Source organism: Spinacia oleracea, chromosome 3, assembly GCF_020520425.1.
Source record: "Spinacia oleracea cultivar Varoflay chromosome 3, BTI_SOV_V1, whole genome shotgun sequence".
NCBI classification, from domain to species: domain Eukaryota; kingdom Viridiplantae; phylum Streptophyta; class Magnoliopsida; order Caryophyllales; family Amaranthaceae; genus Spinacia; species Spinacia oleracea.
Genome location: NC_079489.1, coordinates 155,592,389 through 155,664,477, shown reverse-complemented (window position 1 = coordinate 155,664,477; position 72,089 = coordinate 155,592,389). Strand labels below are relative to the sequence as shown.

The 72,089-nt window shown below is 36.6% G+C and overlaps 3 protein-coding genes and 1 non-coding gene across 4 annotated transcripts; 2 read left to right on the top strand and 2 right to left on the bottom strand.

The window, feature by feature from the left end:
- Nucleotides 1–14,329: 14,329 nt before the first annotated feature.
- Nucleotides 14,330–32,808, bottom strand: LOC110777946 (protein MICRORCHIDIA 2). The gene is made up of 19 exons (XM_021982520.2): nucleotides 32,414–32,808; nucleotides 32,223–32,297; nucleotides 30,681–30,715; nucleotides 29,040–29,118; nucleotides 28,830–28,919; nucleotides 27,259–27,334; nucleotides 25,494–25,572; nucleotides 25,254–25,382; nucleotides 25,022–25,120; nucleotides 23,934–24,041; nucleotides 23,673–23,822; nucleotides 22,419–22,511; nucleotides 21,337–21,388; nucleotides 21,118–21,229; nucleotides 20,661–20,886; nucleotides 16,771–16,847; nucleotides 15,891–15,933; nucleotides 15,636–15,799; nucleotides 14,330–14,684 (listed from the first exon to the last, which is right to left on the bottom strand). Exons 1-18 carry the CDS (start codon nucleotides 32,643–32,645, stop codon nucleotides 15,683–15,685), a joined length of 1,872 nt encoding a protein of 623 aa, XP_021838212.1. The 5' UTR covers nucleotides 32,646–32,808; the 3' UTR covers nucleotides 14,330–14,684; nucleotides 15,636–15,682.
- Nucleotides 32,809–37,474: 4,666 nt separating this feature from the next.
- Nucleotides 37,475–48,332, top strand: LOC110777944 (glutamyl-tRNA(Gln) amidotransferase subunit B, chloroplastic/mitochondrial-like). The gene is made up of 10 exons (XM_021982518.2): nucleotides 37,475–37,652; nucleotides 38,495–39,170; nucleotides 40,877–41,086; nucleotides 43,179–43,319; nucleotides 43,418–43,621; nucleotides 44,870–45,067; nucleotides 45,442–45,510; nucleotides 46,617–46,733; nucleotides 46,980–47,075; nucleotides 48,029–48,332. The coding sequence occupies exons 2-9, from the start codon at nucleotides 38,541–38,543 to the stop codon at nucleotides 47,058–47,060; spliced, it is 1,650 nt and encodes a 549-aa protein (XP_021838210.1). The 5' UTR covers nucleotides 37,475–37,652; nucleotides 38,495–38,540; the 3' UTR covers nucleotides 47,061–47,075; nucleotides 48,029–48,332.
- A 1,216-nt stretch (nucleotides 48,333–49,548) lies between these two features.
- On the top strand, nucleotides 49,549–54,778 carry LOC110777947 (protein RTE1-HOMOLOG). Its single transcript, XM_021982521.2, has 3 exons — nucleotides 49,549–49,795; nucleotides 52,378–52,653; nucleotides 54,268–54,778. Exons 2-3 carry the CDS (start codon nucleotides 52,387–52,389, stop codon nucleotides 54,691–54,693), a joined length of 693 nt encoding a protein of 230 aa, XP_021838213.1. The 5' UTR covers nucleotides 49,549–49,795; nucleotides 52,378–52,386; the 3' UTR covers nucleotides 54,694–54,778.
- Nucleotides 54,779–63,813: 9,035 nt separating this feature from the next.
- LOC130470916 (small nucleolar RNA R71) lies at nucleotides 63,814–63,920 on the bottom strand. Its single transcript, XR_008931632.1, has one exon. It is a non-coding gene; the product is annotated as a small nucleolar RNA R71 (small nucleolar RNA).
- Nucleotides 63,921–72,089: the final 8,169 nt, after the last annotated feature.

The following is a 72,089-nucleotide window of genomic DNA, read 5'->3' as shown; positions in this document are numbered from 1 at the left end:
CCTCAACGGAGGAGCAGTAAGCTGGAAAAGTGCTAAGCAAAGCACCATTGCGGATTCTACAACTGAAGCGGAGTACATTGCTGCACATGAAGCAGCAAAGGAAGCTATATGGCTAAGGAAGTTCATAGGAGAACTTGGTGTAGTCCCCTCCATTAAAGGACCAATAGCCCTGTATTGTGATAATAACGGAGCTATTGCACAGGCAAAAGAGCCTAGACACCACCAGAGAGTCAAGCATGTACTTCGTAGATTTCACCTTCTACGAGAGTTCGTTGAAAGAAAAGAAGTCGAGATAAGCAAAATTGGAACTGATGACAACATATCAGATCCATTAACTAAACCTCTGCCGCAAGCGAAGCACAACTCGCACACTGCAGCTATGGGAATCAAGCATATTGGAGAATGGCTTTGATGTCTCTGTTTAATGTTTTAAAGTTTTAGAGTTTAAATCTTTGTAAAACATTATTGGTTAATCATTCACAATAAATGAAAGGAATTCATTTTTCCATTTAATTTGTGGTTTATTAAATGATGAGTCCCTTCAACTTGACGATATATTCAAGATAGACTGTCAGGACCAGTCCTGTGACTAAGAAATGTCTATCAAGTGAACTTGAATGTCAAAGGTTGAAAATGGTCCCTAGTCGGAGTTTTCTATAAAATTGGACGCATAGAAAACGTTAGACGATTAGAATGCAAGATGACTAGTAGTTCTGTTTCTTGAACTATGTGGACATGGCAATGTCATAATCATTTGCATAGATACTTACTTTGGGAAGACTAGTATCGGACAAGACCTATGAAACTTTACTGTAAGAGATGAAAGTCTGTCATAAGTAAATTTCATTAAATTATTAGACACTAAATCCTCAATACCTGAGTGATTTGAGATTACTTGTTTGAGAACTGGTTGCTTTGACGTTGACCAACCGTCGCACCGTAAAAGGAGGCTATAAAGGCAACGCTCAGGTAATCACCTATCAAACGAAGTCTAATCTCAAGATCGCAAGATTGGGATTGTCCTCCCATAAATCGGGATGAGATGCTTAAAAGTTGTACAAGGCCACTCGGAGAGCTAGAAACTGTGAAATGCATGGCCGTGCTCGGATGAATCATAGGCTATGATTATCTGTTTATTTGATCAGTTGAACTCTGAAACCGAGGAACACCTCTGGACATAATAAGGATGACAACTCTTACCTTATGTTCAAGAGCAAGCATCAAGCGACAAAGGAATTAGGAAATGCACACTTGTCCCTAAGGACAAGTGGGAGACTGAAGGAAATAATGCCCTTGGTCCAAGTATGCATTCTATGTTAAGTCTAATAAATGCGGTTCAGTATTAATTAACAAGTTAATAATTCAGTGAGATCAAGTGAGCTGAATGCCTAGCTAGAGGCCGCTTCAGTTCAAGTGGAATTAATGATATTAATCCACAGCTTACTCTTGACTGAACCCGTAGGGTCACACAAATAGTACGTAAACGGATCAAGTATTTAATGGCATTAAATACTCCATCTATGAATATTCGGAACCGACGGATCTTGGTTTCAGTGGGAGCTAAGATCGTCACAGGCAAGAAATGAATACTCCGGAAACGATGATATTGCCGGAAACGGAAATATGGATCGTATCGGAAATATGAATATTATCCAAGTCGTAGATGTTACCGGAAACGGAAACATGGTACGTATCGGAAAATATTATTGGAAATGGAAATATTACCAGAATCGGAAATATTGCCGGAAACGGAAATATTGTCAGAATCGGAAATATTACCGGAATCGGAAAATAATTCCGGAAACGGAAATATTAAATATTTGTTCGAAACGGAAATTAATTCCGGAATCGGAAATATTAAATATTGTTCGTATCGGAAATAGATTCCGGAAATGGAAATTTAATCGGAAGCGTATCGTACGAATTAGCATCGGACGAGGCCTGCCGGACGAAGGCCCAGCACGAAGCCAGGCCATCGCCCAGCAAGCACGCACGCCACAGCCCAGCGCGCACAAGGCCGCGCATGCGTGGGCCGCACTGCGTGGGCTGCTGCTCGCATGCATGGGCAGCCCTTGTGGCTGCCGTGTGTGTGTGAGTTTCAGCTCATGCGAGATTCCTGAATCTGCAAGAGTCAGTGTATGATTAAATGTCTATTCCTATTGGATAAATTGATTAAGTAGAATTCATGTAGAATTCTAATTCCAATTAATTCGCATCCTACTAGGATTACGATTCCTTTTCCATAACTCTATAAATAAAGGCCTAGGGGTCATAATTTATACACAAGTTTTTAAGTATTCAAAAGTGAGTTTTTGAGAGAAAATCAAACACACATCTTGCTCAAAAGTGCCGAATTTTCTGAGTACCTTAAGGGCGATTCTAGTTGGTCAATCTTAAGGCGGATCCGAACGTGCTGTGGACTTTCTACGGAGGGACGACACTTGGAGTCCTAAAAGACTTGTTCTTGTTCGGTTCGGGCGCAGCTAGGGAAGGCACGCAACAAAGAGTATGCATCTAATTATGCTATATGATTATGTGTAAATAATATGTTTCCTGGGTTAATGGTTGTTTCCGCATGATCTATGTAAATGTCATATGTATCATAACCTAACAATAGTTAGGGTTTGACTGAACCCTAGAATATTCCGGAAATACTAATGGGGGTATAATGGGCATCCATATTATATTTCATAACACTCCCCCTTGGATGTCCATTATACAAAAATAAAATTTCTCTCTTAAAATAAAATATTTCCTAATGCGCGAACGATGCTGCCTCATTAAAAACCTTACCAGGAAAACCCAGTGGGAAAAAACCATGGTTAAGGGAAAAAGAGTGCAGCGCGCATCTACTCCCCCTCATGATTACATAACTTGAGATCTTTGATACGAGGCAATCCAATCTGGCAAACTAATTTCTTGAAAGTAGCAGTTGGAAGCGCCTTGGTAAATAGGTCTGCCAAATTTTCACTTGAACGAATCTGCAGAACCTGTACATCACCATTCTTCTGCAGATCATGGGTGAAGAAGAATTTTGGTAAAATGTGCTTTGTTCTATCACCTTTGATGTATCCATCCTTGAGCTGTGCAATACATGTTGCATTATCTTCATACATAACTGTTTGAGCTTCTTTCCCTGTGGATATGCCACAATCTTCTCGTATATGTTGAATTACAGACCTTAACCATATACATTCACGACTAGCTTCGTGGATAGCTAAAATTTCTGCATGGTTAGAAGAAGTATCTGCAATAGTTTGTTTCATGGAACGCCAAGAAATGGCAGTACCACCACATGTAAAAACATATCCTGTATTTTGAAACGTTCACTTGTATGCACTAGGTGAGTATTTATATCACCAGACTTTTGACAATAATACCTGAAATAAATATATTTTCTTGTACATAATATTACAAATGTATCCTTAAATATTGGACATATATAAACCTTCTTCTGGAGGTTATAAGTAGTAGTAATCATCAATGTTGATCAAAATTTCTCTAGTCATACTTTCATGATTATACATGATAAATAATTATATCACTGTCCAACTAAGGGTATAATGTAATTTATGGTTCTTCTGGACCATAAAATAAACTCAATGTAAGGACATTACATACTCTTATCTTAAAATTTTGAATCAACTCATATTTGTACAAGAATTCTTCCGTAAATATATATGTATATTTCATAATTCTCAAGTACTCAAACTATTGGTTGAGACGACAGTTCAAAAACACTCTTCAAGAGTTTAGATAATATTTGACCAATGTTATGACATTCATATGTAAAACTTAAAGGGCTAGATATGTAAGAACATCATGTATAAGTTCTTCAGGAACTCTTCTTATTGCATGATTCATAACATGCTATTAAATCAATATTATATATATACTTCTTTCGCAACTATTCGCCCATTGGAGTAAGAAACTCCTCTTATAATATTCATAAAGTTGCAGATCCGTCTTACCATTCTTTGGATGCATATTAATATATGACATCATAATAATTTTGAAACATATATAACTTGATAAATGAAAATCAATCATGATAAAACACAAAACAAACTAAATGTATGATGAATGATGCATTTACATATTAACTACAGATGTATATGAATGTAAGACTCAAAATGCAAAACACTGTACAGTGTGGATATTCGAATCCATATCTTGTTGGACTTCAGGTCCATGAGCTCATTTAATCATTATAGTTATGACTACGTCGAAATAGACATAGATTTACGATCCCCTGTTCAAAACCCATTATTTCTCGCATATGCATTATATTCGGTTCCATCATCTACCGGTATCATCAAAATTCTTCAACATATACTTCGCATGCTATTCATCAATGATATCTGAATACTTATTCAATAGGTACCGTTCATCTTTTCTCATGGGCCATCTATTATAGTTCAGATATCTATACCACTTCAAGGGTATTTCATACACTATATATTAGTGTTTTCTTTCTTTTCAATAACATCATCAACTGCATTATCTTGCCATCATTTTCATATAATCACTATGTTGGAACCATATATATAATCTACACTTCAGGTGTAGAGATTTAAATAAATATTGGCAAGATATATATTTCTCAACACTTACTATATGTAACATCGAGCACTATGACTATCATACACCTTTATGCCTTTGAACATGTAACAATTTAACACAATCAAGTCATAGATATTTATGTCCAAACATACTTCGAGAACATAAAGCTGACATGTACACTTACTCATATGGGGATCAATTTATTATCTTTCAATTTTGCCAACTTATTCTTGCTCGTCTCCCCCTAAGTTGGGAAAATATTTTCAATATGTTATGGGGCATAAAAAATTTCACCAACTAAATAATACACTTTTCAACGTGTATTTTGATAAATATTACATACTTTTGTTCTCTTCTGGAGATCAACATTGATTATGGGGAGTAGATATAATATGCAGTTGTTTTTTCTTCATATTTTCTCTTTTCGTACTGACGTATGATTGCCCCGATCAAGAGATTTATGATGTTTGTTTATGATACTTAAATCAATCACAAAATACTTGTAAACTTATTAGTGATCTTCAAGTCACCTACTACCATTCTGGTGAACTTCATGCCACTTACTATCACGGTAAACTTCAAATCACCTATCATTATACAATTTTTCAAAATAATTAATATCTCTTGTATTTATTTTCTCAATCGATTCATTATAATTCGATTCAAATACAACTCAACCTCATCATTTTGTCATGCCTTTGAATATATACAACATATGAGGGAGTGTCAGCACGTAAAATTTTATTTGATAAGAATTTTCAAATTCTCATAACGGGTGTTCTTAAACCCGGATGGCCTGGATTATCACATCATGCCTATATAATATCATATAAAATATTTCATTCGATAACTGCTGGTTATCTTCTCAAAGTGATCACTGTAATTATAGAATACTATAATTTGAACATATTATGATGTGATATAACGACACAAACTGGTGTGTCAATTATAACGGCAAGACAATCTAAACAAAACTTTTGGAAGATAGCTTGTACTCTTCAAGAGTATCCATTACAACTTTGGTACATATCACAAAAGTATACATCTTCAGAATGTAGTATATTACTCATGCTCATAGAGCGAGTCAATAAGACATGATCAAATATTTGTACCAAGTTTAACATATTGTATTATAATCCTGATCATATACTACTAATTTTATTATGTTGAGAGCTATCTCCCCTTATCCTTGCATGTATATAAATTTGGTTCGGAGGGCGTGCTACAATGTCTATTAGACATATGTTTTCATTATCTTTATACACCATGTGTATCTATAATTTATTCTCACTTCTGGTGTGCATGTATATGTGTATTTTGATATTACATTTTTACTCATTTGTTCACCCATGATTATACTTTATTTTACTTTCACATCCTCGATCATGACTATTGACATTATCTTCACTATCTTTAGTCATGCAATTTCTCATTCACTTCTGGGAATGATTTACCTAGTTGAACGTGATCATAATATTTTTCTTCACGATTTCGTTATTTGTCTCATCCACCAAAAAACAATATATGAACTATTTTTCTCAAAATTATCGTGTCTGCAGGACCACACTAGTTTCATGAAAGAGATGTAGGGTATCTTGACAACAAGATTTAAAAACTATTATAGTTTTCTAGGTCATATTTTCTTGTACATCTTCAAAAGAATTCGCAGGCCTTTAATGGTCAAATGTCCAAAATTAAGTCGTGAACCTATTTCAACTTATAAACAAAAGTCAAAGCTATATATTTGCATTTCAATCTATAATAGCTTTGATTATAATTATCTTCAAAGAAGAGCAAGACCCACTAATTTATGTTTTTAAACATTATATAGTAAATTATTATAAATTCTTCCCTTGTTTCCATAGACCAATTCCCTTTTCCTCCACAGCGGTAACATACATTGGTCACATTCTCATTTTATCTTTCTTTTGTTTGTTATCATCTTTGTCCTACTTCTGGTAGGAATTTGAGTTATTGAGAGGACCACCTCGACCTCGACCATATTCATATCAACGCATACGTCCTCGACCACTACTGTTGGCATGATATTTTTCTTTTCCATAAGGAGATGTCGCATTCGCTTCAGGGAATAGAGTAGAACTAGTTGGGCGTGATTCATGATTTTTCATCAATAGCTCGTTATTTTTCTCCCATAAGGGGACAAAATATAAGTTCAGAATATTTCTTAAATCCCTTTTCACAGTATTGTGTCTGCAGGACAACATTATTTGCGTGAAAGGTAGAGTATGTATTTTTTTTTTCTAGTACTTCTGCATCAGTGATTTTCTCTCCACATAGTTTCAATTGTGAAATAATTCTGAACATGGTTGAGTTATATTCACTCATGAATTAAACTCATGTAATCTTAATGCAACCAATCATAACAAGCTTTTGGGAATACTCAATTTTTCGAGAGGTCATATCTTTCCTTTAGATTACTCCATAAAAACGGGTCTTTATCAAACGACACTTATTTACAAAGTAGTAACTATATATTTCACATGAAACTTTCACCCTTTCAAATAAATTAACTTAAGAATAGGATCGACCCTTCATCAAATTGGATAATCCTTGCTGTATAATCTTTATTATTCCCAAACAAAAAAAAAAAAAAAAATCTCTGATCATACTATCAAGCTGCATAAAGGTACTGTAAACCGGTTAACATATAAAGCTCTAAAAACGTACTATATACTAACTCAAATTACACTCAATAATCTTCACTCTTGAAGAATCACCAAACAGACACTGAAAAGGAATGTATGGAATCTCGTGAACATAAAATAGTCTTCTCTTAAATAGTGGTATCCATAAACAATTCAGTCGTTCATAATTAATGTTAACCTTGCAAAAAAAAACACAATGGTTTGAAATTTGAATAATATCCCTAGATATTTGACAACCACACTACTTTGCAACAGTTCAACACAAGGAATCGAGTGCCCAGAAATCGAACCAGTTTAACTCATCGCATTCTCTAAGCTTGGACTAAAGGACTAGAGGATCACATCAAAATCCCAAATTTCTTAAGCTAAATTCTTTGATAAGAACAATAACAAAACACAAATCTCAAAAACTAGAACCACTAATTATTAATAGTCACATCGATCAATATGCAAGTCATTCAGAAACAAAAACTAATACGGGTCCAATTATTTGCGGCGCACGGATCAATCACTCATCAACAAATCAATAAAATCATGAACCACCCAATATTAATACTTGCGGCATACTCCGTATTACTCATCCATTAAATCAATTAATAAAGGAAAATAGTTTCATTGGGTTTTTTTTCTGCTCAGTCGGCTAGGGTTTGGTGCTGATAACGTGTTATGAATAAACAAAAGAGATAAGAGAGAGAATAGGGTTGTGTCCATTATTCCATATAATACTGGGTATATATAGGATACAATAGTTAGGGTTTGACTGAACCCTAGAATATTCCGAAAATACTAATGGGGGTATAATGGGCATCCATATTATATTTCATAACAAATAAACTTTAAAATATGAGCTTTTTATACACATGACTCCAAAATGTTTCTAAAGTCTATTTTAAAAATAAAAACGTGGTTTTGTTTTCAAATAATTAATTTATAATTTAATTTCACTTCAAGGTCTAAAAAATGAGCAGCTTTAATGAAAAATTATTTATAAATTATCTACTTCTGAGTTTGAAACCCTTTTTTAACACGTTAAAGAAAACACTTAGATCTTTCCAAGAAGGTATCAAACGCTCAAATCTGAGTTCGGGAGGTCTTGGTATTAAATTTAAAGTTCAACGAGATGTAATTTTCTCAACATTTTTTTTTAAAAAGAAAATTAGTTTTCTCTTATAAAATCCGATTTACCCAAAATAAATTCCTATTTTTCCTAGATAACAGATTTTGTAAGTATACATACTCCAAACCATTTACCACTTCGCTATACTTACCTAAAATTAATTTAGGTTAAGTTAAGTAAAGTGGAAAATTCTAAAATAAACCCAAATATAAGTTTTGTTTACTTAGGTCGCTACTTTCCAAACATTCAAGGCGAAGAAATATGAAGACTAGTCAAGGAAACACAGTTCAAGGCGAAGGAATCAAGACTTGAAGCTGCTCATTAGATAGGAATTCTGATTATTGTAATATTTATTGTATTTATGGCACTTGTAAACTAAAGTTCCACCACCAAAGTAATAAAACAACAAAAGAATTATCTTATGCACACTTCCTAATAATAAATTATTCGAGTGTTTTTTTTTATTAAATTGGTTAAATCACTTTGCATGCTTGATCCATATATCATTTCACATTTGCATGAGATAAACCTAGTGACTTATGGTTTATGACCTTGAATTGAATAAACGGGTCAAATTGGAAATTTAGTCATATAGGATTGTGAAGTGATTCACCCACTTATAAAACCTATTATCATCAAATTTTGTTACCTATAATGAATCACTCTCAGTCTAGTATGACATGATTTCTATTATGAAACTATTATTCAATTTTAGGCCATATCAGGTGTCCCAACTTATATGGTCAATTTCATAAACCCCAAACACATTACCTCAAAATCCACTCAGATAGCACATTACTATCCATCCTCAAAAGAGTGAAGTTCAACCCAAAATAAACAAGTCACAAAGTACAAAACAACTTTCTTTTCAGAAACAAGTCAATCCAAAAGTCGTCAATCGGGACGCATTTTATCGTTAAGATGTCTTTCACATAAGACTTTTATGGTGTCACTAATCGGGGTGATTTCCACAACCTTAATGGAGCGATTTGATTCCCAAAAGCAAGTCAGTTAAAGACCTATTGCCAACCTTGTTCTGAGTTATTCAAAACTCTATTTCCCTTCACCCATTGGAATTGACCACATAGGAAGGGACACCTGTCAGAACTACGTAGGGTTTTGATCCGGGAGTGGATTCAAATCCCACAATGAACGGTACGTAGGGCAACTTTAATGCTCAAACCCACCATACATCACCAGATTTATCTCATCATATATTATATCATATTGCATCCGAGTGTGTTTGACTACTTGTAAATTATGTGACATTATGCATTAAGTTAATAACATCGTGAATGATCATAACCAATTATTGTAAGAAAAATAGGGACAACATATTAGTAGGAGCCTGTTTTAGAATAGAGGGAGAGACGAGTTCCAGACGTTCGATCTTCCTAACTTATACCCCGGACCTTAATCTTTGATTTCAAAAGACCAGATCTCATAGGAAAAAAGCCTTTTATTTTATGGAGCCATCATTGTTTTCAGAAATTTATTTTTTATTAAATAATTATTTTTCCCCTGAAAATGATGATTTCAAAAATCCGGTCCCTATCGGATAAAATAGGGTAGCGACTCCAAACTTTTAAACATTACAAGCCCAACAGTTGGCTTATGTGGGATTCTGACCGTAATCTAGGACAGTCGAGAGTCGGGTCCCACAATTGGTTGACATTGATGCATACTTGTTAGATTTTACCTTGGATTATGTGTTCATTTTGAAATATGTTGGGGGTGAAGTTGGTTTTGTGTTCATCGATGATTTCTTTGCTTAGGGACAAGCAAAGATCTAGCTTTGGGGAGTTTGATATGTGCGTTTTATATAATATTTTCACCCCCGTCCCTTAGTACTTTTATGCGTCAAATGAGCTCCTAGGAGCCATTTTAGTACTAATCTGTGTATTTTAGTGTGCCGTGAGTTTCAGGAATACTTAGTGAGAAATTGGTCTTTTTAGGCCCGTTTCTTGATGATTTAGGCCACTACAGGATCCCGAGGGAGTTCGGGACGACTTTTGTCGACTTACGGGAGCCCTAGATGTTCATGATCGAGCCCCGGAAGTTAGACTCGGTGTTGTGGACGAAGGGCGGATCACTTAGCCCTCCGCCCGGTGGATTGCCCCTCGCCCATCGGGCGAGCAAGCAGAGGAACAGTTCGTCAGAGGGCGCCCGACGGGCGGAGTTTCGCCTGGTGCCCACCGGGCGCCCATCAGAAGCAGCAGCAGCAGAAATCGCTCTCCGCCCGACGGGCGAGAGGCGCCCGACCGGGCGCGCGGAGAAGGTTTCCAGAAAGTCGCCCTACGCCCGTCGGGCAGCCCTGCGTCCGTCGGGCGGACTTCGAGCTTCTCGCCCGTCGGGCGGAGAGCCGCCCGACCGGGCGACGACAACCCAAGGCGTTGTGCGCGCGCGTCCTTCTTTATTTTTTTCCGGTTTTTCCTTATGTTTTTAGGCTAAACTATAAATATAGCCTTTGTTAATTTAGTGGGGGACTTCATTATCTCATATCCTAGTATTAAAACACTTAGTTTATCTCTCTAAGCTTAATTTTTCTCTCTAATTTGTTCTAAACACTTAGTTTATTTTCAATCAAAAATTGAAGCTTTCATTTACCATTGTTCTTCAATTAGGTATTATTCCTTATTTCAATTCTTTGTTTAAGCTTTAATTATGTTTTCAATCATGCCAATTGCTTTGCTTATTGTTAATATGCTTGAGTAGTCTAATTTCTAGGGTTTGGGGATCCATGAATAACATGAAGGGACATTGAATAATTGTGATTGTTGGCATTGAAATTAATTCCTATTGATTGGTTATTATTACTATACAATTAGATTTGCGCAGGTTTAATTGTGGTAGTTTGGCAATATCAAGTTAAGACTCGGGAGATGCAATTTGATGTTTAGGCTTGTGTCAATAGGTGGAATTAGGATTAATACGTAGGAGAGCCCGTTAATTCTAAGTCTATGATTAGTATCGATTCGAGAGAGCATGCTAGTCTAATTGATTGTTTTGTTGATTATTGTGATTGTTTATCGTCTTGGATTGTCATTTGCTGGTGAACCTATGCCCTAGATCCTTTAATTCCTGAATTCTTAATTGTGTAATTATCGTTCGTAGTCTTAGCATACAAAACCAACCAATTCTTGTTTCCCAATAGTCTAATTTAGTTGATTAATAGTAGAAAAGAACACTGTTTCCCTGTGGATTCGATCCTGACTTCCCTTGCTACCTAGCTAGTGGACCTTAGGTTATTTTTGATTAGGTAATACGACTTTAGCCTGTCAATTTACCCTCCCTTTTCAACAATTACCATCCTCAGTTACCTTTTACTTTCCCACCCCAATCTTGACCACCACCACCGGATATCACCGTCGCCGGAAACCACCGTCGGGAACCACCACCGGCTGCCACCGCCGGCAACCACCGTCGGCTGCCACCGCCGGAAAACTACTCCGGCCACTGCCTGCCAACACCGCCATCATCAATGGCCGATTCATCGCAAGAGGTAATAAAAAAAAATTGTTCGGATTTTTTTTTAGGAACTTATGAATTTCTAGCTTGCACCATGGTACAGGCCGGCTTATGAATTTCTAGCTTGCACCATGGTACAGGCTTATGAATTTCTAGCTTGCACCATGGTACAAGCTTAAAATTCATAAGCCTATACCATGGTGCAAGCTAGAAATTCATAAGTTCCTAAAAAAAATTACCTCTTGCGATGAATCGGCCATTGATGATGGCGGTGTTGGCAGCCAGTGGCCGGAGTAGTTTTGCGGCGGTGGTTTCCGGCGGTGGTTTCCGGCGACGGTGATATCCGGTGGTGGTGGTCAAGATTGGGGTGGGAAAGTAAAAGCTAGGTAAATGAGGAAGGGAGGGTAAATATAGGAGGGTATATGGGTAAATGAATGGGGCGGCTTTGAGTAATATGGGGCGGCTTTTAGCGCTCCACTTATTTTTTCTTGAAAATATATAAAACTATTGAATAGATGTAATTATTTAATCTAATATATAATATATAAAAAGGCAAATTTGTTAAAAAAGACCTTTTATAACCCAAATTTTGCGAGAAATGACCTTATATAATTTTTTTTTTGTGAAATAACACCTTAATGCAAATTTTTTTGCGAGAAAGGACCTTATATAATTTTTTTTTGTGAAATCACACATTAATGTAATTTTTTTTTGCGAAAGACAACCAAAAGTAAATTTCCGGCATTGACTGAGCTTTTCTGGCCATTGACTTGCACGTGAGAAGCACGTGTGGCATTATTTTGCTAATCACACTCAATTTTCCTCTAAAATTTTAAGCTTTAAAACCTAAAGTTGAAAAAAAAACCCGAAATAAAATCAAGTTTGAAAATTCAAGAGTCGGGAAAATCATTGTCTTTAGCCAACGTAAGCCACACGTGCTGCTCCCGTGCAAGTTAATGCCCGGAAAAGTTCATCAATGTCGAAAACTTCCCTTAGGTCCTTTCTCGCAAAAAAAATTACTTTAAGGTGTGTTTTCACAAAAAAAATTATATAAGGTCCATTCTCGCAAAATTTGAGTTATAAAAGGTCTTTTTTGGCAAATTTGCCATATAAAAAATTGGGTTTTTTTTTCGAGAGCATTTAGAGCGTCCACGTAAAATTGTCCAGTCACATAATTAAATATTAATTTTATTTTTAAATGATAAATAATGAGATAAAATTGGATTCGAGATAAATATAGATATTATTGTTATTGGATTCTTTCTTTTCAACTTATTGATATTATTGAATAAGGGAAAAGTATATATTAAAAACTGTGATTTGTGAATAGTGCAAATAACATGGCATTTTCGTAATTAAATTGGTAGGAAAACTAAAAAGTGGGTGCAAATTAAAAAAAGAAATTGAAAAGTGAATTAAATGAATATAATTTGAGGTTAAATGAATATAATTTGAAGTTAAAGAATAATCGTGAGCTTAAATGAATAAAAGTTGAAGTTAAATGTACATTTTAAAAGTGTATTTATTTACGTTTATGCCATGTGATTTGTACTATTTATCACTAACGGTTATTGATTTGGAATCACCCATTAAATAAGTAATTTATTTCTGTTTCACTTACTTATCCTCCCTAAGGTCTTGCACGTACATTTCATATGTTTTAAACTAGTTTAGAATTGATAATGGGCAGATGAGGGAAAATTGCTAATTTATTAACAGTAGAAATATCTAGTTGTTCAAAGGGTAACCCAAGGAGAGCAGGGGCAATAGGGAACATACACGATCATATTGTCATAGGGGGGAGCTCTATGAGTTTTTCACTATTAATTGTGGTAATTCTTCTTGCACAAGAGCTGAATTGTGACGAAATCAAGGACGTAGGTAAGCAATTCTCTTGGTGCAGTGTTCAAAAGGTGGAGCGACAACGAGTGACTCAAGCTCATGATCTGGCAAATGCGGCTTCCCGCGATTTAATTTGCTTTTGTACGTTTCCGTAATATTGGTTTAGTTAGCTTATGTCAAAAAAAAAAAAAAAGCTGAATTGTTGGGCGTTCTTCGAGGGTTATTGGTCGCGTGGAACGCTGGACGCAAGAAGATACAAATGTCGGTAGATTCTGAGGTTGTGTTTCATGTGTTAATGTATAATTGCCCTCCCAACTCTTCTTACATTCACATTAGCCGAAAGTGTAAATCCCTCATTAGTCGGGAGGGGTAGGAAATCACCATCGAACATTGCTATAGAGAGGCTAATCGTGCAGCTGAATGGTTAGCTAACTATAATGTTCAGTTGGTGTCGGATGTTCGCGATTCGTAGAGGTTGCTGCTGGTCATTTACTTGCTTTCGTAGTGTAGCATTTCTGTATTAGCTTGCTAAGAACTAACAAGTGTTTTGTCCTTTCTTTTGGGGTTTGCCCTCCTTTATTCACCAGAAAAAAGGATGTCCAATTTCAAAGCCAAAAGATGCTTTCCTTTTTCGGGTTATTTGAATAGATGTGCCATTTCCTTAATCATAACATTATCTTCAATCCCACTACCTGTAATAAATCTAGATTGCAAAGGACTAATAAAATTTCCTAATAGAGGTCTTATTCTAGAAGAGTTAATCTTAGTGATTAGCTTACATATAGTTTACATAAACAAATTGAACGAAACTCTAGGATTATCATTCTTAAGGAACTACACACAAGTTACAAAGACATACAGCAAAGTAGACCTCATCTTACTATATTTAGTCATATTTACAACAAGAGAAACCACAAACTTCCACGGAAACTTCGGATTACCAAAAAGCAAAACGCGATCCACGTGAGGGTTGCTCTGCAGGTGGAACTTCAATAAAAGGGAAGAGCTTGCTTAGATGATATTCATTCCTGCATGGATTGAAGCTTGAGCTCAATGCTCATGGAATAGTAAAATTGGCAGTTCGGTTTTAAAATAACCACAATTGTTGAAACATAATGAAGATATGCAGCATAAATGCCTAAATGGGGTGTTCATCGGTCCAAAGACCGAAATTTTGATAATTTAAGACCCGAAGACCGGACCGACTATGCTTGGACCGAACCCAGACCAGACCGAAAAAATCAGTCCAAAACCCGGACCGGACCGATTTGGACCGGTTGTAGGCCTATTTCTACAAATTTTTATTTAATATAAAAATTATGGTAAAAAAGAAAAAAAATATACTTGTATATAAAAAAACTATTTGTTTGAGGCCTTTCTTGGAAGCTAAAATAAAATATATAACAATATAGTAATATTTACAAGGAAAATTTGGTAATATTAATCCAACCTTTGACCGATTTTCTTTTATTAAGCCCACCTACGACATATTTTTTAATAATCCCACCTTTATTACCCAACAACATATTAAAGGAGAGAATAAAATTTTTAAATAGGTTATATTATATTTTTATTAAGGAAAAATCGGTCCGGTCCAATCGGGTTTGGACCGGACCGAACCGATTGCCTTCGGTCCGGTCTGGGTTGGTCCGATCCGGCCCATTTTTCCGATCCGGACCAATTTTTGCACACCCCTAAGCATAATATAGAAATTTAGGCTCTGTTCCACTTGTTTTAAACAAAATAACTTCAGATAATATCAGTTCAGAAAATAGAAGTTTTCTACAGACATTTTCATACACAAATAAGTTTTTTTTCCAGATAAGTTTAGATAAGTTCTGACAAAATAAGTCCAATAGAACGGAGCCTTAGACGCCCATACCAAGTACAACATAAAGGTAAAGATTACTACAAAAATCGCTTCCTTTTTTTAGTTTTGAAGGTCATGAACAGATATTGAGATATCAGGGAGTGCTTACAATTTCTTGGCTTTAGCATTCACCTTCTCCGATTACCATCACATCAACTAGACATGCCCTACTTGCTGCATTAGACTCTGCTGTTTCTTCCGGCTTTCCAAGTACGCTGCAAGTTGTGCACATTTTCTTCTTGTTTCTTCCAACTCTTTCTCTAGTTTGTTGACCTATATAAACCGGTGACACAAAACGATCCATTTTACAACATTCAGAATGATAACAGTAGAAGGAACAGGGCAACATGACAGGTTAACATACCGTCTGCTTTAGCTCGTGCTCTTTCTGAACATGCTCCTCACACCTGCACAGAAAATCCAATTTACTTCTTTTTTTCCCAATTGTATGCCATTTCTATTCAAAATCACCATAAAAAGTTCTACATCATCAAAGCTGTAACTCCGGGCTTATACAGGTGGGGGAAAAAGGTTTAATTTGTATTATGTGTGGTGGCCCTATCCTTGACCAAGGTCCCACTTTGCCAAGGTCTAAAGGGTAATTTAATGAATACTACGTAAGTTATAAGAGAATTGACGGTGAACTAAACAACAATCTAGTGCCACACTGAATTGATCCCAAACTCACTTTGGATAAAGTCTGAAGTTCAAGCCAAGAGTAGGCTGCAAATGAACAAAGTACTCAAATGCCTATTTAGTTCAAAATCAGTGAAGGTTTAATATTGAAATTGGCAAAGTCCAAATATTAACAAAAATCAATAACATCCTCCGTAGTTTATTATAAAATAAATCTTACCTTATCCTACAGCATTAGGTTCAAAAATATGCATATAGATAACATCAGAACATCTATCTTCTTGTGTCTCTACGTAAAAAGCCAATACATAAAATTTGTAGTATTTCGATAACAATTAGCTCTATAATTATTTCATACCAAAGGATCCACATGACACATCCCTTCAAAGTTGAACTGAGCAGAGAAAAAAACCAATGGAAATAGTTCTCAGCAAAACCCAAGGTTAAAATTTTCTAGCATTTCAACTGGACAAATAATACATGTAACTACTAAAGAGTAATAAAATGACATTAGCATCATGCCGCGGTCTAACGTAATGCAGCTATTCATGATGTCTGAAGAAGATTGGTATACACAAACATCAGTGAGGCCAAACAAAGCAACTTACCTTGTGAATAATTGAATGTTCTCTTCACAAATTTGTTCGATAGATAGAGAGGCTATAGAATCATTCACCTCTTCATCCTACAATATATCACAACTTATTAAGATGAAAGAAAGTAACATTTAAGATTTTTTTAATAGCAAGAACTCTAGATAAGACAAACAGAAGTGTCATTCAAAAGGACTTAAAATGATGAAGTAAGCTAATCTCTCATCATATCGTTCAAACAAAAACTCTAAAAGAGAAGATAAACAGAAGCCAACACACCATCTGCTCTGAAAAAAGTGTGTATCATGAATTGATCCAGCCAACAAACATCATCAGCATTAACTATGTTCTGAATAGTCAAATCAGACAACATTTGACCACTATACAAGGAATTTTGACTTTAAAATAGTACTCAGTGTCTCAGTGTTAGAGAAGTAACTGGTAAAAAAAAAACTAAAAAAAAACTGCAAACCCATTTTCAGATGCTCTTTTAAAAAGGAACAAAAAAAGCAAGAGTTGTCATAAACAGCAGCTGAGTTTACCTTCTATGACCCCTATAAAGGAGAACACTGCAAAGTGGACACCAAAGAACATAACTCTGACTTTCACAAAGGGTGTAATGCATTACCAAGAAATATAATCAGTAGATGTACTTGAAAGACTAACAGATCAAACGTACACCCTGCCCAAGCTGCTACTTAGAATTAAGCCAAAGGAAAAATAGCATGGTGGTTACCTGGGTACTCTCCCATAAAACCGAGTTCCTAATCCTCAATCTTTTAACACTGTTACAAGCCCTTCGACATTTTTCAGAACAGCCACCATAAATCTAAGTGTCGGAAAATTTGTCAATTACTACCTAGAAAAGTTTCATATGATTACTATTGCCACCCAAGTCAACAACCCGCCATATTTGATGTCATAATCATGTACATTAGCGATAATTTGCCCCAAATTCGATTTAAGAGAATTATCGATGACTCAGGTTATAAATCGATGGGTTTTTTAATTTCTTTTATGTTTTTTAATTATTTAAAATCATCTTAAATAATTTGGCCGGAATGATGACTTAGGTAGCAATAACAATCCTAGGAAGGCAAACTGATAACCTTTTTTTTTTATCTAGGTAGTAAGTGACTACTAACCTAGGTAGTCAATGACACATTTTCCTAAATCTAAAACCATAAATTCAACATTAGTTCTCTTATCACCTTAATATAATTCCTTAAGTCCTCATCTTTTTAACAAACCATGCCCGATTTCAATGACGAGAAACAATCTTCAGTGTGTTAAAATGGAGGCAATTCCCAAATATATATTACAAATGTTAGGAGGAAAAAGAAAAGGCAAGAACTCCCCTTATGTCCAAGAAACGAAAACACATCCTCCCAAAAGAAAAAACTGAGGGTAGTACTACAAAGTCAAACGAGAAGGTTATCTAAGTGCATTGCAAATCTTACAAAATGTCGTCATGTATACTATTTTCTCTCAAATGCTCACCGCAAATAGAGCGAAGGACGCGTATTAGGATCTTTCTAGATTTGTGTATACGAAGTATATCATTTATATATTTGGTAACCAGCTTATAAACCCATGTGGCCAAGTAACCCAAGGCTCCAGCATAACACCAAAATACAATACTTTGTACTTAACTCCATCTTACTCCTCCCCCTCGTCTTTCAGCACAAAACTCCCTTCAGCACAAGTATCACGTTGCCTCTCCCCGCCATCATTTTGACATCGAGCCTCACCAACTTTGGAAAGGCTCACCACAATCATCTCTGAGGCCCAATAGCATGTGCCTATATGGGATAGAATTACAGCCTCGTAGAGATACCACTCCGACCCGCCAGCAAAGACTGAACTGAGCAATCATGAAAAGGTAAAAGCAAGTATAGTTACTGTTAGATTGTTTTTAGATAAAGATTCTGACCTAAGCTACACCCTATATCGGTTAAGCCTCAATAGCTGCAACTACCACCAACAAGATCTTGGTAACTTGAGGACATCCTTGTAAAGGTGATACATCTGTATTTTCTTTCTCTGATGGTACAGAAAGCCTGGAATATTTTGACTAAAATCTGTAGCACTTCCAGGTAAAGGGGAAATGGAGAAAGATCATTGGAGATCTCCAGGAAACAGCATTTTTCACTACTCTTAAGTGGTTATGGTTACAGGCTTACAGCTGCATGTTTCTTGACCTCCTCAAACAATACCTTTGCAGTATACATATTGTAATCTGTTGCAAAAGAGTATTGAATCCTGCTGAATTGCTGATTGAACGTGTATAATGAAGAAAGTTAGGAGCGCTGATGTTGAAAGATTGAAATAACTAAATATTTGGTTCAAACACACACATGTACTAAAGTACTTAGTTTACAAGGTGTGCGTCCTTGGGCGCAAAAGATAAAGGTGTGCGCCTTTTCGACATGACGTGTAGTTCTCTGTTTTTAAGTTAATTATTTTGGTATTTAATTTCCATTAATCCTTCCTGAAATTTTGAGAAGGTTACAGTACTTGTAAAAAATAATAGATAAGAAAACCTATTTTTAATATAATTTTGAGAAGAGGGGGAGTGGCAAGGTGATTACTTCAGTCACTAGTGAGTGGGAGTGGGGCGCTTACCTAGCACAGTCAAGAGCCGGTGGACTTATTAAATAGCTCTATCGTACAGACTACAGAGTTTAAATATACGGCTGAAAATTACACTCTCCAGACAAATCTAAGGGTTAAGAATGATATACTCTCTCTCTCCACACATCCCTAATTCAACCCAACAACCCTTCACGCACCAACAACTTACCAATTCCCAACTTACTCTCCCACCACAACCTCCACTGATCTCCGACACAAAAACTATCACCACCTTCCTCCACCGTCACTCAATTCGCGTCGCGCCCCTCGAAGCATATAGCCATGACGACAGTTCGGATCATGATGGACGGTCTGGAAAAAAAATTAGAGGGGTGGGGAGGGAGATAGATGGTGATGTCGTGGTGGTAGTGTTGATGAGAAACATGAAACAACGGAGGGTGAGTTTTCACGGGAAAGATAGGAAAGAGAGAAGAAGATGGTGGGTGGTTCTAGATGACGTGGACTCGTATACATTGTTGATTTATGTGGGTGGCTGACATTAGAGAAACTCTACGAGTTATTTATCAACTCGACTAGATCTATTACGAAAAATAGGAGGGGAATAAAGGTAGAAGTTTTTAAATACAAAACAAAAGAAAAAGTGAACACGATTCATATGAAGGCTGAACTACTGCTGAAGGTTCCAGAAACTAAAAAAAATATAAAAGGTAACAGAAATAAAAGAGAACTAAAGAACCACAGAGAAATAAAAGCTTAGATAACACTTAATTTGAATTGTTTCTTCTTCGAATTCAACCCAAACTTTCTCTCGCACGTGTCTATAGTTCTATACAGAAGGTGGCAGAGGACATCGCCTTGGCTCAGCTTTGGAACTGCACTGCCCCTGAAAATACTAAAGCCTTTTCCCTTGCGCCTTGGGCACACTTTCTAAAACTAAGCATCCGAGCCCAACATAAATTCTAGACAGCAAGCCAAGTCGGGCAAGAAAGAAAAGACGCAGGAATAGAACCAAGCTAGGCTTGCTCAAGCTCACTGAGCTCAAGGACACCGAAATAATGGGTTCACATACACATATATAGAAAATGCAAATTAAGAAAAAAGTCAGAGCTAAGCATAAACCACAAACCCGGACTTAGCCAAGCCTGAGCTCAACATACTAGAGCACACTAAGGCCACGCCTAGATACATTTCTCAGATGCATATCAAGTTTGGCCTTCAGCTTGGCTCATTCACACACCACACTCTAAGATGGAAATAAAAATTAAAAGGACATCAAGTCAAAGAATGTGAAGAGTCAGTAGAGTACTAACAGCAGAGAGCTCAACTATGGACTTCCGAATAGACGCATCCTCCGGATAATTTTTTCTAGAACCAGAAGAAAGATCAACACGGGGTCGTTTTGAAACTAATCCTTCCTGAGCTCCAGTCCCAGATTTTGAATGCCCAATCACTTGGTCATCAGCATGAGAAACTTTTTTTATCTTAGAAACAGGCTGATCACGTCGCTGGAATCCAACATAATGACAGTGGCTTTTCCTGTGGCATGTATGAGATTAAAGCATGTGTCATCCTAATCAGAAGCCCCATTAGAAATTATGAAATTGAAACAAAATCTTATCATCCTTTTATATGCAGGGCGGAAACCCCTCACTGACTACAAGAAAATAAACAAAATTCCAAATACAGGCAGGGAGAATTCACACCATACATGGTGAATCTACAAAGATAACTGGATAAGCAAACAGAATGTCTGATAGTGGAACAAACCAGTAATCATTAACCATTTGCTTCATCCTTGTTTCCAGCCGAATAAAGAGCGAAGATCTCTCAAAATCCTGCTTATCATGTGCTGGTTCTATAAAATTTGCTTCAAGAACACCTAACAATATGCTCTAGAATAAGAAAATTATCCAAACAAAGAGATGAATAATAAGAGGAATCACAGGCAAACTGCATGTCCAACAAAAAGGAAACAAGTAATTGTACCAACAACACCATTCCCCACAGAACTACCATCACGTGCGACCTTCCAGAAAGGCTGCAACCACAAGTAATTTGAATAAGCAAACATCAAAAATTTTGTATGAATATGTATGTGGTTGATACATCAATAAGACTGCAGAATCGAAAGAGGCAATGAAAAGAAACAAAGTAAAATTTGGAGCTCAAAAAGCATTTGTTCGTCGTTTTTACTTCGGCATCAAATTATAAATAGAGGTGCAGAAGCTACATGGAGTGCGACAGAAACTCCAACTTTTTGATGTCTAGGAGTATGATAGAGGGTGCACAACTTCATGGAAATCATACATATATGTCAAAATAAATGGATGAGATTTATTGAGGTCTTCATAAAAGTTACATAGCTCTCTACAGAAGTTGTCAAAACACATTTGCAGCAGAAAGGAAAGAGAAAGTGAAAATACCAAGAGGGTTCAGAGCTTTACACAACTAATTATTACAAGTTACATCCTCCATTCCCATAAGAGTGTTGTTTATGGTTATGCACACATATTAAGAAATCCATTTTGCTTGGTACTGAATTAAGAAAAAAAATACATTGATGTTTTGAACGGACGAGTAATAGTTCCTTGATATATAACTCATTAAGTGGCAGATAATAAGTAATAGTACCCTGATACCTTATGTGATAGATAATATGAAATACTACCTCCTTTTTTCTTTTTGTATTCATTTACTATAAATTCTTGTTTTAAGAAATGTGAGTGGGTGTAAAATAAATATGGATAAAGTAAGCGAGAATGAGCGAAGAGGAGTAAATATTTGAGTATGACAGGCAAGATGGTAAAAAGTGTGCCAAAATTAGAACAAAATAGAAGTGGGTAACAGAGAGTGGGTACACCATAAAAATAACAAAGGGAGTACGAAAGGTTATAAAAAGAATGTCAATTTTACTGAATGACAAAATAAACATTAAAGCAATCCAGTCAGCAGATGGAATAAAGCCAAAATAAGCTAAAACTACTATGTGCAACAAGAGTGCAATATAGCATGTATCATAAGCATTTGAAAGACATAGTAAGAAGAACAACCAGCAGTAGCCAGCATACCCTTATGAGACGATTTTTATGGTACACATTGAATCCAGAGACATTCAGATCTGGAGCTTCTTTTATAAATCCAATGGTTGTTTTAACTACGACCTAGACAAGAAAATACAACAATAGTTAATACAAGAAAAAAATATCTAATATCAGAACAAAGAAGAAAACTCAATCATAATTCATACATCCCCATTCAAGCAAGAATCTCAGGAAACAACACCGTCCAGTTAAGTTATCATGATAACACAGACTGTTAAATTTGCAGATAGATAAAATGCAGAATAGTTGAAGTGGATGAAGCATTTGTGTCAAACGTAAGAGTATCTCAACACAAAAATGCTGCAGAACAACATAGCGGTTCAATTATAAATTAAAACCAGACGTTAACATTCAACATGCGGCAAAACTTTCCAAATGTACATGAACTTTATGGTATACTTCCTCCGTTTCTTAAATAATTGCAACAAAGGGGGCGGCACACTATAAAGGAACCCATATGATGAGGAGAGAGAAAGAGAGGGATAAAAGAGGTACCCGTGTGATGAGGAGAGAAATAGAGATAAAATCATAAAAAATAGGTAATATTGCAATTATACTGGAACTCTATAAAGGAAAGTGTTGCAGTTAAAAAGAGGAATAATGAGCTCGTAACCCTAAGTGGTGTCTTATGGGATGGGTTTGGTTCATCACAAGTATGACTCATGTAATCAAATAATTGAGGTCTGTTTTGCTTACAGATGAGACATAAAAAGAAACGTGACTATCATTACTCCACCCTCAGGAAATAACTTTCAGTGAACTTGCAGCGCTGATGAAGATGAACTAGATGAAGCAAGAAGATAGAAAAGATTATAGCCTCAACTACAATTAGTTTCACAATCACAACAGAGGTAGCAACTCATTACATGACCACTGTCATAGCTTGCTTTATTAATACCTCGATTTTTCTGTGAAACTATTTGATTATCCAAGAATCCAACTTCTTTCTTTCTCTAACCACTTCCAACTATTTGATTCAACTTTTCTTACCACTTTTAATCTCCGTGCCAAAACCATATGTGAAGAATATTAAAGAGACGGACAGATTACACAAAGAATGTCCCACTTCACATATTAACAAAAACATGATACTATATATGTTGCAACGTACACTTCCACCTCATCCCCTTCCTACATATAATATTCTCTTTCCTAGAATAATGAGCACACGTAAGAAGATAAATTTCAAAAGTGTTCATAATTTTTAAACATTTCTCTAACCTCCTGAGACGTTGCAGCAAGCTGTGGCTTGTAGTTTACAATGTCTTTATGTAGAAGCTCACTTGCAATATTGAATTGCTGTACAGGTTTACCCCTCAACACAATCTTAAAGTTCTTCAACTTCCTTAGGTACAAAATGGAAGAATAGGCCTGCAAGAGAGTTTGTGTTGCTTTAGACTAGCATGCAAATAGAGTTTGATAGCAAACAGAAATTTACAAAGAATATAAGAAAACAGAAAACGTAAGTGATAAGAGAGGCACCCGCAACGAATAGCGGAGGCGGTACGAGATGTGTGATTGCAATTCAAGTGTTCGCTTGTTTACTTTCAACCCATTCACTCGACTAGCTTCATCCCGTAGATTTATGTCCTATACCAAATATATAATGAATAAGTTAAACACGAAAAAATAATCAAATAAAGGTGTAAACAGATGCATCAGAACCGCGGAGATACACTGCAAAGCTGATTAAAAGGATTATTCATTTTTACATAAAAATTGAGACCATAGCAATTAAACCTTGAGAAGAAGAAATTTATGTTACTGGACATACAAATATAAAATCTTACTAGAAAATAAATATAACTAAACGTTAATGACAACAGTAACTTACAGTCACTGCATAAACTAGAGGTAACACAAAAAAACAAACAGGATAAGAAAAAACGGTTGCAGGTGAAGCAGAGCTTAAACAACAAAATGGAACTGTAGAGCAAAACAGCTCGAAAACCTAGCTTCATACAAACCGAGTACAAACATGTTTCTCATGATGAGAGATGGGCCAGCATTTTAGGCGCCTTTTAGTTTCGCCGTTTCCTATTCCAAGCATTTTTAAGAGGCTTCACATTCATACATTTACAGAAAACATACAGCGAGTTATGGCTTCCTTAATCTTTATTAACCAAACAACATTAAGAAAGAAAAATATAAGACAGACATCAGAATGATGTGGTTTCACTTGGCACATTGGCCTTGCAAGGATAAATTATTCAGCTATACTGCATACAGTAAAAAGTTAGAAACAGGAAATTCGTGGTTCATGACAGGGAACATAGCATCGCACTACTTGATTCAATCCTCTCTATTAACTTCCCTATTTCTTCATTAACATTACCCCAAGGCATCTTAAAAACTTATGCCAAGGGCAGAGGGTTCTGTTGTTGCTGTACGCTGGCACGCTGGCCATGCATTAACTTAAAAGCTGCTTTCACCAGACCCTTAGTCCGCAGTACAATGACTATTCCTTACTTCACAATGTAAATAAAGCGAGACAGTTCAACAACTCATTGTGATTTAGTCATTTGTCTTCTTCTTATTTCTGGATGGTGTTATAAATTCCAGTAACATACCTCATAATCATCGTCAAAACTTAGTTCGTATATGCCTTCATCATTCAGCCAAAGGTTGTATACTATTACTTTCGTTCCATGAGGTCCAATATCCTCAAACTGCAAAAGCACGATATGATTTAATCTAAAAATAGTCAGAAAAAGAAGCATATCTCTGCTCTCATAACACTTAATTTCAGTGAATAAAATCTTAAGAAAGGGACACAATATATCTTTTTACGGTAAAACCAACCTGCATCATAAGTTCCTCCTTTGTAGCAAACGGAGACCATTCAAGGATGGTTTTCAAATTTGTTGTCCAGTCATCCTGCGAGCTATAGATTATAGGCTCTGCCCAATGATTAGAAATGTCAAAATCAACCTGGAGATGATACAGGGTAAATAACAAACTTCCAAGATAAAAACCAGAAGAGAATATGATGGCCCAATGGAAATTGTTAAAACAATTCCAGGATTCAAACAAAGAGAGTACCATAGGGACGATGACATCATCTTGCCCTGTCAACCGCAAGAAGGTATAAGATAGTAGACCAACACTTTGCGTAGCTCGCCTGAAAGTGTCAATTAAAAGAATCAAAATTAACTCGGAAAGAAGTTTAAGTCAGTGTTCAGGAGACGTTCAATTGATTATAATAATCCTACCTTCGAGTCGGTTTACAAATAATAATACCACATTTGAGTTACTTTTAACAATCCGGAATTTTGGGTATATTTTCCTCTAATGGTCCTAGGTGACCTATGGCTTGAACATCAGGTTATTTATTTATTTTCCCTTTTTTCCTCTGTCCTTCCACTCTCTTCTCCCTCCTCCTTCCCCTCTACATCGCAACCCCTCACCAACCAAAGAACCACCTACCCCCATTTACAACACCACCTCTCACGAACAAAAAAACCACCACCCCTCACCATACTAACCCCAACACCGCCAATTCAACTCTACCACCGACACTGCACCATGACTACCCAACATCACAAGCTCAATCAGCACTAACAATGAACAAACCGACCTCATAATTCAGGTCACAAAGTTGCTTCAACATCCCTACTAAGCGATCGAAATCATTGGGGCATCGAAGCAGTGTAAAGCACGAATCCCACTCCAACAATTTCAGCGTTAATGCCTACTTCGTCCATCCATGGAAATTCTTTTAATTGCTCTGTATCCAAATTAAATTTAACAATAAGATTCATAGTATCAAGGATCAACACTGCCATTTAAGCTCATATAATTTGAAACACTGGTCTAAATTACTAACTTCTCTCCGATTCCCAGTACTTAAAGAAAACAGATGACAATGAACATAGCCGGCACTTATGGATCTGAAAATCACCAGATTGATGCAACTGTTCAAAGAATTCAAGTTACAAAAAGAGTTAAGAGCCTTATATGGGGAAGTGTAAGTACAATAGATAGAAATTGGTTTCACAATTTGTAACTAGTATTGAATAGTTGTTTCAGGCTTACTTTAGCCTGCTTACTGCTTTTTCGGGTTAGTAAGCCAGGAGGATCCTTCCTAGAAGGTCCGTCCCACTTTCAGGCCTGATTTAGGTTGTAAATTGTTCAAGTTTGAAATGTACATACTTTTGCTTGCTTGCCAAAAAAAAAAGAGAGAAGCCCAACTCTGAAAAGAAGGCTTTTCTTAAGCATGACCTCATGCAACCATTCCTAGCATACTTGATGATGTTACCATTCTTTTTATCTCTACTCATCAATGCAAGAGATGCATTGACTTAATTCGAGGCCACGATTTTACATTCTGTGGGCGTTAACTTGTTAAGCAACCCCTCGACTTGTAGATATGCTGAGTATATTTTCAACCGTGAGTTTTTTTGTTCTTGAAAATCAGATGAATATACAATTTTTCCGAGGTTTTCAGCATTTACATTGATAGGAAAATACTTAACTTTGCAAGCCAAGTAAAATTTATTGGAGTACTAGAGTTTCTATGATTTATGAACTATTGACTTTTGTTTGTCCTTGATTAGAAAAATATCACAATTCAGGCTTGAAAAGGCCATGTTCTTCTCCCTCCTCTTTGTCACCCAATCTCTTCAAACCTTGTTCCCTTTAATTTAACCTTTACGAAATTTCTCCATCCCCTTGTACTCCGTATAAAGCAAGAGAAAAAAAATAGGGGCAAAAGAAACAGGGGAGTAATATTGAAAACAGAGAGCAAAAGCAGGGAACAAGAACTCCAGTACATCAAAAGCTACAAATGAACGCCAGAAAATTTTACCCTGAATTAGTCGAGCGACTTAAAACAATCACATCAGCACCCAGACGCATTGTACTTGTCTTAAAGCCGTTGCCATCTGAAAGCAGCCGCATGGTTCGTTTATCAACAGGCAGAAGCATAAAGGCATTATCATTAGAAAAAGGGAACTATGGAAAAGGCATACTGGAAAGAAGCAAAGGTGTGGAGGAGCCATTATTGTACTTGCAGCAAGCACACAATTAAAAAATTTTATTACGGAATATTCTACATCCAAACTAAAAATAAAATCCATGAAATTTGCTTTAGATGGTACTGGTACCTAAATTTACTGAACAAAGAGTAGAAAGTGGAAAATAAACCAATGGGACTTTTAGAAGAAATCAAAACTTCAATTTTAGGAAAAATTAACGCCTAACAAAATTAGCAAATTTTAAAAAGAAATGGCTCGTTAAATTTCATCTGTTTGTTGCAACTGAACAAGAAACTTCAAATTCTCATCTACATTGATCAAAAGGATTGGATACTTAAGTTGTGCAAGTGGAGAATAAGCAAGGCTTTATGTCATAAGAAAGATCAGCAAATTAAGGGAGAAACAAGATACCATAAGAAGATTTCAAATTTCCATCCATCTGATTTACAAACTTTACTAAGAGTTTTTTCTTGTTCATATTAATCAGAGCTCACTTCCTCAATAATTCAGCAAGATGCCTTTGAGAGTACTCATTATCATCATTATCATTACCCCATTGCCTCAAAAGGGCTCCCGCAAGAAGCGAGGTAAAGGGGGGTCGGGTCTACGCAACCTTACCCCTGCATTTGCAGAGAGGTTGTTTCCAATTGACCCAAAAGCGATAACGGGACGACAACGGGACGACCATCTTCTACTTCATCAAAAGGAAGCGAAGAGGTTTTAAGAGCCATTTTGATTTAGTCCATTACATCCGACGGCCAAAAGAACAAATGAATCTTTGGCTCCATCAGAAATGGACATGCCTTTGAGAGTACTGGCAAATAGAAATAAATTTGGTGCAAGAGCAATGACTGCTTGACTGGAACGATAAAATGAAGGCAGCCTCAACCCGAAGAAGGTGTTGGCAAGATATCCCACACACACACACACCCCAAAAAACCCAATCGTATTGGGCATCTATAATCAATGTTATTCATCTGGAAATCTGGCACATAGATTGAACAACTAGTTTTAAGTGTGGAGGGCCTAGTGAGGTACACAGATTTAATTATTTAAGTTGCCAGTTCACTTTCTACCCCCTCTCATTTGTCTATTTCACGTTTTTCTCTTTTGAGGATTTAACATATTATTAGTTTTTTTTCTCTTTATCTTTGTTTATCATTTCATTCACTCATGTCCGTACATACAGTATAATTATTTATTACAACCCAGGGTTGAATTTTGAGATCTAATCAAATAATGTGATTGGATAATCCCTTCCACATTCTACACGCGGAGAGTAAAAATGAGACTTCACTTTTCCTGTAAAGGGAAAACTATGCCGGCTTTAGAGCAAATGTTCATATCTAAACTTAGAAAGCTACAAGAACTCTTTATTTTATTTTTAAAAAAAAAAACTTACATTGTCCAATTGTGGTATTTGATTTCTTCGATGAGTAACCCAAGCTCATACATTTTCTTATGCCCTCTGGATCCATTCCACCACCATCATCTAGACACAAGTCAGACGTCTTAGCATATATACAGCAATATTTTTGGCAACACCTTGTACTGAACATGTGATGCTCACATGTCCCAATAGCATAAAGACAGTTTAATAACAATTTACTACCTTGGAAAAGTAAAGCAGGAGAATTATCCTTCACATTAAGAACTTTATCAACCTTCACAAATGTAGCACCATTTTGTATCTACAACCACAAACAAGGAACAGAAACTAATAAATAGGGGTGTTCACAAAAAGCCAAAACCGAAAAAGCAAACTAAACGGTAGGTAACTGTATCGGAAATTTTAAGATAAACGGTTCAGTAACCAACTGAAAAAAACAGCGGTTACTAGGTTACGGTTACGATTTTTTTGAAATGGCTAACAGGAAAAACAGAAATGATTTTTTTTTATTTTTAACTTAATTACGTTTTTTGTTGTACGAAAACTTTAGTTTCTCACATTTGCATAGTACAGACTACGGATTATCTAAAATACTATTGTTAGTTTTGATTAGACTATTTACGAAATTGTGCCCGGTTAAGATTCTGAAAATATAGTACATATTTTGTATTACGTTGTAACCAGTAGCCTAAACACAATACTAAATATCTAAACAGAAAGTCTTTAGGAAACTATGAGCAAACAGACAAACTACATACATAGGCTAATATGCCATGATTTTCATTGTTAAAATGTTTTTTTTTCCACAAAAAGTATGTGTACGAAGGTAATAATAAACCACAAAAAAAAATATTATTAATTTAATGGTTTAAGGTTAACCCTACTGAACTAGCGGTCAACCGTTCAAGCGGTAACCGGTTTAAACGGCATATTTATGGTTCAAAAAAATGCCTAGCCAGAACTTGTGGTTACCAAACTAAAACATAGTTTCGGTACGGTTACCCATTCATGAACACCCCTACTAATAAACACATAAACTAGAATTGTTGAACTAGAAGAAAAAAGCATGGTTTCTTTGGAGGACAAAAGTATAGGTTTGATATTAATTTACCCCGACTTAGGAATACTGGTTTCTTTGTAAGACAAAGGTATAGATTTGATAGTAAAAGTTATAATTCTGAAATATCAAATATCTACATCTTGTTATCTCTTTGAATTACTCTTCAAGCAAGTTTCAGGGCTGCACAGAACAATCTCCAATCGATCACGCATTCTAGATTTCTAGTGTTTATTACTCCGTAATTAGCATCACTGAATGAGATTTGATTGCGTAAACATGAGTCTACTAAGAGGAAGCTAAAATTTTACACGCAAGTTAGTATATTAGTAAAATGATTTTCATGTTGTAGCACTTTCGATCATTTATTTACATTTGAATGGTTTGACATCTTTCAAAGGTTACATGTACATTTTTAGTTTTGATTTACATAGATTTTAGTCCTTCATACATTTTCCCAACCAAGATCGCATATGTTTAAGCATAAAATCCACATACTCCTATAACAAAAATCGACTAAAGTGAAAAAGAATAAAATGGTAGAGAAATTCGGCATGCATGGGACGCCACCGTAGTCATCAATTTAAAGTAACCCAGGTAACTACCAGCTAGTGTTACTCGTTTTGTTCTATCAGATAGCAATGAAGCATACTACAACTTGAACATGGAGTATCAAAATCCCAAAAGCAATCATAGGCATAGCAGTAGACCGTTAAATAGGTGTAATACTCTGAAATCAGATACATCGCCATGTAAGCCAATATTGCCCTATAAATGAACAAGACAAAAAAGATGTGGATATTCACCTCGTCAACAGAATTGTCCAAGAGTTCAGCAATAGCTGTAGAAAGTAGAAACCATAAGATATTATTCCAGTCAAAATGCTAAACTAATTATGTATCCAAAAAATTGGAAGTTGAATCAAAAAAATGTATAAATGATACATAATAAGTTCTCATGAACTAACTTCTATACGCCACTTCATTCAAACTACCTGAGGGGGGGGGGGGGGCGGTTGGCAATTTGAAGTTTTCCAATATTGAATTTTTGAAGTTGAAGAAGGGTTTATAACAAGGAAAAAAACAAAACAAATAGATACCATCCACCGCATCTCACACCCAAAGCTCATTGAACATAAACATTGGCCTACATAACCTTCCAGTGTGTTTGGTACACCATTAGTAAGGGAAGGGAAGGGAAAGGAAGGGGAAGGAAAAGGAAAAGATGGGAAGAGAAGAGAAAGTAAACTTAATTTATTTTCTGTTGTTTGGTTTGGTGGAAGGAAGTGAGGGAAAAAGAAAGAAAAATCATTTGACAGCTTTTAATTTTCTCTTTCCTTACAAATTCCCCCAACTTTGGTAGAAAAGGAAAGGGAAGATTTATTAATAATGTTTTCCTTCCATTTGCCTTCCTTTCCCATCAAATCCAATTTAATTTTTGGAACCAAATACGGGAACCATATTTGTCGTTTCCTTCCAATTCCTTTCTACCAAACAAAACTTCAAGTTACAAAAAATAAATTAACCTCACTTGTGGTAAGTGGTAACATAAGAAGCCCGGAGCACAGGAAATCGGAAATGGACACAACTGATCCGTTTCCATATCCCAATACGTAAAATACAAAGAATCACACATAAAATTGTGCATCAAGCTAAAATCAGATCACAAACCCAAAAAATCAAACAGTGTCCTCTCAGTAGTAAATTAGTAATACACACACTTGCATGGACATCCTATGCACATAATCAAACCATAAGAGTTATAGGCTCCGTTTGGTAGGGCGTAAAACGATTTCATGGAAAACAATTTTTCCCTTTTCAATCATTTTACGTTGTTTGGTTGGGTAAGGGATGGAAAACAATTTTCCATGACTCCCTCAAAGGTGGAAAACCCTTTTCCATTTGAAAGGGAGGGAAACCACTTTTCCTTCTTTCCTCCTTACCTCCCTCTCCTTGTTTCCCCTCAATCTTCACCATCTTCTCCCATTTTCCTTTAAGTTACCAAACAAAGGAAAACTAGTTAGAAATTATGTTTTCCTTGAAAAATGTTTTCCATGGAAAATCATTTTACAATGAAAATGTTTTACGTCTTACCAAACGGAGCCTTATATACAGATGCAATCGTGTTTGTCTAAAGATTCTCACTGAAAGTTTTATGAGTATAATGTGGAAAATTAACTAGTTCAGGAAATTTAGTTCAACATATATAGATTGTAGGTAATGGCCATAATACCAGAATTACCTAATTACATGCTCCTCTATCAACAAGCACACAAGTAATTGATTAAGAAACTACAGAAATCGTTTCAATCAAGAGGTAAGCACTTAATAACACAGAAATGAACTCACCACCAAAAGCCCATTTATGAGAAGTAGCATTTGAGTGAAGAAACTTGGGGTGGACACGGGCATGCTCCAATTCACCTGCAAACAAACCATTATACAAAAAATCAACACTTACAAATCAATTCAAACAAAACGGAGTCAGAAAAATATAATTGATTCATTAATGTAGAAAATATGGGGGGGTGGGGGTAAACCTTGAGCAGGAACAAACGATGAGGGGCCAATTTCATAGGCGCCGGCTTTCCAGAAACTCCGACAATCAAGCTTCTGCTTCGTGGATTCGGAATCTACTGAAACAACATTCGGGGAAGATTCTGGAACCTTCGAATGTGGATGCCCTTGGTTGTTGCTTCGCGGCTGAGGTAAGGCGTATTCTTCGTCGTCGTCGCTGGGAATTTCGACAAAATCGAGCTGATCGTTTGGCATTTTTGTTAGAGAAAAGAGGATCTGGGCTTAAACGAATTGACAATTGAGGGATTTTTTTTCTAGGGTTTAAACTTTTCCCCCAATTGAAAACGGAGGATTGGAGTGAGCGCGCCAGAAGTGTTTACACTTTCACGAAATTGACGGGTAATTTTTGGGCTAGCTATGAAGTTTATCAATTGAAGGCATCATGTTAAAAAAAAACTAAATTGAAACATAACAACCAAAGAAAAAACATATTAAAAAAAACAAGGGAGTGTTCGCGTTTTCATTCTCTTTTTCTTTTCCTAAACATTAAAAACTCGTTCGGCAAAAATTGTTTAAAAAAACAAATTACACGGAGCTTTTACAAAATCGCAGCGGTAAATACAAAACCACTAAAATAATATTTTGAAATTTTTGTTTTTCGAAATGTGTGCCCCTACTCTTTATCTTTGTCATCTTTAGGCAATATCCAACAAGCGATGGCTATTGCCGGCGGAGGCATGTGAACGGCAACAATCAACGAATTTCTGCAATTTAATTTCCGACTAGACAGTGGTGGAGACTACATATGAGTTTCTACATGTTTTAGTGGTTGCGATAGTTTTCCCCAACTTCTCTTTTATCTGTTATAGCAAACATCCAAAAAAGATCAAAATCAACCAGGTTTCATCAGATTAATATTAATGGCTACAAGCAAATAGGCGTATACAAGCTCTTCAGTATTTTCATTTTATTGTGTTCAATTGGATGAACTGTACTCTGTATTTTTATTTTTATTTTTGATATCGGTTGTTGCAAACCAATCAAATAAGCATTAGGAGAGAGAATTTAACTTTCCTCCATGAATTATATAATATGGATTAGAAAATATAGCTCAAAAATCCTCATAAAATCATCAATGAACATGGCGGTCTTCTTCGCATTTGACTCAAAGCACAGTCCAATCGGTTTATTTATTTTTCCAATTATTCTTTCCTGCCATGTCCACATGTTCTGGTTTCTCCTTGTTTCAATTAGCCATTCTTTGATTTAAATGTTTTATGACTACTATTTTAGTTGGATCATGAGGAGATTATAAAAGATTGAATGACAAATTATTCTGGTTTGGAGTAAGATTTGATATAACAACTATGGCGGTACAACTGATGAGATACAAAGTGGAGGGGGTAGGGGATAAAAAAAAAGTTTATTTTTTGACCTTCTTCAACCGTAAAAGATGTGCGTTCTATAACAGTTTTGAGAAATTTTAAACAAAAGATAAAATCAATTTTTGGTTTTTGAAAAAATAAAACTCAAAATCAATAATGATATCGAACATATCTTTTTTTTTTTTTTTTTTGACAGGGAAGAACAATTTCATTAATAATCAGCCATACGGCATCTACAATGATAAAATAGATTTGTATACCACAGATTCAAAGAAAATACATAACTGTTATAATCAAAACAATTACTATTATGCATCCTAAAGCCCATCTCATACTCCACCGCTTCTAGCTTAACGCGAGCAGTGATTTTCGATGTTTTCGCATCTTTCCAAGTAGAGCCCTTCGCAATTTGCGCACGAATTGTTTTGATCGGCGAGTTGATGATAAACCCTAAACCTGTATGAATCCAAATCTCCTTCCCAATTATTGAAACCCTAAAAAATTCCCATACATGTATGAGAATCAAGAACCTAGAAAACTCTAGGAAAATCCCAAATAAATTGGGAACAACCCAAGAATAAATTGGGAACAAAATCAAAACAAGACAAACCATAAAGAAAAACAATGAAACACAAGAAGAAGGGTCGGAAATAGTCTAATTTCCGAAGAAATTAGACTATTTCCGGCCTAAGCGGCAAAAAAAACTGAAACCCTAAAAGATGAGAGAGAAGAGAGAAAAAGGAGAGAGAGGGGGGGGGTATTTTTTCTGAATCTTATAACGATATCGAACATATCTTAAGGTTTGGTTTCATTCGACTTATTTCAGATAAAATAAGTTAAATATGAATTAGATAAGATACGATAAGTTCAAATAAGATAAGTTAATCTCATATGGAGTAAGTGTTATTAATTGACGTCAGATTAATTCAATAAAGATCGAATAATTTTTATTTGTGGTTTTCTTGAGCAAAAATGAAGAACAAAAAACATAAAAGTAAGAACACCAAGATTTTTTTTCTCTAACTCTCTTGTGCTTTATGTGTTATCTCACTACAAAATTCAAAAAATAGGTTTAATTGGGTTTATGTAGTACAAATGAATAAGGTAAAGGTATGAAGAAAAATAGGCCACATAGCCCAAACAAAGAAGCTCGTGCAGGGTCGAGCAAGCGCACTAAGGAGGCATTATATTTTTGAAAATTGAGTTGCAGGGACGCGCGGGCGCACACTTACTGGAGAAACAAAATGCTTGTTTTCTCTTTATCCTTACAACTGGACTTCTTGGCAATTGGGCCCAATGGCCACTTTTGTTTTGCGCCCCAAAATTAAGTAAGCTATGACTTTCCGTTTCATCCAAATTTTAAAGTCATTCACACCTTTTAATTTACTTATGGTCGTTTTGTTCACTATATTGGAATGGAATGGAATGGTACCTCATATCATGTGGGAACGGATTTAAATTCCCATACCAGTTTGAAGTTGTCTGGTTTAATCTTGGAATGAATTTTATATCATATTCATAATATTTGGTTTAATATTGAAATGGAATATGTGGTAAAAAAAATCCAAGCATAACATTTTTTGTGTATTGTAGATCAGAAAGAATAGAATCTCCTAAAATCTGTATATATAGGCCATGTTCGGTAAAATTAGCGGTAACGGGTAGCGGGTAGCGGTTCGAGTAGCGGGTAGCGGTGAATGGTAGCGGGTAACGGTTAGCTGTCAAAATAGCGGCTAACTGATATGTGTGTTCGGTAAAAGTAGCGGTTGATATTTTAAAATAAAATAAAAGGTAGAATATTTTTTAAAACTTTATTATAAATTTGTCAAAAGCTACCCGCTACCTTAAAAGCTACCCAAACGCTACCTCTACCGCTAACTGCTACCTAAACCGCCACCTTGCCAAACACTCACAAATTTTACAAGTAGCGTCTTGACTAGGTCAAAACGCTACCCGCTACCTCAAACGCTACTGCCGAACACGCCCATATATGAAAAATTTAAATGTCAAAAAACAACAATAAAAATGGGGTTATCACAAAGAAAAAAGAGAGTTACAATCGCAATATCAAATCGATTGTTGGGAATATGCATCCAGAAGGAAGAAAATGGAAAATACTCCAAAAATCACCAATAACAATTCGATCCACAACAAGTCAGAAAACCAAATCGAATCTAGCCAACAATCCATTGATCCTGGGGAAAAAAATCTAAATCTATAACGAGCATCACCCACGTCGGTGAGGTCGCTGGAGCAGGAGAGTCGCCGGTCAGATCTGAAGTACTAGTAAGGCATCGTTAACCTAGCTTGTTGAGTCGCCGTTTCTCTCTCTTTAAACATTTTTAATATTTGCAAACTAGAGAAGAGGTGGAAGGACAGAGAAAAAAAATTAAAATTTGTAGCTAGTAGCTAGGCCAAATAAAGTTAATATAGGTAATGTATAACAATGGTCTAGCTGCTAGCTCAATGTTTTTAATATTTGCAAACTAGTCAATTTTCTCAACCATTAAAGTGCTATTAATTGGTAAAATATTAAGATCAAGAGCTCGAATCTCGTCTGCCTTATTTGCCATACAGGTGGAGGAAGAACATTGTTCATTTGCCACACGGGTGGAGGGAGAACATGGTAATTAGGCCCTGTTCGGCAAAATTAGCGGTGACGGGTAGTGGTTAGCAATTGATTAGCGGGTAGCTAGCGGTTAGAGTAGCGAGTAGCGGTGAATAGTAGCGGGTAACTGTTAGCTGTCAAACTAGCGGGTAACTAATATGAGTGTTCGGTAAAAGTAGCGGTTGATATTATAAAATAAAAATAAAAGCTAAAATATTATTTAAAACTTTATTATAAATTTGTCAAACGCTACCCGCTATCTTAAACGCTATTAATTTAACGTTTGACAAAAGCTACCCAACCGCTAACCGTTACCTAAATCGCTACTTTACCAAACACTTACAAATTTTACATTATATCCGCTACCTCAAACGCTACCGTCGAACACGCTTTACTCGTAGTTAATTACAGTTTCATACATTTTTTATTTATAAAAATGAAAAATACTTCACTATTTAGGCTTCATTTGGTTGGGAGGAATTGAAAAGAAAAGAAAAGAAAAGAAAGGTAAAATAAGGTTTCCTGTATTTGGTACAAATAATTATATGGGAAGTGGAAGGAAAGGAAGGGAACTGAAAGGAAAGCTCATTTATAAAATTTTAACTTTCCTTTCCTCCCAAAATTGGAGGAATTTGAAAGGAAAGAGAAAATTAAAAGCTGTCATTTATATTTTCCACAAATTCTTATTTACAATGGGTGTACAATAAATATTGTACACCGGAGTAAAAGTTAACTCAAAATGCTTAAAAGTTAAGCATATATATGTAAAAGTTATCTATTTTTAAGTGATAAATTTTTTCATTTTAGTAAAACTTATTTCTTCAAAATCACTAATAATGTATAAAATTAATAATTTAACTCTTTAAAATATTTATCTATCAATTTTTTTTACTAATATAAAAGTTAATCAAAACTAAGTTAAAGTTACAAAAAAAATAGTTAAAGTTATCTTTGTGTACAATAAATTTATTGTGCACCTTGTGCGCGCAAGACCTTTTGTATATTTTCCTTTTTTTTCCATTCATTTCTTTCCCTTAACCAAAACACAGGAAAATAAAATCTATTTCCCTTCCTTTCTTTTCTCTTTCTTTCCTTTCCTCGTAGTGAACCAAATAGGGCCTTAGAGTTTCATACTCATGCTTCCAACTTTCCGACACTCCGTATTTCCTTAACCACCCATTGAAACCTCCATCTATCCGATACGCGGCGGCGTCAACGGCAAAACCACCGGCTTCTTCAACACAACACTTCGTTCGTTGAGGACTTGAGGTTCCGTCTTTCTTCTTTCTTTCGTTTTATTTCACAATATTGCTTAGGGTTTTCTTCAACCTCTTGATTTTACTCCTTTCTTCCAATTGAATTTCCTTCAATCTTCATTTGTCAGAAATACTGGGTTACTGGTTGATTATTTGTTAGTGTTCTTATTATCAGTGAATTACGTGAGTCGAAAAGCTTATTTGTTGAACTTTAGTAATTTAGAAAAATGGAAGAATAAAATTGTCCAAAAATGTTGTATCAATGGTCGCCTTCCTTTCCTAATGTTTACCTGTGAAATTGAGTTTCATTCATCTTCATTTGTCAGAAATACTGGGTTACTGGTTGATTATTTGTTAGAGTTCTTACAATCAGTGAATTATTTGAGTCGAAAAGCTTATTTGTTGAACTTTAATCAAGTAATTTAGAAAAAATGGAAGAATAAAATTGTCCAAAATTGTAGAATCAATGGTCGTCTTCCTTTCCTAATGTCCTGTTGTGTTAGCTATGAAATTGAGTCTGATTGTGAATATTAGAATTATCCTATTTTTTCGTATTTTGAACAATTTTTCCTTTCAATATCCTGGGAGGTTAGCTTTTTATGCTGCTGTATATGAATTCAGGTTTCATATTATTACTAGAAAATGTCATGTAGCAGCAATTTATCTTGCAACTTCTTAGGAATATGGGTTCGTACTTGAATCGTTTAGTCTAAAGTGAGGTAGAAATATGATAAACATTTAGGTTAAGGCCTTTTAATTTTTTAAACAGATCTTACTGATGCTAATATTTGTATATTTATACCTAATTATCAGCTAGTAGTGTTAGTAAGGAAGTTTGCTTTGCTTCAATTGCAGACACAGATTTAGTTTGATGTTGAAGTGGATGTAAGTAATAAGTACGATGGCATCTTTGCTGTTTAGAGGGTTACAAGTTCGTCCTTTGTGTATTTACCCGTCTTCGTTATTGACTAAAAAAGTGGGTGTTTTTTACTGCACATCTAATAGCCTACATTCCCAAAGTGTAACAACACAAAATCAGCCGAAGACGCAATCAAAAGTTGCAAGTCGAAATCAAGGCACAACACTTGACAAATTGTTGAAAGACTATGAAGCAGTCATTGGTCTAGAAACCCATGTACAGCTTTCCACTATTACGAAGGCCTTCTGTGGATGTGCCTACAATTATGGTTCGGAACCTAACACTAATATTTGCCCCGTTTGCATGGGTTTGCCTGGTGCCTTGCCCGTTATGAACTCCAAGGTTATTGAGTACGCTGTGAAACTTGGCCTTGCGCTTAATTGCAAACTGTCCTTAAACTCAAAGTTTGATAGGAAGCAGTATTTTTACCCTGATTTGCCTAAGGGCTACCAGATTTCTCAGTTCGATGTTCCTATAGCTACTAGTGGGTATGTTGACTTGGATCTCCCACTTGAGTATGGTGGTGGGCATAGGAAATTTGGGATAACTCGAGTCCATATGGAAGAGGATGCAGGAAAACTAATCCATGCCGACGGTGGAAATCATTCTCAGGTACATGCTTCATCATTTCTGGCTGGCAATTTCACGTTTGTTAGTTTGTTACAAGACTTTTTTTTTTTATTTTATTTTTATTTTATTATAATCATTTTCATGTTTTAAGGTGCTATTAGAAATTCCATGGTATGATTAGATACTTCCTTTTTTGGTAATAATTTAGACACTTCCCGACAACCTATGTTACTTCAAAACCTTGTTGACCGGGTGTGTCGGGTGTCGACACGACATGACACTCTACGGGTGTCCAAGCCGTGTTGGAATAGGATCCTAAATCAAGTGCCGGGATTGGAGAAGAAGAGAATCAAAAAGTTCAATTTTTGGTATCCAAGATGAAGATGTAGCATCATTGGTGAATAAATTAGTCTTATTGGATGTTACCCGGATTAAAAAGCTCAGATATCAAAGCTTCTTTAACGGAGCCATGAAGGATAGAAGGGTGAAGACATGGAGAGTGAAACGACAAAGGTAGAGGAGAAATAAAGTAAAATAAAAAACTGAAAAGTAACGTTAACTTAGGGTCTGTTTGGCAACCAATTTCAGTCACCTTAAATGATAAGGTGCTAATCATTTAAGTTGACTTAAATAATTAGGAGTGTTTGGCATGGAGCTGAAATAAGATTTAAGGTGGTAAAAGTGACTGAAATTGAAACGTTGTTCCTATTAACGTTTGGAAATCAGGTAGCTGAAAATTTTTGGGTTTTTATTCTCTCGAAAATTATCTTCCGGAAATTTGAGTTTGGTGATGTTTCGTACGATTATTTCCTAATTACCGGCGTGCTTCCAATGTATCACACATAATTTTTGTACTCATTTCTTTGACTTTCATGAGCTCGACTTTCATTGTGATTTGTTTGGTTTATTTTTCAATTTTTTTTTTACATTTTTTGATTTATTGTTGAAGAAGAAGATTAAAACGTTAATGGCGGAGTATGATGAGCCTTTGTGGAATGAGAAGAAGCTTTAAAGATCCGTAAAAGTTATCATTTAGAAGAAGGATTAATACCCAATTACCCATAAATCCCATCTCATGTTCTCAAAAAGGAAAAATTTTAAGAAATTAGAATCACAAGTTTGTTGTTGTGAATGATAAAATTTGGAGATTGGAAGGCGGCAATCTCAAGCATTGGAGCATAACCCATGATATAATTGATGGCGAATTACGATGGAGTAGTAATACTGGTATTAGTTATAACTTATAAGTACTACTTCTATTTTTTTTTTTAGTTATAAAAAAGCCAGATAAAAAGAATTTTTGATTTTATTTTGTGACTCGTAGATGGTAGATCGGTATAATATCAACTATCATTATAAAAAATTATAATCCGTGCAATTATTTTATTTGTAATTATTATTACAAAGAAAATAATTATGGATGTCAAAATATATCAAATGTCAAAAAAAAACTACTAAAATTTCAGGTACTTAAAAAACTAGTTCTACCAAACAGGCAATATAAATAGGTACCTTATCAGTTTCAGCACCTTATCAGTTTCAGGTATTACCTTATCAGTTTCAGTTACCTTATCAGTTTAAGTTGAATATCAGCTAGTGTTGCCAAACAGAGCCTTAGTGACATCACTATGGAGAATGGCAAAATTATAAGATCTTTATGGGATGTGGAAGTTAACTCGCAGTGCATGAGTCATTAAGCTCTTTTTTCTCTATAATTGATGGGTTAATATGCTACTTGCCATCTGCAGGTCGATTTGAATAGGGCTGGTGTACCTTTACTTGAGATTGTCTCTGAACCTGATATGAGAAGTGGCATAGAAGCTGCAGAATATGGTGCAGAAATGCAGAGATTAGTTAGGTACTTGGGTGTGAGCAATGGTAATATGCAAGAAGGTTCACTACGTTGTGATGTTAATATATCAGTCCGTCCAAGAGGGCAAGTTGAGTTTGGTACAAAGGTAAGCATATTGGATTTGTTTCTCACATACTATGTGAGGTTCTTGAGTTCCTGATGCTATGTGTACATTCTTTTGAATTTAAGCATATAAACTGAAACTACTTGGTGGTATTCACATCATCAAACTGGTCCCAGGGTTTTGTTCGTCGAAGTCAAAACGTCAAATCGGATCCGTTGACCAATGACCAAATATGCGGATCACAATGGATTCAGGAAGGGATTCAGAGTTAATTTAGCTAATTGGATAGATTATGAACTTGATTATTAATTTCACAAGAAAAAGAGAGAATTTGGGTAACACGTAGTATTTGTGAAAATCTTCTTGGACTGTTTACTCGAACAATCATAGATTCTTTTGTTAGTTTTTGAAACGTCTTTACTCAAATGTTTGGCCAACAAAAAATGGTTATCTTTATCAATTTTGTAGCTGTTATTGCTCATTAAGTTATAATTAGACCAAGTGTTTTACATTCCATGAGGATATGTTCTGCTTACATAGTTACATGGAACATTCCATATCCCAGGCAACATTAGATAGGCCTATATTGAGAATACTAACAACTGTATGCATTATGACTCTCAATTGAAGTGGAGATGAAGATATTCAATGGGTAGGGATTGGAATTGATGGAGTAATCATAAAATGATATATACATTGGGAATTTGTGGTAGATGGCTTGTTGACAGACTTGATTCTGACACCTGATGAACCAGATTTTGCATTGAAACACTCTATCATTTATATTTACATTTTTGTATCCGTTTATTTTAGTGTTGGAATATGAAATTAACCAAGTAACGAAGACTGTTGAACTGCCATTTTCTTTTATAGCTGCAACAGTGGGAACTGCATTCATTATAAGTTTACAACTGAAATAGAGTGTTAAAAATATACGGCATATGAGGATCAGGATCTATGAGGTATTCACAAAATTATATTTCCTCTGTTTCTTAATACATGCAATATAGACTTTCATGTTTATCAATGCACAACTTTGACCATTAAAAAATTATTTTTTAGAAAATGTACATTTAGAATAATCGTACAACTACATAATGACAACTACGTAATGACATTAACTTTCAGATCCTGTGGCATATTGCCTGACAGACATGATACTGATACCTGTTGAACCTTACTTGACATTCTACTTCTTGGTCGAACTTCTGACAAGTAGACATTTGTATGATTATTTGAATTGGAGTTTATAAAATTGATAAGCTACAAAAGATTAATTTTTTTTTAAAGTTCTTTCAAAACTGCAAATTTTAGACAGTTCAAAAGAAAGCCATTTGGATGACTTGTTAGAAAGCTGTTAAGGATTCTGTTTCAAGTTTGTTCACCATCAATGTCCGTGCAAGAAACTGACGTATGGAAGGGTATCATAGGAAATGGTTTATAGTGCAAGGAATAGCTTGAGGAGGAGGGAAAGAGAGTTAGTTTGAGGGAAGAGAAAGAAAAGGGAATGAGATTGTCTATATATAGAGCAGAGTAGGATATTAGTGAAACAGAAAAATCATGATGAATATTATGAAGAGTTCCCTTTGGTTTTATTTAGCATTTGGGTGAAAACCAGCCCCTCGGATGCTTGTACTTATCTTCGATAATTGCTATATCCCAGTTTACTATCACATTTTGTCTTCTTCTCTTATTTCTTTGTCCCAGCATAACTTTACCTTCTATTTCTCTGATTACTCTTTGCTAAGAAATCAGTTCCTAGCAGGCTAGCAGTCTCTATCAAATATTTCTGGGCATATAAGGAATTTTAGATGATTTCGGATGGGAAAGCTGTGTTTGTGGTTGGAAACTGGATTGTTGGAAAATGTAAAGGGACTACACTTGTGTTGAACTTACAGGTTTTCTTCTGTGCTGCCAGAAACTCTGATGTTTTCCTTTAGCTTTTTGATGTGTCTAGTTGTAAAAAATTTGGGGTCAAAATATGCTTTTTTTTAATGCAAGAAAATATGCTACTTTGTATGGACTGTATTCTGAATATATTTTCCCATTCCATTATTAGTAAGATCATTACATTACAGTGAAGAGTGTGTTCTTTAAAGCATAAACTGAATTCTTGTTCGAACATTTCTGGCAGGTTGAAATAAAAAATTTGAACTCATTTTCAGCAATAAGTAGGGCCATTGATTATGAGATCACAAGACAAGTACAACTGCATAACCAAGGCCTAGCTTACCAAATTGTACAAGAGACTCGTCTTTGGGAGGAGGGTGCTCAGGTTATTGCCGCACTTTGCTCCCTTTTGGTTATTGCATTGAAGTTAGAATCTAATTCACCTGTGTTCTTTATCTTATTTATATAATGTGTCATTGTTAGAAAACAGTAACTATGAGAAAGAAGGAAGGGCTTGCTGATTATCGGTATTTCCCAGAGCCAGACCTTCCAGAAGTGACTTTGACAAAGGAATATATTGAGGACATTCGTGATTCTTTGCCAGAAATTCCAGAGTTGAAGAGACGGAGGTATGAACAAATGGGATTAAGCATGCAGGATGTGATTTTTCTTGCCAATGATGTAAATGTAAGTACTCTGACACATTAACTTTCAGGATTGAGCTATTTCTCATTACTGTTGTAAATTTTAGTAATGATTTACACCTCATTCTAGCTACATGCTGCATCTACTAGTTTATGTCACTCAAAATGCTAATATATCAACATATGTGTTGCCCTCCATTACCATTGGGTTCCGTGAAAGTTGGAGTTTCTATATGATGACTTGCCAGCGGACAAAAACCTCTAAAGCACACAATTTTGTATCAAAAATTTTCAATTTTCTTTTTAGAAGTGGGAATGCAGATGAAGTTTGTGAAAGAAGAAAAGCAGTGGCTATAACTATAAGTAACCCAAGTGCCTGAAAGATGTGTCTACAGGCTCGAAGACCATTTTTTTTGGTGGTACTCTGTTGGTAAATATTTATAATGGAATTATTGCATGTTCTAGAATTTCCACTTTCTTTCGGTAGAACATTGATGATATATTTTGAGTATGCAAACTCTCTTTCTCACTACCAACCAAAAAGTGAAAAGTAACTAAAGAAAACACAGGATATATCTTATATGAAATCACACATTCTCAAATACTTTTTTGATCCGTTAGAGAATATATCTCCACTGAAACCACAAGGGCTTGGCATGTTTACTGTCTTACAGTGTTTGCGAATAACCTCATGATCACCAGTGAGGGGATTTGAACGAATGGGAAGATTGTATAATTTGAGGTTACGTAGATTTTAGTGCTGCAAAGGAATGAAGCCTTAACAAGGAAGGGTGCTGCCTTCAAGAAAAATAATAATTATGAACTTTGTGTAGACTTAGAGAAAGCTGTGAATCATGTGCTTGTTGCTGGGAATTGATTCATGAGAAAGCTCCCTGGGAAAGCACCTTAATAGCTGGGTGCTAAACTGCTAACCACTGTGCTGCGTGTTATTGCAGAACCATAAAACAATAGTTTTTGGTGAAAAGACCAAAAACATAATGCTTCATCAAATAGCTTTTGGCGGTTTTTTCTGTTTTGATATATCCTAATCCATCTGGTGTACTTCAAAGGTCCATTATGGTTTTTCATTATGCTTTACCCTGAAATATACCAAAAAGTTTGAAGCATGAAACTAGAAATATTATGCTTACATGTGAAGCATAAACACGCCTTGACTCAATTTTCTGCTGCCTTAAATTGTATTTAATCTTCAGTATTATTCTGTCCATTTCCCAAAACACATACAACTCTCATATCTAGATGGATACTCATTTACTGAAGTGTTTCTCAGGTTGCTGAATTTTTTGACGCGACCCTATCTAAAGGTGCTGACATGAAGCTAGCTGCTAACTGGATAATGGGTGATATTGCAGCTTACATGAAGAATGAAAAAGTGTCCATTAATGAGATAAAGCTTACTCCTGATGAGTTGGCTGAATTGATTGATTCTATTAAAAAAGGGACTATCAGTGGTAAAATTGGTAAAGAGGTGCGTTTTTATTATGCCATTAGTAATTTTTCCAAGTCATAAACATTTGATTAGGCTTAGTCACTAAAGATCTGCATTGAAAGTTTACTTTTTGTTAGAAGGAATACATATTTTGTATACATATTTTTGTTATAATAAATTCAAAAGAGAGACGCATTATAATTGGTTAAAATAAAACCATGTACAGAGTATTATTTAATTTCTTGCCCTTTGTGTAAAGAAGAAATTAACATTTCCCTGCTGACAAGGAAAAGGCTGAATGGAGCCGATTAAGCCCCATAAAATCTTGTTTTGTTGGTCTATTTTGTGATTTTAAGTACTCTTATTTTCTTTGGATGTCTTTACAATTGGCTTTTTTTTTCTTTAACGTTTAGATACTTTTTGAGCTAATAGCTAAAGGAGGAACCGTCAAGGGCCTTATCAAGGAAAAGAATTTGGTCCAGGTAAATAGTTTTGCTTTTTTTTTTTGTTCTGTTTTGGTAGTTTTTATTTTTTATTAGGAAATGATCTTAAAACCTCTTCGCTTCCTTTCCATGAAGTAGAAGATGATCGTCCCGTTATCGCTTTTGGGTCAATTGGAAACAACCTCTCTGCAATTGCAGGGGTAAGGTTGCGTACACCCGACCCCTCTTACCCCGCTTTTTGCGGGAGCCTCTTTGAGGCAATGGGGTAATGATAATGATAATGAAATGATGGCTTTGTTCTATTTGGTTTCTTGCCAATTTTACTATTTTCCAAGAATTTCCATTCTAATTTTACCATCTTGCATGAGCTATGTTTCACCAACTCTTTATTCCACCGCCTCCATTACCGAATTACCCATCTTGGATAATTGATACTCGGAGTTAGGCGCTTCATTTTGGGAAAAAGTTAGGCAAAAATTTCATAACATGGATGTGTCCGAGTGTCGGACACTTCTTGTTGAGTCTGAGAAACATAGTGCATAGGTACTTTGCTTGCAGTTTTGGTTGCGTATTTCAAGTGCAATAGCCGAGTTTATTTCAATTTGCATAACTTGTGTCACTACAGTTCTGGAATACCAAAGTTATAGATTATGATATGAGCTAAATATGACAGGCGTGTCTTGGTCAAGCTTCTTGAAACTTGATCTTTTGAGATTCAGTATTGATTTCCCTTAATATATCATGTCCTTGAGAAGATCAGTTTCTGTGAAAAGTATCATAAAATCTAGGTTAACACTAGTGTACTGATGGTGCCACTAGTTTTACTAGGGTGATCACTAATGCACTATGGTGTATTGTTAGAGTATTGACCGACACATTAATCTCCAAGTTTGCATATGTTATAAACTTAACAGACTAAGGCTTTGTTCTATTCGACTTATTTTGTCTGAACTTATATTATTTGAACTTAACTGAACTTATCTGAACTTATTTTGACTGAATAAACTTATTTGTGTGTTAAAATGTCTGAAAAAAAGTTCTTTTTTCTGAACTTATAATATCTGAACTTATCTGAAATAAGTCAAAATAAGTCGAACATAACCGAGCCTAACTTGCTTGTTTAAAATCTTCCCATTAATCTGCAGATAACAGATCCTGCTGAGATAGAGAAGATGATTGATAGAGTGCTTGCAGAAAATCCAAAGCAAGTTGAACAATTCCGTGGGGGCAAGACAAAGTTGCAAGGCTTCTTTGCTGGCCAGGTATATTATCATCCTGTGAATATGAAGAAACCTCTTCTTTTTTCTCCCCTTTTATGTTTATTTAAATATTTGGTGGTACATTGTAAAGTTATGTCCTTTTTCTCTTATTTTTAATATCATCCTTCTGAATTTAAAGAAACCTTTCTCTCATTTCCCCCCCCCCCTTTATGTTTATTTACATATTGTGTGGTACATTGTAATCTTCTATTCTTCTTGAATAAAAACTGGAAGTTGTGTATTTTGTAGATCATGAAAGAATCGAAAGGCAAGGCAAATCCAGGTGTGTTGAACAAAATACTCCTCGAGAAACTAAATGCCAAGAGCTGACCGTTGTATACACAGGTACAAGTCAGGCCTTTTGTTGTTGTTGTTGTTGTTGTTCAATTGTTCTCCTTCAACAATTACAAAAACCACTGCACTTCGTGTAGTGATTTTGTTTGAATAGCAGTTCCCATTTGAGACTTACTGTAGTTTTTCTAGACCTGATCAAATTGCGGGTCGGATCAGGCCATGACTTGGAATTTCTACCCATTGTGTCGGGCTGGGCCGGGTCAAACTTCGGGCCAAAAATTCCTTCCCCCTTCCCCCAACCCACTTATTTGGGTTAAAAAAATAGTGACCTTTTGGGCCGGGCCAATTTTATAACTAAACATGCAAATATGAGTTGTCCAAAACCCACCCAAAAACTTAAAAACATTCGGGCTGGGCTTGACATCGAGCCTAAAACTTATGCCCAAACCCCACTATTTTCGGGCCGGGCTCATGATGGCCAAGTCTAAGTTTTTCACTCTGCTAGTGCTAGGCGTAATTCTTGCTAAAACTGATACTGAAGAAAATGCATCATATATATGGGTGACTTCCATGACAAGACTAAGGTCATCATGGGTCAATGATGCATTTTTTCTTCTTTTTCTTTCGGTTTTCGGTAGTCTAATTGAAACCTCAATGGTATTTGTTGCAGTCTTCTTGTGGGATCCCTGAATATTTGACATATATTCTTGGCTAAACATTTTGTTGAATTTTTTTTGTTGTCTTTTCAGGTTTTGCTTGCTTCTTGTAAAATTGACTTGTACAAGTATATTACACCATTATATTATCAAGCCATTTATAATAGGCCCTATTTTTTACTGGTCAAATGCTATTTAACCAGTAAAGACTGCAGTATTAGTACCTCATTTACACCTGCATATTTGTGGTTATCTTAGTTTCTTCCTACTCTCAAGGTGGTGGCTTAGGTGTTTGTATTGATAATTTGATACACTTAACTTTTCCGTCCGATTTGTTTGTAATCACAGATCTATTAGGAGAATTCTGGATTGTCCTTTTGTCAGCTCTGATATGTGTTCAACATTTTCCTCGACTGCTCGCGAGTCGCGTCAAGCTAGAAGCGGTGGAGTACGAGCTGTGATTTAGGATGCAGAATAATAATTGTTGCGATTGTAACCGTTATGTATTTTTTTTTCTAAATTTGTTGTTTGCATATCTATTTTGTCATTGTAGATGCCGTATGACTAATTATTAATGATATTGTTCTTTCCCGTCAAAAAAACAAATAAATATTTTCCTCGGTTTAAATTCCTTTATAAGAATTTACAAGTGCATTTTTGTCGGTCCGTCACAGAATTAGCAACAATTATGCAACCTTGACATCAAATGTTTTGGATGTTTTGTGCTCATTTCACTGTAGCTAAAAATATTACTGCAACCTTATGTTGTGATTCAATGGTTATGTAACATGTTAATATGTTGTCGATATTGCATTAAACAATTAGTACAGAATTAAGGTTTATAGTAATCTTAAATTTCATGTCAATCATCTAGTCTTGTACAAGGGCACAAAGTTTAGATGTTGCATGTTTGCATATTTATAAATGAATCAAAGTGCTTTTTTGGGTTTACAAGAGCTGAAAATGCCATAACATAACATCATTTTTTGTGTACTCTGTCAATTAAACTAGTTGACCAAATTAATAAGGTCATTTGTTCGATTCATCAATTACTTTGTATTATTCTTATTAAAGAATCTATTGCTCTATTTCCCCACCTTTTGTTGGTATCCCACCATATTATCATTAACCAAGTCCATTCTTTTTGATGTAAAAATGTAAAATGAAGAACAATAAATACCAAAGTAAGAACATCAAGATTTATAGTGGTTCACTTTCTAACATTAGCTACATCTACTTTTGGGGAGTGTGTTAATTATTGTATTAATCACTTCAATCTATGGGGAGGTACTGCATGTAGAAATGGTGTGAGAATGAGTGTAAATTTACATTCTCTCTCTAACTCTGTTGTTTTTATTTGGGTTTATATAGTCCAAAGGAACAAGATAAAGATATGAAATAAAATAGGCCACGTCAAAACAAAGAAAGCCCGTGCAGGGTCGTGCAGCGCACACCAAGTTGTGCAGGGGCACCAAGGAGGCAAAACATTTTAAAAATTGAGCTGCAGGGACGTGCGGGCGTACTACCGACCCATGCAAGCGCACACTTACTGGAGAAACAAAATGCTTGCTTTCTCTTTAATACTTTATCCTTATAGCTGCACTAGCATTGGGACCAATGACCACTTTAGTTGTGCCCTGCAGCTCAATTTTCAAAATGTTCTGCCTCCTTGGTGCGCCTGCATTACTTGGGCGTGCGCTGCACGACCCTCCACGGGCTTTCTTTGTTTAAACATGGCCTATTTTATTTCATACCTTTATCTTGTTTTTAAAAGAGTGAATATGAACTACTCCGTAACTTAATTGGTAAAGTGTTAAGGTCAAGAGCTTGAATCTCGTCTAATTCATTTGTCTGAACATAGGCGGAGGGAGAGCATTGTAAATTTGTACTCCTTAATTAGTTAATTACTCGTAGTTAATTACAGTTTCATATACTTCCAACTTCCAAGTACTCCGTACTTCCTTAACCACCCATTGAAACCTCCATTTATCCGATACGCGGCGGCGTCAACGGCAAACCACCCGCTTCGTCAACACAGCACTTTATTTTTCCGATACGCGGCGGCGTCAACGGAAAAACCACCAGTTTCGTCAACGCAGCAGTTCGTTCTTTGAGGTTCCTTCTCTTTTCTTTCTTTCTTTCTTTTTATTTAACGATATTGCTTAGGGTTTTCTTCAACCTCGTGATTTTACTCCTTTTTTCCAATTGAATTTCCTTCGCTCAGATGCATCTTCATTTGTCAGAAATACTGGGTTACTGGTTGATTATTTGTTAGAATTCTTACAATCAGTGAATAATTTGAGTCGATAAGCTTATTTGTTGAACTTTGATCAAGTAATTTAGGAAAAATGGAAGAATCAAATTGTCAAAAGAAATGTTGGATCAATAGTCGTCTTCCTTTACTAATGTCATATTGTGTTAGCTGTGAAATTGAGACTGATTGTGAATTTGAGAAATATCCTGTTGTTTCGTATGTTGAAGTTTCAACAGAGGTTAGGGTTTTCTTATGGAAAATGTAAGAATACTGCACTTGAATAACTGGGGATTTTAGCACTTTTGAATAGCCCGAGTAACCAGAACGATAGAGTATCTTGAACTTCATAGATTGACCTAATTTTACTCCATGTAGATTTTGATGTTCTTTTTGATGCTTCTATTTCATTTTTGCTAATTTCTTTATTAGCTCGTTATCTATTTGTTAAATTGGCGTCTAACTTTCCAAATGCTCCATTGTGTTAGCTATGAAATTGAGACTGATAGGCGAATTTGAGTAATATCCTGTTATTTTGTACTTTGAAGTTTCAACACAGGTTATTTTTTTGTGTGGAAAATGTAGGAACATAGATTAGACTTGAATAACTGGGGATTCTAACACTTTTGAAGAGTCTGAGTAACCGGAACGATAGAGTATCTTTAACTTCATAGATTGACCGTCCGAAATGTCTTTGCAACTTATGAACTACTAATATTGCTCCATGTAGACTTTGTTGTTCTATTTGATGCTTCTATTTCATTTTCACTCATTTCTGTATTTAGCTCGTTTATCTTTTTGTTAACTTGTACAGGGATGCGAGACTGATATTCTAGCAGTTCTCTTTTTTTTAACTCCAATTATTCTCTGGTATTTTTAGAAATTAGAACCAGTGTAGTAATTGTTAACCCCTTAGACTTTCCATCACTTGGGTGTGCATTTCATAGAAGCTCTCGTTGATTTATAGAGGTTACCGACATTAATTCAACATTTATAGGAGGGGGGGGGGGGGATTAAACGAATGTACGAAGTACACGAATGTACCATAGCGTTAAATAGTTCATTGTTAGAAGTCTTAGGACTTGCACTATGTTTGTTGAGGAGAGGGGAGGAAAAAGAGGGAAGAGAATGGAAGGATTTGGTTTATTGGAAGGGGGAAAGATAGTGAACCCCTCCCATTCTTTACTTCCCCTTTTCCCATCACGTATCGTCGTATCCAAATAAGGAAATAGGTCCTAGCTCTTCCTTACCATCCCTTCCCTTCAAATTCTATCATCCAAACACAATATTGATCTACATATGGTAGTTGCATCTCTCTCTTCTCTTTCTAATGCTCCCCAAGTTGATGTCAAGGACCAATTAGGATCCATATATCTTATGAGTGATTGAGCGTGATAGAGGAAGCTTCCCTAGTGCACAAAAGACAGAACAAAAAAACATACAAGCATCGAGTTCTTAAGAAAACTTCCATTCATGCTGATGCCAAAGGGGGAAAGGTTTTGCTGCTGTAGCCTTGTGACCAGCTGCTCCACTAATGCCTCTTCTACCTGATCACATCATGTTTGTGCTCATAATTGGGTTTATGAAAAAAAAAAGATTGAATGAAACATGAGAGACATTGAATTTTATGAGTGATAGATGATCCTTGAAGTAGTATGGCCTTATGTGTAAGTTAGATGCATCCTTAAAAATCGCAATATTGGGTTATTACATGAGAAACTACAGCGCTAACGATATAATTTTCAGCGGGGTACTGGGGTTAAGCATGGATGGGGGGAAATGCTGACCATATATTTCAACAAAAACCGACTCTACCAGAAAGGCCAACTAATATGGTCTTAGAATATCCTGTGGAAAGGACCTGCCGTCTTTCTTTGAAGCAACCTTAGGTTAGCTTAGCAGTTATGCCTTATCCATCTTGGATTCTTGGTAGTTGGATGTCCTTGAGAAAGCATGCTAGTAGGGCGATGTGGGCCCAACACTTACCTTAAGCGAAGAGAAAACCACTCTAAAGAAAAGGGGAAGTGTATAATTTGTGACATTTCGATATGGTAAATTGAAACTTAATGTTGGGACTGAGGGAGCAACTTCTAAGAGCCAGAAGAAAGAACCAATATAAATACGGTTCTTTCTGTCATAATCTTAACTGCAATATTTTCAACTTTTGACACATGTTCCAGTTAGTTCACTATGAACATAACTACTTTTCCTTTAAATACCCTGGGAGCTTAGCTTTATGCTGCTGTATATGACTTCAGGTTTCATATTATTACTTGAAAATGTCATGTAGCAGCAACTTTATCTTGAAACTGCTTAGGAATATGGGTTTGTAAAGTCCGCAGGATAGGTTTTGTAGCATTACTGGATTATCTTGGGCCTGTTTGTAGTTTTTTCTTTCTAAAACCATGAAGAAAATACTTTGACAAGTTTTCGTTTTTTGACACAGCTTAAATCAATGGCCATAAACATGGACACAGAGCAGCAGCCAATAATTGGTGAAAATTCTCCACAGGCCATGCAAATTGATCCAAAGAGAGCTCGATTTCCTTTCTGTATTGTATGGACACCTCTTCCTGTTCTTTCATGGTTGATTCCTTTTATTGGTCATATTGGCATATGCAGAGAGGATGGCGTAATTTTGGACTTTGCTGGCCCCAACTTTGTATGTGTTGACAACTTTGCCTTCGGCTCAGTGACTCGATACTTGCAAATAGATGCAAAGGTATGCTCTTACCATCAGATACTTTATTTTTGTGATACGGTTGCGATGTTTCCCAGAACATTCAACTTATTCTCGTGTCGCTAAACAGGGACTAGTAACAAGTTACATCAAGGCCATATCTATACTACTATGTTAAAACAGAATGTTTTACATACCATGATGCCATGTGTCGATCTTTAATTTAATTTATTTTATTTTATTGTAAAATCATCATTTATATTCATCTTTTCCACTTCTCCACCTTAATCAGATGTTATTTTCCCTTAAAATTCATTTTGGTCAAATGACATTCTAATTTCAATTACACTCCAAATGAAATGTATTGTATTTTATTATTTCAATATTTTGTATTATCCCCTATATTACATTGCCAATATAACCGAGTTTTTTAACTAAGAAACCGGTGCATCGCAGGGGATAAAAGCTACTCCATATTTATTTATTCTCAAGTTCATATATAAAGAGAATTATACGTAAATTTGAAATGAATTAAAAAATCTATCTATATACAACACTTCGGGGCATCGCCCGGGCCACTAACTAGTTTATTTGCAAACACTCATTTAGAAACTAATGCCTGTTTAGATGTTGTTAAAGAAGAATAACATGATATCTTCCTGATGGGATGAGACATAATCTCTCACACTCTTTGTATTAGCTTGCTGCATTGTCATAATTTCTCAAGTTCCCGAGCTAATAGTTGTGCCACGGGTATATTCTAGTATCAGCATTGTTTGCGGCACTGGTACATGATAGTAATTTAAAGTCCTAGAAATTATGCAACTAACAAATACGATGCTTTACCTGGCCTGACAATGGGAGGCCATACTTGTGTAAATTAGGCTATTATGAGTAGTATTAATCCTAGCTTAGTGAGGGAATAGCTTATTATGGACTACATTTCCTATACTTACTGAACTTGGAATTTCATGTACTAGTGGTACTAAAGAATCTTTGAGCATGTTTGGTGTAACACTTTCCTAAGTGTTGGAAATGGAATCAATTAACTAGTTCCATTACCTATTGTTTGGTATGAGAGATGGGTAACACACTCCATTTCCAAAGGGTAACCATTACCACCAATTTTTTTACCTCTTCTAACCTTGTGGTAATAAAGTGTTACTCTCCTCAATCCCTAATATGATACAAGGGATTGATTTCCTTGGGTATACCAAACAACAAATAATGGTTAACACTTAGAGCATGTTTGGTATAAACATAGGAAAGGAAATGGGAAGGAAATAAATAAGAAGGGGAAAGGATAGTGTTAGCTATTACCAATATCAGTTGGTTGGTATACCTTAGAAAAAGACTCGCTTGTAACAAATTGGGGATTGAGGAGGGTAACAATGTTGTTACCATAAGGTTGGGAGAAGTAACAAATGGTAGTAATAGTTACCCTTATGAAATGGATTATGTTACCACTCCTCTTATACCAAACATTAGGTAATGGAAATAGTTAATTGATTCCATTTCCATCACTTAAAAAATCTATACCAAACATTTTCTTAACATTAACATTTCTCCTTCTTAAATGTTTCCAATTCATTTCCTTTCCTTTCTACTTTGCTAATGTTATACCGATATACTGATTCTTCCAAACTGTGTATTCAGCTATGCCGTGCCATATCTTTCTTGGCTTCCTGTAGAAACGGAGACCAACACAATCAAAACGGATCTGAATTGGACATATTAACTTGGGATGATGCGATTCGGAAAAGCACCCTAGAATTCCAACACCATTCCTACAGTCTTTTTACTTGCAACTGTCACTCCTTTGTGGCAAACAATCTTAACCGCTTGGGCTTCAACGGTGGCAGGTGGAATGTGGTTAGTCTCGCGGTATTAATCCTCGTTAAAGGCCGGTGGGTCGACAAAGCTTCCATCGTAAAGTCTCTTCTACCCTTTCTGATAGTATTTCCTCTAGGTCTTGTTATTGGAGGTTGGACTTTCTTGAAGTTTTGGGCTATGTTTATTGTTCTTTTAGTTGGTTGGTTTTTTATTGGTTCATATTGTTTCAAGGTTTTAATCCAGTTGTGAAACGAATTTCTTGTATTGTTTTATTTGAAGAATTTTGTCAGATCTTATAATTGTTTATCTTTAACATAATATGCACAGAAACGAACCATGTAAGTGAGGAAATTTGTGTTCAGTAATGTAGGAACAAGGATGTAAATTTTTCTACCAATTGCATGTTGGTTCAATGGTGATTGGGGCTGAACTTGGTAGGGAGGACCGTGTGTTCGATCCCCTGCAACAACAATTGGGAATACCCAAACTCGTCGCAAATCCGGATTAGACATAAAGGTGATCAGGTGGTAAAGCAAAAAAAAGAATGTAAATTTTTCTTATTAGTTTTCCAAATAAAAAATATCTAAACACACACATAAATAAAAAACATTAACAAAACATTAACGGCAATTAACACTTTATTTAAACTAGTGTTGGAGTTAATGGTATTTAAACAAAAAAAATACTTCTTATATATTTGCTTCAAGAGAGATAGTTTGAAATTGAAAAAAAATTCACATCAATTGAAAATGATAATCCTTAATTTGTAGCAGATAATATCAATATTTCCTCTGAGTTGATTGAATTGTCATAGCCTTAGCATAAATCATATTTTTATTTGAAATTGCCTTAGCTTAATTACTACATCAGTTTAATGGTGCTAGAATAATATTTATTCTCCAGTTACAAATATATCTTTGAAATCACATTCATCTCAACTCTCGAGTAAGAATGTAGACAACCATTGTGATATATGTTGCCAAGACTCTTATTTGGGTGTCGTGTCCGACAAGGGATTGGAGGATTTGACACCCTATGACACTCTAAATGTACTAAATTTTATACAAGACCTCTATATATTTGGGTGTCATGTTGTGCTGAAGGACCGGAGGATCCGGCACCCGACACCTCCATCAACCAAATGTGTCGAAGTAACGTAGACTGTGATGAATTAATCTCATTCGCTTAATTAATTTTTTTCCTAACTTACCCATCAGTCACTTGCGATGATATATTGAAAGGGATGTAAACCATTGGTTAAAAATAATAGGTAATCATTATGTGTTAATAAATAATAATTTCTTAATGTTAGCTTACCTACATATTAAAACTCACGCACACATAAAAAAATTAGTCTTAATAATATGCACAAAAACAAACCATGTGAGGAATTTTTTGTTCAGTAATGGTAATCTCTATTATATAAGCCAAGAGGGGAGAGTTATTTTTGTAATCACGCTTTTGGTGTCCCCTGTAAAATACTAAAATACCCTTTGCATTTCACTCTTGCTTATTATTGTAATCTGATTATTTATTATTTAAAAAAATTGATTAATTAGATTTTTTCACGGCATATAATTACCTATATTAGCTATATAATCTTTGATTTTATTATGTAAATAAATCACGGAAAATAATTACCTATATTAGCTATATAATAATTGATTAAATTATGTAATCAATCTCGGCAAATAATTACCTATATTAGCTATCTAATTATACTCCTGTATATTAGTAGTCAAAGATACTCCTAGAAATCAAACTTCAATCAAGCAATTTAAGTAGTATATATTACGTGACTAACATCAATGCGAAACACACAATTCCATTAATTTCTGAAATATAGGATTCATCTTTATGTCATTTTCTTTACGTTAGTACTACAATTTAGATTTTTCGTCATATAATACATGTATTATATTATTTCACCATGTAAATTCTTTTTTTATCTAGAGATTATTATAGCTAATTTTTATTCATATGAACATTTTGAACAATTTTTCTAACATATTATTTATTGTGATTAGTTGTCATAACACAATTTTTAATTTTTATTTATCGCACGCATAGCGTGCATATAAGACTTATACTAATATGTGAACCAGTGAGAAAGAACTCAAAGAAGCATATTGCCATGGACGGGCCTTTTGACCTCCTTCGATCATGGTCAATACGTGACAACATGCTTGCATATACTTGTCCTGTTACATCAAATGAAAAATTGTGTATGGAAATTAATTATCCAAATTGATTGAAATTAACCACGGAAATGCACATTTTTCTTATTAGTTTCCCAAATGAAAATATCTACACACACATAACAAAACAAAACAAAACAAAACAAAACAAAATAACCACAATTAACACTTAGTTAATGGAATTTAGAGAGGTAAAAACCCGGAAAAGTGTGAAATATATCAATATGGGTGAATATTTATAAATTTCAAGAAAATGTAACCTTTAGTGATTTTACTTTACTTTTAAAATAAAGATTTTTTTTCAAAAAAAAGTAGGCATTATAAAATTAAAATTGTTGATCGTTATGCTATTGATAGTATCCCAAACGCGTGTCAAAATTTATCACTAATGAAAAATTGGGGATGCTCTAAACTTAAAGCCGAAAACTGAAAATTATGTAGGCCCATATGTCGGTCCTCCGTGCCCTTACTTGCCGTGTCTAAATGGGCCAACGATAAGTCGTGATGTGTAGGCTCGTGCTTTCCTTCCATAAATGGAGCTCATGTGCAGTCCGTCCTACATGCCCTGTTGGATCAAATCGTGTCGGGCTCGTCGACTCTCTAACTAATTTTAATTTTTTTGTTATTGTTTTAAAAAAATAAGTGTATTGATGTGCAGCACCTTTCCTGTCAGACCGCCTGACAGGCACGTCACTGTCAGACCGGCAATAAAAACCGCGCGCGTGTACTCACGCGCCCTATAAATATGTTTGTTTTCTCTCTCCTTAATTTTTCATTTGCGTCTCTCTTCTTTCCCTGAAACCCAGCTTCTCTTTCATTCTAGAAACCCTAAGTCTCTCGCGATTCTCTCTCCTCTCCTCCAAAACTCGGCCATTGTAGACTCGTCGCCGCCACCTCCTTGCCGCCATCTCCGTCGCCATCATCTCTTCGTCTTCCCGCCGCCGTCTCCTTCACCTTCTCGCCGCCGTTGCAAGATGTGAGAGATTCCGGTAGATCGAATTGGGCTCACTTCGTCCCTCAATCGCCGGCCCGAATTTCTGTTTTGGTCGTTGTTACGGCCGCTACTGATGAACGCTGTTGATTAATGTGGTTGTTGTGGCCTCTGTTGATTAAACATTGGTGGTGGTTGTGATCGCAATAAACCGGCGCCGCCATCAACTTCCGATCCATCAGCACCATCAGATCCATTGTGTTTGATAATGAAAACTGAAGATGAAATTATTCATGTCTTGGAGTATGCAGGCCTGCGTTTTTCGTCTCCTTCCATGCTACTTGAAGATGTAAAACAGTTAGCTATATTGAAGTGTTTTTGTATCTCATTTATTTAATTGGTGATTAAATTGTTTGAGTAACTCACTAAATGTTATATTTATTTAACTAAATGTTTTATTTGTGTAACTAAATTGTTTGACTATAATGTACTCCGTAATCATGTAGTTTGTTTTTGGGACTATAATGTAATCAATATACTACGTAATTGATATTGAAATTTGGTTCATATAAAGTATGTCATAATTAACCATTTAAGTTAACTATTTTAGTTATAATTGAATTTGTTTTGGTTAAGATAATATTTTTGATGTTTAGTTATGATAATTCGAGTTTTAGTCAAGATTATCTTGTTTTCAGTTAAGATCTGTTGAGTTTTAGTTATGTATTTTTGAGTTTCGGTAATTTTTCTGATCTAGTTACGTTTTAAAAGTTTTAGTTAAGATTTTTTATGTTTTAGTTATAGTTAAGTATAAAAACCAATTAGTTAAACAATTAAACCAATTAGTTATTCAATGAAATCAATTATTTAAATACTTGGACCAATTAGTTAAGCATTGAAACTAATTAGCTAAGAAATAAAACTAATAAGTTTACATGTATAAAAAAATTGTTCAGATTGAAATTCAATTAGTTAAGCCTTGCAACCAATTAATTAAGCACTGGAACCAATTAGTAAAAAATATAACCAATTAGTTAAACATTTGAACCAATTAGTTAAGCAATGAAATCAATTAGTTAATTTGTTTTAAGCAATCGAACTAATTAGTTAAGCATTTGAACCAATTAGTTAAGCAATGAAACCAATTAATTAAGCACTGGAATTAATTAGTGAATCAATCGAACTAATTAGTTAAGCATTTGAACCAATTAGTTAAGCAATGAAACCAATTAGTTAAGCACTGGAATTAATTAGTGAATCAATCGAACTAATTAGTTAAGCATTTGAACCAATTAGTTAAGCAATGAAACCAATTAGTTAAGCACTGGAATTAATTAGTGAATCAATCGAACTAATTAGTTAAGCATTTGAACCAATTAGTTAAGCAATGAAACCAATTAGTTAAGCACTGCAATTAATTAGTTAATCAATCGAACTAATTAGTTAAGCATTTGAACCAATTAGTTAAGCAAAAATATTCTTAACTAAAACAAAATAACTTTTAACTAAAACATCATTATTCTCAACTAAAACAAATTAAACTTAACTAAAACAAAATAATGTGTAACTAAAACATCATTATTCTCAACTAATTGGTCCAAGTATTTAAATAACTGATTTCATTGCATAACTAATTGGTTTCATTGCTTAAATAATTAGTTAAGCAATGGAATCAATTAATTAAGCAATGGAATGAATTAGTTAAAATAATGTAACTAATTAGTTAAGCCTAATATTCAATTAGTTAAGCCCAAAATTCAATCAGATAAGTTTTGGAACCAATTAGTTAAGCAATTAAATCAATTAGTGAAACGTTGAAATTCAATTAGTTAAGCATTTGAACCAATTAGTTAAGCAATCGAACTAATTAGTTAAGCCCAAAATTCAATTAGTTAAGTTTTGGAACCAATTAGTTAAGCAATTAAATCAATTAGTGAAACTTTGAAATTCAATTAGTTAAGCATTTGACCAATTAGTTAATCAATCGAACTAATTAGTTAAGCATTTGAACGAATTAGTTAAGCAATGAAACCAATTAGTTAAGCACTGTAATTAATTAGTTAATCAATCGAACTAATTAGTTAAGCATTTGAACCAATTAGTTAAGCAGTGAAACCAATTAGTTAAGCACCGTAATTAATTAGTTAATCAATCGAACTAATTAGTTAAGCATTTGAACCAATTAGTTAAGCAGTGAAACCAATTAGTTAAGCACTGGAATTAATTAGTTAATCAATCGAACTAATTAGTTAAGCATTTGAACCATTTAGTTAAGCAATGAAAGCAATTAGTTAAGCACTCGAATTAATTAGTTAATCAATCGAACTAATTAGTTAAGCATTTGAAACTATTAGTTAACCAAAAATATTCTTAACTAAAACAAAATAACTTAAGTAACTAAAATTCAGGCTTAACTGATTGGTACCAATCGAACTAATTAGTTAAGCATTTGAACCAATTAGTTAAGCAGTGAAACCAATTAGTAAAGCACTGGAATTATAACTAAAACAGAATAATTCTCAACTAAAACAATGATGATTTTAATGCAAAACAAAAGTAACTAAACTATTTTATTTTATAACTTAATATGCCAAAAAGTATAACTAAAACCAAATAATTCTCAACTAAAACCAATTAAATCATTAGTAAAATAAATAAAACAAAATTATTTTAATTTACAATCCAGCTTGTAAAACATGGAATTAGAGCGCATTAAGCATCCAGGAGATGCAACTGAGCTGCCACCCTTGCAAGCCTAGCAACACATGCCCGCACAAACCTTGCGAGGGCTTCTACAGCTGCCTTTCCCTCGCGTAGCAGGCACCAGTCGATCCAATTCTTCCATCAGTTCATCATAACTAGCTCCACCAGCAGTAGCATAGCCATGAGATCCAAAAGGAGGTGCATATGGATCAAAGTTCCTCTGAATTTGGAGCCCTAGAACCTGAAAAACACCGCAATAACAACATGTAATATAACATATAACATATAACATCAACTATTCACCAGCAAATTACAACAACAAAATTAGTCAAACAACACTTTAAGAGCACGATTTACATCATCTGGAAAATCGTGCAGTACTCTTAATTACACAAAACCTAACCCTAGATATTGCGATTCAAACTTGAAAACATGAAGAAGATGGAGGAGATTAAATTAAGATAATGGAGGAGAAAGATAGAAGAATTACCAAAGATGAATGAAGGATAGATTATGCAGCAATAGAGTAGAGGAACAACAACAACCAGTCAAACACCAGTCGAAAACCTAATCGAAACCAAAATCGGCGGAAGAGGGCAGCGGCAACGAAGAGGAAGAAGACGGCGGCAGCGAAAAGGAAGTGAAAATCGGCGGCGGCGAGGAAGTGGACAGCGGCGGCGTTGAGGTCCGGACGGGCGGCGGCGATGATGTCCCGACGGGCGGCGGCGATGAGGTCCGGAGAGACGGAGAGTTTGAGGAGAGAGAGAGGCAGAGGGGTTGTGAAGAGAGAGGAAATGAATAAGCGGTGATTTGAAAATGGAACAAATAACTTCCAAAAACAGAATTTATACACGACCCGGATGACAACCCACGATTCGAGAACTGACCCGCGACCCACTCATGGGTCGGGTGGTCTGACGGTCAGTCCGTCTGATTGAAAAATTTGTAATTGATGTGCGTGCAGACTCATCCATGCCAAATCTCTAAAATGATTTTCATGAGCGATCCATTGGTTCATTATCGTGCCTCTCTTATAGTGTCGGGTTTATAACGGGCCCTGTCGGGCTCTGACAATCCGTATGCCGGCCCGGCCCACGAACAACGCTATACATGCAATTTGACAACGCCGCTTTGCGTACCTTTTTTTAACTCAAGCCGACGACGTTATATTATTAACATACTAAAATGTACATAGGGAAAAAGCCTTGCACAGCAAGGGAAAAACTATCAAAGTAGCAAATAACCAAGGCTTCACCTCCATGAGTGGAGCAACCCCCACAGAACCAAAAACTTGCCAAAAAGGGGCATAAAAAACTTACAAACCATAGCCTTGGTAGTCTTAGGAAAGATATTAAAACAAAGTTTTAGTAAATAAGCATCAAGCAAAGGAAGCATGAATCTCCAGATCATATGCAATATCTTTGATATATGCGTTTTATATAGAATTTTTACCCCCGTCCCTTAGTACTTTTATGTATCAAACGTGCTCTTAGGAGCCGTTTCTAGTACTAATGTGTGTTATTGAGTGTGCCTTGAGTTTCAGGTTTGATTATGAGAAATTGGTCGTTTTAGACCCGTTTCATTGTTGATCAAGGCCACTATATGAGTCCGAGAAGTTCGGGACCTCCATCGTCGACTTTCGGGAGCCTGAGATGCTTATGGTTGAGCCCCGGGAGTTAGACTTGGTGATACGGGCGAGATACATTGAAGATTGCAAATCGCCCTGGAAGCTGAGGGCGAAATGCAACCATCGGGCGGAAGTATAAGCAAGCCAAGTTCATCAACGCGCGCCCGATGGGGCGCAGCTCGCCCGATCCGGATCGGGCGGTCAATCTGGAGGCTTTGTGGAGATTTCGCAACCCGCCCGATCGGGCGGATTTTGGCCCGATCGGCCGACTATCGAGTGATTCGCCCGATCGGGCGAAGCGTCGCCCGATCGGGCGACGCCAACCTCCAGCAGTTTTTCGCGTTTTTAATTCCGTTTTTAGGCCTTATTTTGGCAAAACTATATAAGCAAACTTGTTTTATTTTTTAGGGACATCTTATTTTTCAGCACTAAACCCTTAGTTTATTTTTCTAAGTTTTATTTCCTCTCTACATTAATTCAAACACTTAGTTCGATTGATATAAAAACACAAGCTTTCAATTTCCATTGTTGGAGAATTAGGTATTGTTTCTTACTTTAATTTATTCTATTGCTTTGATCATGTTTTCCATTATGTTAATCGCTTTGTTATTAGTTATCATGAGTGAGTAGTTTAATTTCTAGGGTTTAGGGGATCCATGAATGCATGATTGGAATTATATGTGGACTTGATTAATTGATTGATTGATTATAATTTCTATAGCTTATTATCATTGCTCGTCAATTCTGTTCGGCCGGGCGATTTTGATTTGAGTTTGATTAACCTTAGATTATGCGCCGAGAGGTATAAATCTGATGTTTTTGGTCTGTGTCTATTAGATAGGAATTATTTCTAGTACGTAGCGAGAGCCCGCTAGTTGTTCTATCCTAAGGGATTCATAAGATTCGAGAGATGCATGTTTTCCTAGTTATGATTGTTAATTAATTGTTATTGTCCGTTGTCCAATCCCGGTCTGCATTTGTGGTGAACCGCTGCCCTAGATTCCCTTAATATTGTTATATTCCAGTTTGATTATTTGCCTTAGCTTAATATACAAACCAATCCAATTCTTTGTTACCAGTAGTCTAGATTAGTTAATTAATAGTAGAAAGAAAATTGTTTCCTTGTGGATACGATCCCTTCTTCCCTTGCTATATTTTTAGTTGGTGAACGTTAGGTTTATCTTTGATAGGAGTGCGATTTAGCCTGTCAAATTTTGGCGCCATTGCCGGGGAAACGGTTTTATTTTCTGTTGTTGATTGATTATCCTAGATTATTGTTTGTTAGTACTCAAGGAACTCACGTTCCTTGAGACCGGATCTCACATTGTTTTGTAGTCTTTGTCTATGCCCAGGACCGTAGGTACTAGTAATCTTACTCCATTCGATCTTGAGCCCGAAAGAACCTTTCGTAGACGAAGAACTTTCATTGCACAGTGTGGGAATTACTCTGATTCTGATCATAATATTGGCGATTTTTTCCTTCAGATACAGATTCAGTTTCAGAGATAGAGATGGGTGACGAAAATCTGATACCGCCACCTACCCCACGGCTTACGGACTATTCTAAGCCAAGTCTGTCCGTGCTACCAAAGGCGATCATGCCTTCTATTGCAGCTGAGACCTTCAAGATTGAGCCCGCATTGATTAACATGATCGAGAGACGCCAGTACGGTGGGGAACCAGGTGAAGATCCGAATCTTCACATTCAGTCCTTTATCCAATATTGCTCCACCATCAAGCAAAAGGGATTGACTCCAGAGCAGACTATGGAGATACTTTTCCCGTTCTCTTTGAGTGGGAAAGCTAAACTGTGGATTAATGGGTTGAATCGGGCGGCTTTGAAAATCAATAATTGGGAATCCTTGGCTCTTGCTTTTTATGTTAAATATTTTCCACCTGAGAAAACGGCTCGTCTGAGGGGTCAGATATTAGGTATCTCACAACAAGCGGATGAGAGTTTGTTCGAGGTTTGGGAGAGATTCAAGGATTTGCAAAGAGAATGCCCGCACCATGGTTTGGAAGATTGGTTCTTGATTCAGCAGTTTTATAATGGTCTGGGCAATGAGTCTAAATGTTTGTTGGATTCAGCTGCCAGTGGGAGGTTCATGCAACTTGAGGTGCCTAGAGCTATGGAGGTGATTGAGGAGATAGCCATTCACAATGCCCAGTATGGAAATCCTAGAGGTCTATCTAACAGGGGTGGTAAGCATGATTTAAATTCTATTGAACAATTAACTGCCCAATTGACTGCTTTACATTATAAATTCGATAATATGCAAGCGGCCAATGCTCAATCTGCCCAACCTGTTAGTGTAGCTGCTATGAGTGCCCAACCTACTACTATTTGTGAAAGTTGTGGAATGTCTGGTCATTATGCACAGGAATGTAGAAGCTCTATTGAACAATGTAATGCTTTTCAATCCTACAAACAAAACAACCCATTCTCCAACTCTTACAATGAGGGCTACAAAAATAACCCTCTGCTTTCCTACAGGAGCAACAACATCCAAAACCCTCACCAAGTTCAACATCCACCACCACAACCATATCAACCCCCACACCAACAATCTTACCAACCCCGAAACAACTACAACCAACAGTCTAGTGGGCCACCTGGGTTCTCTAGACAACACACATCACCCCCACAACCACAACCTCAAGCCACACAGCCTGACCCTATGCTAGTAGAGATGAGAAACATGATGCTACAAATGCAAAAATCTCTAAGTGAAAATGATGCAAAAATCGATGCTCTTACTGCTCATAACAAGATCATTGATACACAGTTGGCACAGATGGCTACTACTATTGCAGGGAGGCCACCAGGCCAACTTCCTTCACAGCCCGAAAATAGGGAGTCTGCTAATGCAATTACATTGAGGAGTGGTAGGGATTATGATGGTCCTTCTATGCCGGTTGAGGTTGATTCCGGGGTGTCTGCTAGTGATCTGGTCAGTGAGGAAATCCCGAAGATAGTTATGGGTGAAAAGGAACCAGCTGAAAAGATAGTCAATGAGAATGAGGCTACAACTGCGGTTAAGAAGGGAGCGGATATACAAGTACCACCTACTGCACTCCCCTTCCCAAACCGACAACTCAAAAATAAGCTAGACAAGCAGTTTGGCAGATTCTTGGAAGTGGTCAAAAATTTGCAGGTAACGGTTCCTTTTACTGAATTAATTTTACAAGTTCCTGCTTATGCTAAATTCATGAAGGATATTTTGACCAGAAAACGTGCTTTTTGTGAGGTAGAGACTGTAGCTTTCACTGAGGAATGTAGTGCTTATTTGCAAAACAAGTCTCCACCTAAACTTAAGGACCCCGGGAGTTTTTCCATCCCATGTAACATTGGCACCGTATTTATTGATAAAGCTTTATGTGATCTAGGTGCTAGTGTGTCTGTCATGCCTTTGTCTGTCTGTACTAAACTGAATATGGGTGAGCTTAAGGTTACCAATATCACTCTACAAATGGCCGACCGTTCTGTCAAATACCCCTTAGGTGTTTTAGAGGACGTCCCTGTTAGAGTAGGTAAATTCTATATACCTGTGGACTTTGTAGTATTAGACATGCAGGAGGATTCTCAAATTCCCATAATCTTAGGTAGACCCTTCCTTCATACGGCGGGGGCGGTAATTGATGTTAAAAGTGGGAAATTGACATTGTCTGTTGGGGATGATAAGGTGACTTTTAATCTGAATAGTGCCTTAAAAAGTCCCATGCTAGAGGAGGAACAATGCTATCGCATAGATGTAGTCGATTTTATTACTCGTGATAACGTCTCCCAAGTTCTCGAAAGAGACCCTTTGGAGGCAGTGCTTTGTTGTGAGTCTTCTGCAGGTGATAGCAGTTCTTGGAGTGCTGAAGTGGATGCTCTGGAGTTGGCTCTTAATGGTGGAGAATCTGAGCCGGAGGGCATCAAATTGAAGAGGTTAGTTCGGCCGGTTTGTTCTGTTAAAGAGGTAAAGAAACCCGAACTTAAACCTCTTCCTGCTAACCTTAAGTATGCGTTTTTAGATAATGAACAACTTTGCCCTGTGATCGTCAGTACTGCACTTGATGCAGGCCAGTTATCCCAACTTCTTATTGTGTTGAAAAGGCACAAAAAGGCCATTGGGTACAGTATTGATGATTTAAAGGGTATTAGCCCTGACTTTTGTATGCATAGGATACATCTAGATGAAAATCATAAACCATGCATTCAACCCCAGCGTCGTTTGAACCCTGTCATGCAAGATGTTGTAAAAGCTGAAGTTATGAAATTGCTTGATGCGGGTATAGTGTATGCTGTGTCTGATTCTAAGTGGGTGAGTCCCGTTCAGGTAGTGCCTAAGAAAGGGGGGACAACTGTGGTGAGAAATGAAAAAAATGAGTTGATACCAACTAGGGTAGTCACAGGTTGGCGCATGTGCATTGATTATAGGCGTCTTAATGTTGCTACTAAAAAGGACCATTTTCCCCTTCCCTTCATTGATCAAATGTTAGAAAGGCTAGCCTGTCACAAGTTTTTCTGTTATCTGGATGGTTATTCTGGTTTCTTTCAAATTCCCATACATCCAGACGACCAGGAAAAGACCACCTTCACCTGCCCCTATGGTACCTTTGCATATCGTAGGATGCCTTTTGGTCTGTGTAATGCGCCTGCTACTTTCCAACGTTGCATGATGAGTATTTTTTCTGATTTTATTGAGTCTATCATGGAAGTGTTTATGGATGATTTTAGCGTCTATGGTACTTCTTTTGATTCTTGCTTGCTAAATCTGACTAAAGTTTTGAAAAGATGTGAAGAGTGCAATTTAGTCTTGAACTGGGAAAAGTGTCATTTCATGGTTACTGAAGGGGTGGTTTTGGGACATTTGATATCTGATAAGGGCATTCAGGTGGATCGAGCTAAGGTCCAAGTGATTGAACAATTACCCCCTCCAGTTAATGTGAAGGGTGTTAGAAGTTTTCTTGGTCATGCGGGGTTTTATCGCCGCTTTATCAAGGATTTCTCTAAAATTGTTAAACCACTTACCCAGCTCCTTCTCAAGGATGCCCCGTTTGTGTTTACTGATGCTTGTCTTGAAGCCTTTGACAGGATTAAACAGGCACTGATTTCGGCTCCCATCATCCGTTCTCCCGAATGGGATATTCCGTTTGAGATAATGTGTGATGCAAGTGATTATGCAGTTGGGGCAGTGCTGGGTCAGAGAAAGGAGAAGGTTTTACATGCCATCTATTATGCAAGTAAGACCTTGGATGAAGCTCAAGTTAATTATGCAACTACTGAGAAGGAGCTTCTAGCTATAGTCTATGCCTTGGATAAATTCCGCACCTATCTGATTGGATCCAAGGTGATAGTCTATACTGACCATGCGGCCCTTAAGTATCTTCTCTCTAAGAAGGAAGCCAAGCCTAGGCTTATTCGATGGATACTACTGCTACAGGAGTTCGATCTAGAGATCCGCGACAAGAAAGGGGCTGAGAATGTGGTTGCAGATCACTTGTCTAGATTGAGGTATGACGATGGTAAGGGATCTACACCGATTGATGATTCATTTCCGGATGATCATTTACTTGCACTTGCCAGTCAGTCACCATGGTTCGCAGATTTTGCTAACTACATTGTAGGTAGAATTCTTCCGGCCGATCTTTCATATCAACAGAAGAAGAAATTCCTACATGATGTCCGGTTCTACTTTTGGGACGATCCTTACTTGTTTCGTGAGACTGCTGAAGGGTTATACAAGCGTTGTATTCCAGAATGGGAAGTTCAAGGTGTTATCAGTAGGTGTCATTCTTCACCTTATGGTGGCCACCATGGACCGTCGAAAACAAACGCTAAGCTGTCGCAATGTGGTTTTTACTGGCCTACTATGTTCAAAGATGCACAAGCTTTTATTATGGCTTGTGATGCGTGCCAGAGGGCCGGCACTATTTCGAGGAGGTATGAGATGCCACAGAACGGGATCCTTGAGGTTGAGATTTTCGATGTGTGGGGGATTGATTATATGGGACCATTCCCATCGTCCAAGGGTAACTTGTATATCCTTGTTGCTGTAGATTATGTGTCAAAGTGGGTGGAAGCCGTTGCCTCACCTACTAACGATGCTAAGACAGTCATCTCCCTGTTCAAGAAGATCATTTTTCCTAGATTTGGGGTTCCGCGCGCTTTGATCAGTGATGGAGGGTCACACTTCCATGAGAAGCATCTGGATGCGCTCCTGCGCAAGTATGGAGTTTATCACCGCACTGGACTAGCCTACCACCCTCAGACGAGTGGTCAAGTTGAGGTCTCCAACCGAGAGATCAAATCTATCCTTGAGAAAGTGGTGGCAAAGTCTAGGAAGGATTGGAGCGATAAGCTAGATGATACTCTATGGGCATACAGAACCGCCTTTAAGACACCTATTGGTACCTCCCCGTATCGGTTGGTGTATGGCAAGGCGTGTCACCTACCAGTAGAAATGGAGTACAAGGCTTATTGGGCAATCAAACAGCTCAACATGGATGCAAAGCTAGCCGGTGAGAAGCGGTTACTTCAATTAGGTGAGCTCGATGAATTCCGACTACAAGCCTATGATAGTGCCCGAATTTACAAGGAAAAGACCAAGAAGTGGCACGACAATCACATTTTGCATAGAGAGTTCGCGGTGGGCGACAAGGTTCTACTTTTTAACTCTAGGCTTAAGTTATTTCCTGGAAAACTTAAATCTAGGTGGTCTGGGCCGTTCACTGTGATTATGGTAAGCAAGTTTGGGTCTGTTGAAGTAGAGAATGGGAATGGTGAACGATTCAAGGTCAACGGGCAACGTCTGAAGTTGTACCATGATGGGGCTACTGTAGGAGTGGTTGAGGTCCATCACCTCCATCCCTCCGCCTCATAAACTGCATATTCAAGGTAACAAGGTCGAGCGGGACCTAGAAATAAACCAGCGCTTTGCGGGAGGCAACCCGTATTTTATCGCTTGAAGTAGTATAAGTTTGATTTTTTGCATTTTTCATTCTATTTTTGTGTGTTTAGTTAGTATTTCCATACCTAAGTGTGTTTAAGTGTTGTTTTTTTGGTGTTAGTGAGGCGAGAAGAGGGCATTACGCTGTTTGGGTGTTTAATAATGTGCAGGCCTAAAGCTCCAAGTTCGAGAAAGTGAAATTACGCACAAGGCCAAGCACGCTGCAAACCGCCCGATCCGTATCGGGCGAGGTGCGCCCGATCGGGCGCGCACGGATGAGTTTCTTGCAGTTTATTTCCGCCCGATCGGGCGCAGCATGCCCGATCGGGCGGTCCAGCGAGTGGAATGCTCGATCGGGCGAAATAATTTTGCCCGATCGGGCGCTTTGGCGAGTGGAACGCCCGAGTCGGGCGTTTGTTTGCCCGATCGAGCCCAAAAGACGAGTGGAAGGGCCGATCGGGCGAAATTATTTTGCCCGATCGGGCGGTTGATGAAATTTTCGAGGAAAAGTCAAGGATGATTCTGGGCAGGAAAAAGTCAAGAAAATGAGCTTTCGCAAATCGCCCGATTCGGATCGGGCGAGGTGCGCCCGATCGGGCGCGCACGCATGTAAAGAAAAGGATCGCATCCCGCCCGATCGGGCGGAAAGTCGCCCGATCGGTCGAGACGCGATTTCAGCGATAAACTCACGGTTTCCCCAATCTTTCTTCACTTCCTCTTCATCTTCAACCTAACTTTCTCTCACTCCTCCATTAAACCCCAACTTCCAAAAACTTCAAACCACCATATCTCCCTCAAATCTCCACCAAATTCAACAAATCTTTCATCAAAATCATCCTCTCATCATCCTCTACAACCTACACCTAACCGATTTAAGTTTTCTCTCATCCCCACAAAATCCCCAAATTCACCCAAAAAGCTCAAAAAACTCAAAAATTCAGATTTTTCATCAATGGCAAATAGACCACAAAGAAAATGCACGAGGGTACCAAGAAATCAACATGAGGCTTCCACAAGCCGAGCTCGGGAACCGACACCACCACCTCCACCACCGCAATTCGAGCCCGTCACGGATTTTCCGGATGTCATCTTTATTACGGAGGAGCAACGAGCACGATTCATGCACCTCAAATTGAGGGAGGTAATCCCTACTCGCTTTATATGTCAAAAATCATTGCATGATATGGGAATTGAGCGTGATGTAAAACGTGTTTTTGTTGGTGTTGGTATGAGTAGCATGTATGGTATGCTCCGTCTCACATTTAGGCGGTTGACTCTAGAATTCTTGAGTAGTTTTAATGTTCGTAGGGATGGTTATCGAACCGTGTCATCGGTTCAATTTCGTGTGATGAACCGGACCTACACCATGAGCTTATCTGATTTTGGTAGGATTTTTGGATTGTCTACCACATATAGTAGGAAACCCAAGGAGACTCACAATAACTGCACCATGTGGGGAAAGCTTACGGGCAATGCGAATCCCGGGAGTATGCAACATTTGCATGCTTCCAAGATTCAACACCCGGTACCCATTGTCTTCTACAGGTTTCTTGGTTTTACGATCTTTGGTAGGGATGAGACCCAGAATATTAGGAGTACGGAGCTAGAGATCTTAGGTGGCTACGTTTCCGAAGGAGAGGAGAGCTACAAAATGAACCTTGCACATCACATGGCCTCTCAATTTTACTCCATAGCCACATCCACACATACTACCAAGATTACCATTGGTGGGTTGATCACCCACATAGCCATGGCCACGGCCAATTTTACTGAGGCTAACCAGATTCCAGTTCTGGGTAGCAACTTGCTTGATTTGGCTTATTTTGCTGGACTCCGTAGGCTACAGGGGGAGCATGGGTTATTTAGGCCGGGAGCCATGTACTGGATGTTCGAGGGAAACAGGCTTTTCACCTTGCCCGACCCTCAGGGCCGCACTAGTTTCAGACCCGGTCAGGCTCATTATCTATTTGTTGGATTTGAGCAAGAACCTCAGCTTGACCCCCAGCCTCAGCCTGACCCTCAGCCAGAGCCCCATCAGTACCAGCCAGAGCCTCGCACCTACTTCAGGAGGGGGCGTCGAGACACGGGGAGGCCCCAGAGTGGCCCGGTAGTTCATGAGGATCAGGGGTCCATTGATGAGAGGTTGAGCAGACTTGAGCTCGGGTTCCGGGAGTTCGCAGCTGATCACCAGAGGACCATGTTCCCATTTTATGATCAGTATGCCAGGCAGGGCTATATTGCCCCAGATTACGAGCACCCTACCTGGTTTACCTATCCCGCGGAGGGATATGGAGCTCCGGGTTCTATGGGCACCTTCACACCCACCCAGTACGGAGGGTGGGGAGCGGGTCCTAGTGGGCATGCTGGCCGAGATGATGGTGATGATGATGGTGATGATGGCCAAGGCCATCAGTGATGCCGAGATGATGTTGATGATGAGGTTCGATACCCTTGAGCCAATGAGGACATTGTCTGATTTGGTTTGGGGGGGGGTTTCACACTACTTGTACATTGTAGGTATGTCTTTCTTTTATTATTGCATTTCTTTATTTTGGTGTGTTTATTTTTGGTGTGTTTAATGCTTTCTAGATTAGTTTATTGCTTTGAAAAAAAAAAAAAAATACAAAAATACGTTCCGATGAATACAAAACCATGCTTCCCTGTGCCCCTTGATTGTAAACTGTTTTGATTCTTGGTTTTTGATGACGAGCATTGTTGATTTGTTAACCATGATTTGAGATCCGATTACTTTGATGCCTTGACATGAGTCAACTCTGACCAACTACTTGTGGACTTGGTGCTTGACTAGTTGACTTGGTTAGGATGTGTGATAGCTTCCTGGTGTGCCATTGATTTTGAGTATTGGTTTGCAACTATTAGTAATGTTTTATGACTCATACACATGCACATTGTGGAGGACGAAGGCATTTTTCTATTTAGGTAGCCTTCAGATGAAATTAGATACGTTTGTTCCCTCTTTTTCTACCCATGTTGTGCCTGTGCCATTTATTCGGTGACTAACCACATTACAAGCCCGTAAATTCCCCATTGGTTACTAGTCCCAAGCCTAGCTTGGGGGAGCTAATAGTAGTGAGGTGAGGGAGTTGCAGTGTGGTACATTTTGAGCATATTGAGTATTGAAAAGGGAAATTCTTCTTATCATGATTGTTGTTGAAAAACAATGAATGAGATGAGGAGAATAAAAGAAAAAAAATCGTGGGAAGGTTCCAAAAAAAAAAAAAAAGAAAAAA

Bases quoted from the DNA above. Each gene is read 5' to 3' on its own strand.
- LOC110777946 (XM_021982520.2), bottom strand. From the start codon at position 32,645: ATGCCAAACGATCAGCTCGATTTTGTCGAAATTCCCAGCGACGACGAC. The intron at 29,119-30,680 runs GTGAATATCCAC...TTGTGGTTGTAG, and splicing joins TGGACAATTCTGTTGACGAG to ATACAAAATGGTGCTACATT. The intron at 24,042-25,021 runs GTATGTTACTGG...TATTTGGTATAG, and splicing joins GTTTTGACGATGATTATGAG to GACATAAATCTACGGGATGA.
- LOC110777944 (XM_021982518.2), top strand. From the start codon at position 38,541: ATGGCATCTTTGCTGTTTAGAGGGTTACAAGTTCGTCCTTTGTGTATT. The intron at 41,087-43,178 runs GTAAGCATATTG...CATTTCTGGCAG, and splicing joins AAGTTGAGTTTGGTACAAAG to GTTGAAATAAAAAATTTGAA. The intron at 45,511-46,616 runs GTAAATAGTTTT...ATTAATCTGCAG, and splicing joins AGGAAAAGAATTTGGTCCAG to ATAACAGATCCTGCTGAGAT.
- LOC110777947 (XM_021982521.2), top strand. From the start codon at position 52,387: ATGGCCATAAACATGGACACAGAGCAGCAGCCAATAATTGGTGAAAAT. The intron at 52,654-54,267 runs GTATGCTCTTAC...CTGTGTATTCAG, and splicing joins ACTTGCAAATAGATGCAAAG to CTATGCCGTGCCATATCTTT.